The sequence below is a fragment of the Mya arenaria genome, chromosome 7, assembly GCF_026914265.1.
Source record: "Mya arenaria isolate MELC-2E11 chromosome 7, ASM2691426v1".
Taxonomy (NCBI): Eukaryota; Metazoa; Mollusca; class Bivalvia; order Myida; family Myidae; genus Mya; species Mya arenaria.
The window spans coordinates 22,315,340-22,387,428 of record NC_069128.1 but is presented as its reverse complement, the minus strand read 5'-3'; the positions used below and the strand labels follow the sequence as shown (position 1 = coordinate 22,387,428).

At 35.5% G+C, this 72,089-nt stretch overlaps 4 protein-coding genes and 2 long non-coding RNA genes across 10 annotated transcripts in view; 4 read left to right on the top strand and 2 right to left on the bottom strand.

Annotated features, from left to right (window-relative positions):
* LOC128239849 (interferon-induced protein 44-like) overlaps positions 1–1,279 on the top strand; it is a 2,267-nt gene extending 988 nt beyond the window's left edge. For both annotated transcript variants that reach the window (XM_052956290.1, XM_052956291.1), the window contains exons 2-3: positions 292–463; positions 825–1,279. In XM_052956290.1, coding sequence (XP_052812250.1) covers positions 292–463; positions 825–1,150 — 498 coding nt within the window. In that variant the 3' untranslated portion in view covers positions 1,151–1,279. The remainder of the gene's footprint in view (positions 1–291; positions 464–824) is intronic.
* Positions 1,280–6,749: 5,470 nt separating this feature from the next.
* Positions 6,750–10,987, bottom strand: LOC128241779 (uncharacterized). The gene is made up of 2 exons (XM_052958861.1): positions 10,856–10,987; positions 6,750–9,682 (listed from the first exon to the last, which is right to left on the bottom strand). The coding sequence occupies exon 2, from the start codon at positions 9,600–9,602 to the stop codon at positions 7,815–7,817; it is 1,788 nt and encodes a 595-aa protein (XP_052814821.1). The 5' UTR covers positions 9,603–9,682; positions 10,856–10,987; the 3' UTR covers positions 6,750–7,814.
* Positions 10,988–14,777: 3,790 nt separating this feature from the next.
* Positions 14,778–22,534, bottom strand: LOC128241777 (uncharacterized). 4 transcript variants are annotated; one of them, XR_008262467.1, is made up of 4 exons: positions 22,420–22,534; positions 19,268–19,379; positions 18,847–18,970; positions 14,778–17,254 (listed from the first exon to the last, which is right to left on the bottom strand). It is a non-coding gene; the product is annotated as an uncharacterized LOC128241777 (long non-coding RNA). The 4 variants fall into 4 exon arrangements; XR_008262468.1 differs by having other exon boundaries at positions 19,297–19,379; XR_008262469.1 differs by lacking the exon at positions 22,420–22,534 and adding an exon at positions 22,373–22,415.
* A 15-nt stretch (positions 22,535–22,549) lies between these two features.
* On the top strand, positions 22,550–29,809 carry LOC128241778 (uncharacterized). The gene is made up of 5 exons (XR_008262471.1): positions 22,550–22,686; positions 23,770–23,846; positions 24,180–24,261; positions 25,681–25,800; positions 26,878–29,809. It is a non-coding gene; the product is annotated as an uncharacterized LOC128241778 (long non-coding RNA).
* Positions 29,810–35,545: 5,736 nt separating this feature from the next.
* Positions 35,546–37,840, top strand: LOC128241774 (uncharacterized). The gene is made up of 2 exons (XM_052958859.1): positions 35,546–35,570; positions 36,360–37,840. Exon 2 carries the CDS (start codon positions 36,403–36,405, stop codon positions 37,606–37,608), a length of 1,206 nt encoding a protein of 401 aa, XP_052814819.1. The 5' UTR covers positions 35,546–35,570; positions 36,360–36,402; the 3' UTR covers positions 37,609–37,840.
* Positions 37,841–50,886: 13,046 nt separating this feature from the next.
* LOC128241776 (uncharacterized) lies at positions 50,887–54,701 on the top strand. The gene is made up of 2 exons (XM_052958860.1): positions 50,887–50,982; positions 51,779–54,701. Exons 1-2 carry the CDS (start codon positions 50,951–50,953, stop codon positions 52,815–52,817), a joined length of 1,071 nt encoding a protein of 356 aa, XP_052814820.1. The 5' UTR covers positions 50,887–50,950; the 3' UTR covers positions 52,818–54,701.
* The last annotated feature ends 17,388 nt before the right edge of the window (positions 54,702–72,089 follow it).

Below are 72,089 nucleotides of genomic sequence, written 5' to 3'. Positions count from 1 at the left end.
TTTTTGATTAAAACTTGAAGTATATATTAAAACGTTCTTAAATTTAGATGATGGTTATTAAGCATTTATTTTATCGAAAACGAGATTTTGATTAAAAATGTAAAAATATAGTTAGTTTTTTTGCAAATAAATAAGGCTTTGCGAACACTTGTATGTGTTTTATTTCTTATTTCTTGTACACATAATGTTTTAATTATATCATCTGGTGCGTACAGTTTTATTGAAGAAAATCTGATCAAACCCTACAAATAACGACTTTAATATATAAAAATGCAAATCTCTTTTACTCAGTTTCACCCATCAGCCCACATTACATGGAAGTCAGAGAAGTTTGTTCAGAAACCAACAATGAACCATCGTATTCATTGTGGAGTGATCGGCATTGATGCTTCGACGGTTGATGTTTTCACAGATGAAAACACGTCTAAACTGAAAGCACTAAAATCCTTGATGGACGAAAAAGGTAAAGGATAATATATTAACATTATGGTCTGAAATACCGTATGGCGTTCACGTATAGTTTAAACATAATCTAGACAAACTTGTATAACTTACAAAATAAAATCGGTCCTTTAATCCATTTCGAGCCATCGAGGATATCGAGCCAAGCAAAATCGAGGCAACGAGTTTTGACTGTAGTTGTTTCAATACAAATATTCGTTATGGTCAGAGCATCGCTTGTACACGCCCACCATACATCACTAAACTCATGAGTATAGCGATGACGTTCTTTGATTTATTAATTAAATTTGACGTAAAAAACAAATATAACTTCTTCGATTCGCAACAGTTTGGATTGCATTTTATCCGATTTCTTTTTTCAGGGATCCCTTGTGTTGTTCTACTGACCAAAATCGACAAGGTTGCTCCTGAACTGGAAGACAACTGGAAGACGACCTTTAAAGATCCAAATATCAAGGAGTGCGTGGACAAAGCCGCGACCGCCATTGGAATCAGTAGAAACAACGTGCACCCAGTGAAGAATTACGAGATAGAAGTAGAGGTCGACGAAGATTTGAATGTGCTGTCGCTGTTGGCGTTGCGGCAAATCATACACCTCTCGATGGATCACATGGAAAACGTGAAGTTGCGAGAAGACGGAAATGCTGTTTCTGAGAGCGCGGAAGCGGTGGGGTCAGATACCGCTTAAATTTAAAAGGAGTTTTTATTCAGTAACGTGAGATGGCGTTAATCTTACAGGGTGTTCACATTAATTAATTCGGATTCTTTGTTTTCATTATTGCTAATACATGGTAAGGTATTCAAACTTGGTAGGGAGGATAGTCTTTTTCAGCAGATGACCACTTTTGATTTTAAAGTCGGACGATCAAAGGTCACGGTCGTGGTGACCTTTAACACAAAAAGGGTGTCCGATTGATAAGTAGAGTATCCTCGGGACTCAAGCTTAGAAGGGAGATTATGCCCAGCAAATGAAGTCTATTGATTTTACCGTCTGAATTTTAAAGGTCAGGGTCGCAGTGACCTTGAACACAAACAACTTTATCCGAATAATACTTAGTGTATGTTCGGGCATACGGTTTTCAAACTTGATAGGGATGTTGATCATGACAAGCAATTTCAACCCAATTGAAAATTAGGTCAAATGACACGGTCGCTGTGGCGGTGACCTCTACCCTTCTGTTTTTGTACTCATTAGGTTAAAAGTCATGTTGGAAAAATATTTTTAACCACATAAATTGACGTTTAAGTAGCTATCTGTATAACTCTATAAATGATTTGGCCCATATTCTGAACTTTATATTATCCATTGAAATAATTCACTGGTCCATAACTATTACTACTACAATCAAACGTGTAGGGATGTTGGTCATAACCTTAAATTGTCCAACATATTTTTAATGCGAATGACTGTGAATTGGCTGCGGTTAAGGATGCTTGCTTGTTTTACAACCATCTTCTATGCTAAAAAATAGCCGTCTGCCCGACAAGGCCCATGGGACAGCTTATGTCAGTTTTGATTTGTTTTTGCTTGTGCCTTCTGGGTATGGCTTTGCTTGAATACTTGTTTGTTTCAGTGTTTTAGTTGTCAGCTGATAGTTCATTTATTGTATTACATAATATATAAGTTTTTATAATTGTACATAACTTGTTACAAAACCATTTGTATAAAAGAAAACGATTAGCAAAAAAGACATTAACAATGGTTATAAGTTTGTTTAATCGTTGCGTTATATGTTTATAATTTTCGATAGCGGAAGAATTTAACACTGTGTTTCTTATGTGTACGTGTAAGAATTCTAATGTTTTTAGGATTAATATAATGAGTATCTACATTATGTGTTTCAAATTTTGTGTCTACGTATTTTGTGACATGTTCTCGTAAGTTTTTCCGTTTTAAAACACCAGAAATTATAATTTCGTTGATAAACGACAACTTGAATACATTGCCATTCAGTTGAAAACAGCATTTTCTATCTTTAATATATTCAATATCAATAAAAGTCAAAAGTGGATTACTAGAAACAATGCTTTAAACCGGTTATTTGTATTAGATGTATAAGATGTATCTGACAACCAAGAACACAAACGTATGACGTACAATTTGGATCAAAGGTCACCTTAAGCCGACTCCAGTGTCACAAGGGTGTGTAAGCTTATTTATATTTACACTCGGGCAAAGCCAATTCAGCGAGGGCTCCGATGAGATTGTTATTCATTTTATTTTTATTTTGGAGCATGGTGCAAAGACAGAATTTAACCCTGGTTCTTTAATGTGCATCAGTGTATAGCAATGTCACACGGGACCCCCATTTAACGTCCCTCCCGGACGACGATAAGTATTTTTTTAGTGGTGCGGTGGGGAATCGAACCTGCGACCCCTGGCTTTTAAGTGAAGTGTGTTACCACAACACCACCGATTCGCCACTAAATTAGAGGCGCACATTTATTTCATTCTTATAACTGCCGGTGCACCTTTACATTAAGATCCCTCTATGTTGAGACTAGCACCTCAAATTAGGCAGGTGCAGCTCTAACTTAGATAGGGGATCAATTTAGAGTAAGGTTAATACCCTGATATTGTATTTGCAACATCAAAAGGTTTGATATTTGATGGTATGAATTAAAATGTTTTAATAAACAAACAAGACACTACTTTAACATATCATTTATACAGTAAATACAAGCACGAGCACAAAACAATATATATATAACATTCATTGTATTAAAAAGATAAATAATGTAAACAACTTGTCAAGATCTTTATTATTTTGAGATAGCAAGTTTTTATATCTGTTGATAAAATGTAATGCACGAAAACGCTAATTAGTTGTGATATTATAGTGAATGTTAAAGGCGCACATAATGAGTTTAATAAATAAATAAAATAATTTTTTACAACAAACAATTATAAACATAATTTCATTCATTTTGGTAGCCTAAAGAAGATCACTCGAAAGCATTACATACGTTGTCAGTTATGAACAGTGCAACAAAGTCAACGCCCACTTGCACCGGTCAAGCTTATCTTATAGCCAACACTCATTTACAACATATATACAATGTCAACGCCCACTTGCACCGGTCAAGCTTATCTTATAGCCAACACTCGTTTACAACATGTATACAATGTCAACGCCCACTTGCACCGGTCAAGCTTATCTTATAGCCAACACTCGTTTACAACATATATACAATGTCAACGCCCACTTGCACCGGTCAAGCTTATCTTATAGCCAACACTCGTTTACAACATATATACAATGTCAACGCCAACGTGCACCGGTCAAGCTTATCTTATAGCCAACACTCATTTACAACATATATACAATGTCAACGCCAACGTGCACCGTTCAAGCTTATCTTATAGCCAACACTCATTTACAACATGTATACAATGTCAACGCCCACTTGCACCGGTCAAGCTTATCTTATAGCCAACACTCGTTTACAACATATATACAAAGTCAACGCCCACTTGCACCGGTCAAGCTTATCTTATAGCCAACACTCATTTACAACATATATACAATGTCAACGCCAACGTGCACCGTTCAAGCTTATCTTATAGCCAACACTCATTTACAACATGTATACAATGTCAACGCCAACGTGCACCGTTCAAGCTTATCTTATAGCCAACACTCATTTACAACATGTATACAATGTCAACGCCCACTTGCACCGGTCAAGCTTATCTTATAGCCAACACTCGTTTACAACATATATACAATGTCAACGCCCACGTGCACCGGTCAAGTTTATCTTATAGCCAACACTCATTTACAACATATATACAATGTCAACGCCCACTTGCACCGGTCAAGCTTATTTTATAGCCAACACTCATTTACAACATATATACAATGTCAACGCCCTCTTGCACCGGTCAAGTTTATCTTATAGCCAACACTCATTTACAACATATATACAATGACCCAAAAGGACCAACAAATAAATAACTACACTGTAGACTAAATTCATACACCATATATCAAATAGTTTAGCAATTGTCATATATAATGCTGGTCATGTTAGAATTTTAGAGACATTTGAACTAATAAACTGACAAACTGGTGCAACTTTCAATGGTTTGCCCACATATGAGAGGGCGGGGCATAAGATAGAGACTAAGACAGCCGGGGGTTCCAGCAAGCTAGTAATTTATAGATGCCACCCTAATGCTAGCTACTATTCTGTATAAATGCAAACCTAATGCTATTTATTTATATGTAACATGCCAGACTAATGCTAGCTACTCATGTTGGTGCCATGCTTATGTTAGCTACTTATATGTAGATGCTAGACTAATGTTAGCATCTCATATGTTGATGACAGACTAATGTCAGCTACTTAAATGTGAATGACATAATAACGTGAGCTACTTATATGTAGATGCCAGACTAATTTTAGCTACTCTTATGTAGATGCAAGACTAATGTCCGCTTCTAAAATGTTAATGACATAATAACGTGAGCTACTCATATGTGGATGCCAGACTTATTCTAGCTACTCTTATGTGGATGCCAGACTAATGTCAGCTACTAAAATGTGAATACTATAATACTGTGAGCTACTCATATGTGGATGCCAGGCGTATGCTAGCTTCTCATAATTATGTAGATTCCAGACTAATGTTAGCTACTCCTATATAGATGCCAGACTAATGCAAGATACTTATTCGTTGATGCCAGACTAATGCGAGATACTAATTCTAGATGTCAGATTAATGTAAGCTACTAATTTGTATATGCCAGACTAATGCAAGATACTAATTGTAGATGTCAGACTAAAGTTAGATACTAATTTGTAGATGTCAGACTAATGAAAGATATTAATTGTAGATGCTAGACTAATGTTAGCTACTCATATAGATGCTAGACTAATGTTAGCTACTCATATGTAGATGCCAGACTAATGTTAGCTACTCATATGTAGATGCCAGACTAATGTTAGCTACTCATATGTAGATGCCAGACTAATGTTAGCTACTCATATGTAGATGCCAGACTAATGTTAGCTACTCATATAGATGCTAGACTAATGCCAGCTACTGATATGTAGATGCCAGACTAATGTTAGCTACTCATATAGATGCTAGACTAATGTTAGCTACTCATATGTAGATGCCAGACTAATGTTAGCTACTCATTTGTAGATGCCAGACTAATGTTAGCTACTCATATGTAGATGCCAGACTAATGTTAGCTACTCATATGTAGATGCCAGACTAATGTTAGATACTCATATGTAGATGCCAGACTAATGTTAGCTACTCATATAGATGCTAGACTAATGTTAGCTACTCATATGTAGATGCCAGACTAATGTTAGCTACTCATATGTAGATGCCAGACTAATGTTAGCTACTCATATGTAGATGCCAGACTAATGTTAGCTACTCATATGTAGATGCCAGACTAATGTTAGCTACTCATATGTAGATGCCAGACTAATGTTATCTACTCATATAGATGCTAGACTAATGCTAGCTACTGATATGTAGATGCCAGACTAATGTTAGCTACTCATATGTAGATGCCAGACTAATGTTAGCTACTCATATAGATGCTAGACTAATGCTAGCTACTCATATGTAGATGCCAGACTAATGTTAGCTACTCATATAGATGCTAGCTACTGATATGTAGATGCCAGACTAATGTTCGCTATTAATATGTAGATGTCACTATGTAGATGACACTCCATTTATAAAAACGTATTCAAGCAATATGTAGAAAAACAAGTACTAAATACATGGAACAGTTTCAAAAAAGTTCACAGTAATTACTCGGATACGTTTGATTCGCCATAAGTTATCCGATGCACGTCTTAAAAAAAGTGCAGTTTTACCTAATCTTTTTCAATATTCTTGGGCGTGGTTTACCTTTAATCTTATGATAATTTCAATCAGAAATTAAAATAACTATACACATATCAGAACCTTTAAATCGACTGTAACTTTTTTGCATGAAATAGTTGGATTCAGTTCTACACAAATCGAACCTACTCTCTAATTATCTAATACAGCGTAAAATTATACAACCAGGGATTTCTCTCAATTATGGATATAAATGCAAAACTGTCAACATATAGTTAAATAAATACGATCATATACAGATGTTGTAATTAAATACAAACTCGTATTATATTATTGAATTACTTATTTGCATTAAAAAGTTGTTTTCAAATCTTCACAAGTTGAACTTTCACTCTAATCATTGAATACAGCATTAAACTATACATGTTGCGATTTCTCACAGTCGGAAATATAAATGCAAAGATGTAAACAAGATTTTTGAAATTTATGATCATACCCTATTGTTCTAATAAAACACAAACTTGTATAATAAAATAACAACCTACGAAATTAAACACTAATAAAATAAAACAAAAGTAGCCGCTACGTTGTTCAATATTGCTATATCTTACACAGGAATTTGAAAGCACTTTCTCGGCGGAAACTTGCACTTACATTCAATTTTACGAATTTTTGTAAGTGCATGTTGATGACATATCCATAGTGCTTCCTCAAACGACATTCCCTGGCTAAAAGCATGTTGTTTTTTTAATGTCAAGCAAATCTGGCCTTGATTAATGCAATATCCGATACACATTTCTAATTTTTGGACTGCAGAAAATTGAAATAGTCCAATAATATTTTACTTTTTTATATTTGGTTGAAATACGGTATAACGACTATGTTTTGCATTAGAACAAAATGAAGCGGGGCGTACAAACTTAAGCAGCAGAGACCGATAAACTGAACATTACTTTTTACTTGGCCTTACATATCATCTCGGCTGATAGCAATCCCAGTGTAAAGGTCGAATGTACTTGTAATGCCTTATATGATCTCTGCATTTAAATAGTGCACAGGACAATATTTTACAAAAAAATACATAAGGATCACGTACACAAAACAACGCTTGAACTAATATGAACACAATTACTATGGAATAAAACTAATTAATAAACATCATTCTGATAGGCTGTATTTGGCTCAATGAGATTTTGTTCCCAAACAAAGTATTTTGTGATCATTGCCATGTACTAGAGGATACACTGTCGTTTTATATGAGATTGCAAATATGTTTGGTAAATTCATATTAATTGACACTCGCGCTAAATTTTCTAAACGATACAATTTGCGTTCATTTTGCATGAACCGATCGACCTTTCGTGACCTCGGTAGGCGGAGTATCGCAAGAATGACCTTGGCCATGCATATGTAAAACACGAACGCAAAATCCAAGGAACAGATCGACCGAGCGTTCATACTGCATAAAGGAATGAAAAATAAGAATGAATCCTTTTGTATGTTTGAACATTCCGATAAAACTTGCCCTACAACGTCAATTTATCTTCAGACTTTCATGGCTAATGACGTCATCGTGATCATTGTCGTCAGCCTGGTCACAGATGTCACTTTGTCCTGAAAATCCACGTCTGATTCTCGGCAACTTACACCAGCGCGCAAAATGGCTGGTATCATTTGAGAAAAACACAAAACGTTGTTCCCCTACTCTTGACCTTGCCCTTGCAATTACCTTTTCCGTTTCGTACACTTCAAAGTCTGTTGTTTTGTATTCAAGAACACATTGACTGCCATCAAACGGCAGCGTGACCTCCTCATCCTTAATTGTCCTATGCGAAAATAAACCACAAAACGCATAATGGGCGATTCGACATTTCATTGAGGTTTTGTTGGAATGTTCTGTTTCCAGGACAACTGCATCGTGGAGTAAATTCCAGTAGTAGAATCTGATGATGTCACCAGGTGCTACGTCATCTGCTGACGTAATAGGTCTCGTGGACACGTTCAGTAAGGGCTCATTCAGTTTATAGCATTTGTTACAAATGTGTTTTCTCTCATGTAGAAATTCGTTGCGTTTCCTCTCGTCACTCAAACCAACAAATCCATTAAGTACAAAGAGCCTGGCAACCAGTTCCACTTTGATAACTTGCAAACTAAATTTCTTTCCTGTGACGCAAAACGTTGCGAAATGCTCACAATTGTTATCCAATAAATGATAGTCGTATTTACTAGTTGTACCTTTAGCTTCGCAAATAGCCTTTGCCCTGCTGGCTACTTTGATGTTTTCGAAGACTCGTTTTTTGTATACCACGACATGAATCCGGTCTTTAGTAAAATCCAATGACCTTTCAGATTCTTTTATCAATGCTTTCCTACCAAATGGGAAAATACCAAATACTGCCCCGGAAAAGCTATTTGTAGCCTCTATTATTTTGATCTTTTCATTTCCAAATTTTGCCGAAACAATTGCATGATGATCGTAAATTCTTCCGTTATATGTGATATGATCTCCGATTTCTATATCGTCATAAGAAAAGACTGGGATTGCTTTCACGCATTCGATGCATTGCCCAAAGTGTTCAATGTCTTTTTGGTCTATTCGAAAATCATATTTTATAAGCTCGTCGACGTCTGTTCTCTCGGGTAGAATGCTTTCACTTTCCGATGCACGGCTTGACCTTTGAACTTGGACTGATTTAAAATCAAGCGGTCTCTGCTCGTCGACGTCTGTTCTCTCGGACGGAATGCTTTCACTTTCCGATGCAAGTTTTGACCTTTGATCTTGGACTGAATTATCATTAAGCGGTCTCTGCTCGTCGACGGCTGTTTTCTCGGGTGGAATGCTTTCACTTTCCGATGCAAGCTTTAACCTTTGAACTTTGACTGAATTATCAGTAAGCGGTCTCTGCTCGTCTTCGGCTGTTTTCTCGGGTGGAATGCTTTCACTTTCCGATGCAAGTTTTGACCTTTGATCGTGGACTGAATTATCATTAAGCGGTCTCTGCTCGTCTACGGCTGTTTTCTCGGGTGGAATGCTTTCACTTTCCGATGCAAGTTTTGACCTTTGATCTTGGACTGAATTATCATTAAGCGGTCTCTGCTCGTCTACGGCTGTTTTCTCGGGTGGAATGCTTTCACTTTCCGATGCAAGCTTTAACCTTTGAACTTTGACTGAATTATCATTAAGCGGTCTCTGCTCGTCTACGGCTGTTTTCTCGGGTGGAATGCTTTCACTTTCCGATGCAAGTTTTGACCTTTGAACTTGGACTGAATTATCATTAAGCGGTCTCTGCATCCCCGGTGAACTGTCTTTAACATTTGTCATTTTGTATGGTTCATGTCCAATGTCAAAGTAATCGATTTTCCCTGATGCACTGCAGTGTCATTCCTTAGAAGCGGTAAATTCTGAATTAAATAATAACAATATATACATTTATTATGTTTGTATTAGTAACAAAGTTACTAAATAATTAGCCTAAGTGAATAACACATAATTGAGACTGACACATGTAGTTATTGAGTCGACAATATATATAAACTCCCCTTCAATAATTTATATATTTTCCATCCTTTAATTTTTCTTCTAAATCCTGTTTATATCATTACATGTATTTCCTTTCAGGCGGTTCATGGAGTGTGTCAGTGAAGTATTAGTAGATATTTTAAAATATAAATATAAATCAAACGCCATGGTTTCACAATGTAAATTCAACCTGGCGTGCTTTCCACAATAAGCATACAAATAAATGCAACATATGCTGTCAGGTTACAATCACTTTCAATTATCGTTCAAGTTGGTTTCTACTTTCGGTTTAGTTTAACACTTGCATTACCTGCATTAATATTTCTAAATGAGTATAATGGCACTAGCGGATTTAGACGGGGGCACACCCGGCGCGCGCCCTCTATAATTGTTAAGGTTTATTCAATATCCAAGGAACAACTTGAATGCAATATTTCAGACTAAAATATCTCAATATTTCCTTCAAGCCCCAATTAACCAATTAAACCATGTATTATTTGTATTTTTGGGAATCGACCGCACGCTCATTGTTGTTCTTCCAAAGTTCGCCCCCTCTAACGCATAATCCTAAAACCGCCCCTGTATTGTGTTTTTCAACAAACGGCCCCTGTAATGTGTTTTTCAACAAAATGCTTTAGGCGTGATTATCACGAGTAAAGAATGAGTCAAATATCTATTAAGCTAAAAATATTTTCAACATTTCTTCAAAGTCACTTCATTGTTCCACAGTAATTCGATGCTAGTAATTTATAAATCAGGTTTATGATTTATAAATATGCACCCAACATGTGAACATGGTATATTTGCATGCCATAATTTGAATGTTATCTTCCACAAGTTATTTGATCGTATTCAATATTTCTTTGTTTGTTATTTTCGTTCTGTATTAAAAAATCCGTTGATCTATTTTCAGTATTGTTTGTTTATTTCGTTCTGTATTGCAAAATGCGTTGTTCTATTTTCAGCATTAAAGATTAGGGTTTAATATCAATACAGACATTAACACAGTCGAAACATTGATACTCGCATGAAAACAGTAACGTTCTGATGTTTACCTTTTTGCAAACATAAAATCCTTTAGCCTGGTTTGCACTAGTTAACATTCAGCTTTTAAAACATTTGTTTACAACATCCTTCATCGAGCTAGAGATTATATTCAATGTTTTTTGTCTGGATATTTATGGGGATTTCCCACCGAGACTCCAGCAGACGAAAAACGAAAACATTGAACGCTAAGATCCACTCAGGATTGTACGCACTACAAGGCGGTTTAAAGCTGCAGTTTATTTCTAAAAATATTAGTGTGACTTTATATGTCAAACATGTATGAGGAGTGTTGTTCGAAAGGAATTACCGTTCCGAACTGTTCTATTTGTGGCGTGTGCATTGTAGCAAATTCTGTATTTCTGTGATTGAAACACTCGACTGGAAAACAGCAGTAAGTATAAACTTATATGTCAAAACAATAATGAAACTTTTGTATGTAAAAAAAATGAATACGAATAAGAGGCGGTATCACGAGCGGTTCAATGCTTTGATGTTAGAGGGGGCGCAATATCGGGGCTTAACTTTGTGCCACAATCCCTTGATCATAGTCATACATGGTTTATCAATGGAAATGGGATACGGGGAGTTCCCGATAATTATCTGTCTACTTTTTGTCTGCATGTACATTTGTATGCATTCTGCTGGTGTAATTAAGAATGTCTCATTTCCTCATAGTGATAATATTGCCATAATTGTTTTCTTCTTTAATTGCATCATTTATTTTCGATATTTGGGCTAAAGTTTCAATCGATGTAAATCCACTTAGACAAGTTGAAGCCTTGTCAAAGCGTTCATATCGTATTTCACATCGGTTTACGGATGCAGATTGAAAACTAGATTGCGAATTCATCTTGATTTCTAGCTTTGCAACCAGCTATGCCAAAACAATAACTAAAGTTGTTGTAACCTTAATATGATGCAGATTGAAATCTAGAACGTTCGTATTCGGCTGGTTGTCTTAGATTTGCATAAAATAAAAACCAAATCAGTGTGTGTGACTGTGTGTGTTTTTCTACAAAAGTGTTTCTCTTTTTTAACTGATGATATGCATAATTATCTATTCTGTGTGTATATAAAGTCGGTTAGTATTTCTAAGTAATATCTTAAGTTTAGCTTAAGGAATGTTTGCCATGTTAAATCCCGGCTGTCTTTCCCCGTCGATGCTATTGTCTATCTCAGATTATTATACGACCTCTTATTGGGCATCACAATTATTAATATACTGTAAAGTAATGTAAAGTAGCTCGACTACCGTAAATTGGTCGTTTTAGGTGATACAACATGGCGGCGACCATGCAAAAAAGTTTATTGGAGGCTCTGGATGCGATTCGAACACATGAAATTGAAACGACAACTCGTTTTTTGTCATAGTCTTCGCCTAAAGGATTTGGAAATCTTGGTAATGGTTTTAATATTGCTCTAACTTCGAGTTTATAGACGAAAGTCAACCAATGAGAAACACATTTTTGGTGTCCATCTTCATAATCTTGAAAACAAATTATGAAAAATTTATAGTTGAAGCATAAAAAAGTGGTCTTATTTGTCATATTATCTATTATTCATGATCAACGCAGTTCCTCTTGTCTATCGTAAAATATTATTCTTGAAATGTTGAACTTTAGCTGTTTATCCAGATTTTTTCTTATTATCTATCGTAAAATATGTTGTTGTTTTTTAAATTTATGATAGACAATAAGAATTATTTATATTTTCTTATTTGTCCTACTGGTTGAGAAGCAGTTTCCGACGGAAAGCAGTTTCCGACAAATCGCTTTTTCGCGTACCTTCCTTAGATCTTCATAAAGAATGTACTGCAATTCAACTATATGGTAACTAGGCAATCAAAAGTTGAAATTCTTACCGAGACACGTAAGAAACTTTTATTATTATTTAATGTTTAATGTTTATTTTTCATTTTGTACACAAACTTGCACGTGGGGGATCTGCACGCGCAGCGTATTGCGCATGCGTGTGAACCTAATTTGCATATCTATGAATAGCTACAAGGTTTTCCTTAATTGACTTATACAAACGATGATCATTGTGTACATATTTGTGAACACTGGTGTCATGCTTGTTTCGCATCCACATTCACTTAAATGTATACAAACACAAGTTTCCATCAGAAATGAATAAAAAAATCATTGATATTCAGTCTCTGCCTGATTTCGAGTATGAATTGAATGTCGTAAATTTTAAGGTTTAATTTTTTTTGTAAATGCTGAAAAATTAAATAACATTTCTCTTATTACCGTCTTATATTCAGTTTATTAAATAAACGGATAATAAAAACACACAACAGGCACCTCAAATATGCCCCGCATTCAAATTGTCGGAAACTGCTTCTCATCACAAGCTAATCAGAACAACGTAAGTACCCACTTTGCGCCTCTATTAGATACACTATATGTGACGTCACACATGTTAGAAATATATCGACAATAGCAACTTGAGCTGTAGTTATATAAAATGTGAACACTTTCAGTAGATATTTAAACACGTATAAATAATTCAATAAAAACGTTTAAAAACTGTCGGAAACTGCTTCTCAACCAGTATAATTACATGAAAACACAAGTAGTAAGTTTCTTACAGTCAATCATGGTTTTTGCTTTACTGTAATTATAACAGTGAATTATTTGAATCTAGAAAAAAATATTAAATCTAGAATGCTTAGACCAAGTTGAGATTGAGATCTTAGATGTCAACGCAGTGCATAGACCTATACACTATATGGATATGGACGATATACCGTGACAGTACGTACATTGGCGTTATATTCTATACCAGTATATACTGTGCACTATATTCTATTCATTTTCAGAGGTGTTGAGTGCTTCAACACCCCTGTTCTCTATACAATGTATACAGCCAGAGATTTTGAAGATTTACTTCAACTCCTCTGTTATAGTCTATATACATTGTGGAAGCGTGCACTATACTCTATTCATTGTCAAGAGGTGTTGAAGCAGTGCTTCAACACCCCTGTTCTCTATACAATGTATACAGCCAGAGACTTTGAAGATTTACTTCAACTCCTCTGTTATAGTCTATATACATTGTGGAAGCGTGCACTATACTCTATTCATTGTCAAGAGGTGTTGAAGCAGTGCTTCAACACCCCTGTTCTCTATACAATGTATACAGCCAGAGATTTTGAAGATTTACTTCAACTCCTCTGTTATAGTCTATATACATTGTGGAAGCGTGCACTATACTCTATTCATTGTCAAGAGGTGTTGAAGCAGTGCTTCAACACCCCTGTTCTCTATACAATGTATACAGCCAGAGATTTTGAAGATTTACTTCAACTCCTCTGTTATAGTCTATATACATTGTGGAAGCGTGCACTATACTCTATTCATTCTCAGAGGTGTTGAAGCAGTGCTTCAACACCTCTGTTCTCTATGCAATTTAGATTTTGAAACTTTACTTCAACTCCTCTGTTATAGTCTATATACATTGTGGTAGCGTGGACTATTCTCTATCTGTAGATTTGAACCCCTGTTATAGTCTATATACATGGTGGTGACGTGCACTATTCTCAATTTGAATAGAGAGGTGTTGAAGCAGAGTTTCAACACCTCATCACCTCTATTTATTCTTTGTCCAGTGAAAATGAAAAATGGGAGAAAAATGCTTAGATTTTTTTTTGTTGGTTTTGTGTTATATCAGACACCACATTTAATATACTATAAGTATAATACAATCACATTGTACAAAATATAATTTTTGTGCAAAATGTTTTAAAAGTTAAATGAAAATGAGAATTTCTGGACTTAGCATCAACTCTGCCAAATTTTGCAATAAAATTACCAAAATAACTTTTTAAAACAGATATTATATAACATTATAAGATACTTGAAATATACAAACTATGTATTTTGTAAAATATGATTTTTAGGTAAATTTGTTAGAAAAAAATGAAAATTTCTGCATTTTGCCAATTACTTTGTCAAATTTTGCAATAAAATTACCAGAATTACTGTTTTTAAATATATTTTATATTACAGTATAATAGACCTTAAGTAAAGAAACTACATACTTATGTGAAATGTGCTTTTGGGGCACAATGTTTGACAAATGAAATGAAAAAATTTGAAATTTGGTCACCTAGGCATCAATGAATTTTAAGTTTTTATATTGCAGATATTTACCAGTCGCGCAAAATACACAATTGCAAACAACATGCAAAAGCACTTTGTAACCAATATAATGAGACAGGCGCTTTGGTTTGCCAAGCCTTGCCTTGCAAACATCTACATAAGCCTAAAAATGTCTGTCTGAGATACCAGGCGTGAAGCTGCATATAACACTAGCATGCGGATGAATCCACATGATTCTGATAAAAACATAAAAAAATCAGCCAAAGTTGCAGTATGCGTACTTGACTACATGATCCTTTAAATGTCATTATTATTTTCCAGTACAAAATAAAGCACCTCAAAACGCCCAGAATGCACCATGTTTTTCAAAATATTCTGAGGGGGCATGCCCTGAGACCCACCTAGCAATTATGAATCCACATATAAAGGGCTAGCTAAGCCCCTTACTTCTGTATGCAAAACAAGACTACATGCTCATCTTTTCTTTATCTATTCTGCCTGTTAATTTGCTTGTAAGCTTATGTTAGTCAACAATATAATAACATTAGCTGGGCCAAAATACAAAAGTCTCTTCTTATGTTGAGAAAAATTTGAAAAATTCCGTTACTGTTTAATTTCTGTGAATGTTTATTATTCTTTTGCAAAGAGGTATGCAATTATGATTGCCGGGTTTATATGAAAATACGATATCAGGAATGGTCTGAAACAGCCCTAAAACACACAAAAGCCTTAAATGAAACAAACATATATTATATATTAAAGAGAATTGGAGTACTGTCTATAAAACATACACCTTAAAACACAATCTATGAACAGTTTTTGCCAATGTCTCTTATAAAAAAAAGCTACAACAAAAATATCGCTGGAAGTGATGGTACTTCCCATATGCCCGTTTTCTTTGAAAAAGCAGAACTTGTAATTCAATGTGCTAGTAGAAGGTAAATTGTTGTTGCATTATTATACACAGTTGGAAATACCATCATTGTTAATGCTGCACTCTCACAGATATATGAATTTTTGTTATTTTTAACTTGGAATGAAAAAATTTTGTGCACATGTCTGATAACAGTTATATGAGACTGCATACAAGATCACAGTTTTTCCTATTACCATTTAAAACTCTATGTTTAATGGTTAGTAATGCTTGAGAAGAAATGAAAATTTTGGCAGTTTTTCAGACAATTGAATTCTGTTTCATTGAGAGTTATCTTATATAACTGGATTGAAGGCATTCATGCAAAAGTCAGACTAATTTAATTATTTTTTTCAAAGCAAATGTGAAAACTCTTAATCAGTGACAGTGCAGCTTTAACATCCTTTTAGATTTAATCACTATGATTTCAAAATTATCAGACAAACATGATACTAGATGTATACTGTCTTGTTTGGAATTCTTGCCCTTATTCAGTATTGGTTCAATCATAGCAGTATTTATTTGAACTGCCTCTAGGTTAAAGTGTGATAAAATTCATAAGATGTCAAATACATAATTATATAAGATTCACAATTCTTTGAAGGAATGAACTCCTGCTTACATGTCATATGACAAATTATGGACAAATACAGAACCTAATCCTAATAGTTTTTCTCCAGAATTATCAAAGGGGTCACTCTTAACAAAGATCTAGTATAAACTTAATAATAATTTCTTTAGTTTAACAATGTTATAAAATCTTGAAAGGCCATAGGCAGGTAGTTCTGACGTTCATACCCTTCAAAACCTTTGACAAGAGGCATGTCTATCAAATATAATTATGAATTACTGGTGTAAATGGGTAGTGGGTAATGCACATGTCAATTGTGACCACCACCACCACCCTCGTCTGGGGGTATACTGGGTGTGAATGCGGTGGTTTTGTCTTACCTATGGTATGTTGGATATGGGGGAATTTGGCAGGGATTTTAGTTCAGGATCAGTTCAGGGAATTTAACCTGGGGTAGGCTGGACCAAAAGTCCCCGGACCTGGGGGCGGGATGTGGTTACAATTGACTGGTGCATTATGCTATTCATTTTGTTGCCCACTCTTTTGTTTTTCTTTGATAATCCATTGCACACAACTATAGATCAGGATCTCAAATACTATATATGTTGAAAATTGACAACTTTTGACATCAATGTTTTAGTTATAGTTATGAATAATGAGCGTTCATTCATTGCTTTTTTATCAAATCACAATCATAAGTGTTAGCAAAGCACACCACTTTGTGCAGTAATGTTTAATGCTGTGGCTCCTCTTATCAACCAAGCACTTGGGCTGTTGGTGGATAACCATTTCCCTAGTTTCCTCCCTGTCTGGTCACCTGTTTCAAAATTAAAACATTGATAATATGTAATAATGACAAAACTTGAAAGTATCCAGAATTGTACACTATGTTTATACATTTGCTGAATTAAACGAATAAGCTAAGGAAATGTACATTCAAAACAAAAGGGCCAGCATGGCCCTTAATTGATCACCTGATTAAAATGACCATGAACAAGTCAGTCAGGTAACAACTGGTTATGAAAGGTGTTGCTATTTGCTTAGCAGGTTAGTGGTTGCTGTGTTATTTGATGGTTGATAAGGACTCCTCAAAGAAGGCTGCTCTTTGTTAACAGAAATGAGAAGTATGGTAAGCTGGTTGTTCCCATGGTCAATGGATGTTACGGTAATGAACCAGAATGTTGCTATGGAAGTAAATGATTACTAAGGAAGTAATTGGTTGCTATGGATGTTGGCTGTTGCTCAGGAAAAAAGTGGTTGCTAAATAAGGCATTGGTGCCTATCAAGGTAGTTAATGGATGCGTTGGAAAGAATTGGATGCTAAGGAAATCATTGGTTGAATGGGAATTCATTTGTTGCTATGTATGAAGGTAGTTGCTAAGGCAATCATTGGTTGATAAAGAAGCCAAGGATTGTTTAGGAAGTCATCATTTTTTATGGAAGTCATTGGCTGCTGTAAATGAAGTATTTGATAAGGATATCATTGGTTGCTTATAAAGTGGTTGTTAAGGAAGACATTGTGAGTTTGGATTGTAGTCACTAAGTCAGACAAGTGGGTTCCTTAAGGGTACTACGAGGTCTACGATTTCCTCAACAAGGCAAAACCTTGCTTAACATCCTGCCAAAAGGTGATTATAATATTGTTGTAACAACTTGTTTCATAATCTTTGAAACTAAATACCTTTTAGTTTAGACATCAGTTTCTAAGGAATTCATACATTACTGCAGAAGTCATTGCCTGATTTGAATGTGTATCAATTTTTGTTCTAGAAGTCTATCAGTAACAGGGGAACTCTGGTTGGGACAACTTTGACCCCAAGGACGAAACTTGAACAACATTCATAAAAAAAACACTTAACAACAATCAGTGATTTTTTTATGAATTCTTTTTACTGCCTGTACAATGTACCTCGCAAATTCGGTAAAAAGTCAACTTTGGGAAAAATACAAAATCAGGCCAAAATTGCTTATATAATGGCAAGTATACATTTTTTAACTTTTTCATGCATACCTTATGCTGTGAAAGAGTAAGACTTGTCAAGATTTTGTTTATATTTCAAGAAATTCATTGCTATTTTAATCCGGAATGTAATGTAATTTTTTTTAATTTTGGGGAAAATGGAGTTTTTCACAATAAAAAAATCACTGACAATGAACTACGGTACAAACTCCAACATATAAACACCACATACACAAAAACAAATTGATTACATATATAAATTACTGAATATTCACATGGTCTTATGATATTATTGATGAATATTATAATGTTATTTTTAGATACCAGTTACGGGTAGTAGTAATGAAGAATACCAGATCACAAAATCAAAGTGGAAATTGGAACTATTAGAGAATCACTTTATTTGTGGGTAGGTCACTTAAATATTCATTGAGGTGAAAAGAAATTACCATATGATGTATTGCATATGTTTAACCGCTGTTGCACAATCATCATTTCCAAGTGACTGTCTTCATGTCCAGTACTAGCTTACAAAATCCCTTTCTAGATAGTCAAAGACTTCATCTGATGCATCTTAAAAAGGAAGAATACAACACAATCATGAACACAATAAATGCAAATAATGTTGGGTATGCTTTAAACATGATTCAAATGCAAAACATCTTGGCAATTATTTCTAGAGCAATCTAAATGTCCTACATGAGATTTATTCTCTTATGAAAAAGTGATGTTTATGTACAAGCCAAATATACTAGAAATGTGTCAAGTGGACATTAAGTCTTGTGTTGCTTGGTGAATTGCATATACTGTGAATGATCATAATTAACAAAAAAACAGGGATTTCTCATATTATGACAAAGTTTTTTTTACCAAGTTTGGTAAAGATTATTGAGCCATACAATGTTTTTATCTGGACTGCATCGTCTTTTATTCTGGGCAGCATAATATGGAAATCCAGGCCATGTATACATCTGGGTTTTATCTGTAATGGACCACATTTTCCAAAATGTATGTAGGCAAATGAGTTACATGGAAATAAAAACTATCTATACATAATAATAAGTGATTTGTATACATGTGTTTACCTTGGTATTATATTCCCATAGATATATTATATGACATAATATTGGGTTAATACAAAAAAAATGAAATAATATATAATTAGGTTAATGATAAATCAAGCAAATTTAAACTAACACAAACAATTATATGTATATATTTACATTATTTCACAGTAAAATATAATAGAAATTTATAAACATTGGCATAATGCTTAAATCAGGTATCTATTTCAAGGCAGTTGTCATTAAATCATAAAATTTAAAGCTGCACTCTCACAGATATACCATTTTTACAACTTTTTTATTTTTTGTCTTGGAAAGAGCAAATTTTTGCATAAATATCTGCAAACCAATGATATATGATTGCTGCCAAAAAATCAGATCGTAGATTTCCATATTTCTGTTCGAAAAATAATGTTTTATGGCTTAAACCGTTACTAATGGTTTAAGAAAAATGCATAAAACATTACTTTTTAAACTTAAATATAAAAATCTGCTATCTAATTTTTTGTCAGCTGTCTTAAATAACTGGTTTCCATGGATTTTCGCAAAAATTGCCTCATTCCAAGACAAAAAAATTGTCAAAACGTTCAATCTGTGAGAGTGCACCTTTAAGGTCAAAACAACTAGAAAATGGAACTTTAAACAATAAACTTAAAAACCATGACTTATGGTACAAGTATTTCCACATCGGAGCGGCTGGTTCTTACACACTGACAGTGACACACAATACACTCCACTCCTCTCCATTAACCCTTTATATATATATTACAGTCGAAACTCGTTGGCTCGATATCTCATGGCTCGATATCCTCGTTGGCTTGAACCAGATTAAAAGAACTGATTTTGTTTAACTCTTTGTTCATATAAAATTTGATCGGATGGCTCGATATATTGTCTCAGGGTCGATATTTCTCCACGCTCGAAGTCATTTTCGCGGTTCCAAGTAAGAATTTCACAATTTTGTTTGCTTGGGTCGATGTCATTTTCGCAGGTTCAGGTAAGAACCTCACACCTTGATTTGTTTTGTTGGCTTCATTTAGCACACGGTGCTAATCGATAAAAATTAATTCAATTTATTATAATTATTATCAAATTTGAATGACTTAACAGTTTGAATAAACATGCTATCACTTTATCTAAGTTCTTTCCCTAATTGTTATACATGTATAAATTTCAATGCATCCTGATATAACTAATAAGCTATGTTTTTGTTACCCACTGTTTAAAATCACTTGTTTGTTGTTTTCGCATAATTTTTATAATTAATAAAAACAATCAAATAATATTTTCTAAGTATCGAATAAGTGATGTTACGAACTTTACGACGTGTAACTATGTCCAATTAATACTCTTCTCTTGCGGAGATAGCATAGCCAATAACAAACGAGGTAAACAAGACTTTTTGTAACGAATAATAAAAAATAACATTCTGTAAGCAATCCCGCTTGGCTCGATATTCTCGAGGCTCGAAGTATTTTGGCTGGTCCCTAGAATATCGAGCCATCGAGTTTCGACTGTAGTTTAAAGCTGACGGAGGCACTCCTGCCATGTACCGCTGCCACCATTTAAGTAAACCTGGGAGGAGAAGTGCCCCAGTGTGGAGCTTGAACCAACAACAACTGCTGGAACACTATCATGGCGCTGTAACCAACTGAGCTAACTGAACGGCTGGTTCTCATCGACACGATCTACATCTACAATAACTTTACAATGTACATGAATACATAAATAACTAAAGTATGAATGCAATGTATTTAGTACATTGTAAAGTTGATGTCTACTGTTCTACTTTAAAAGACACATGCATGTACCCCAAAATTAGTTTTGACAGGCATGACTCACTAATGCCAGTTGTGAGCTTGTTCCTAGCTTCGATCAAGATATTTCTGTCTGAAAATGACATTGAATACACTCTAAAGCCTAAAAGGCTGTAAAATATGCATTCAACATCTTGATAAGCAACTATCTTAAATAAATTAAAATATTAGGATACAGAATGATGTGAAAGAGACTTTAAAAATATCGCTGCATTGTTGGATGTTGGTGCTGTCATCTGATGATCTGTCAGCGGCAATGATTGAGGCAAGCATCAAGTATATTTAAATAAACATTGCACTTTAACAGATTAAATGTTTTGACAACTGTTTTATTTTTTGTCTTTATACAAGCCAATTAATGCAGAAGTGCAAGAAAAACAGTGACACAAGACTGCTTAAAAAAACATTGGATTGCATATATATCTAAGTTAAAGCTTCACTCTCACAGATATATACCATTTTTACAACTTTTTTATTTTTTGTCTTGGAAAGAGCAAATTTTTGTATAAATATCTGCAAACCAATGATATAGGATTGCTTACGAAAAACCAGATCATAGATTTTCATATTTCCGTTTGAAAATTAATGTTTTATGGCTAAAACCGTTAATAAACGTTTTAGAAAAATGAACAAAACATCAATTTTTGAACTGGTATACATAAAAATCTGCGATCTATATTTGTCAGCATTCTTATATAACTGCTTTCCATGGATTTTCGCCAAAATTAGTACATTCCAAGACAAAACATAAAAAAGTTGCCAAAATGTTCAATCTGTGAGAGTGCAGCTTTAAGAAAATGATGTTTTATGCATTTTTCTTCCAACTGTTAGTAGCACTTTTAGCCATAAAACAATTTTTTTAACGGAATATGTAAATCTGCGATCTGATCTTTTGTCAGCAGGCTTATATCACTTATTTGCACCAGTATATTTACACAGAAACTGGCTCATTCAAACTCCAAGACAAAAATAAATATAATAACAAAGTTGTCAAAATACATGTGAGAGTGCAACTTTAAGTAGTACCTCGTTATATCAATAAAATATACTCGTTAAACTGTCAATTGTTTACGTATCTACATAAATTCAATTACCTTTTGAACTAGAAAGTGTTATATTTTCAAAGAAAATAGCCATTTACCTCTGTTCAGTGTCGGTCAAATTCGATGTTTTGAATCACTCTAGCGCGTGCTAAATACTAAATGACGCAATGTTTTGGACTGGTCTTCATTTTCTTCGATACAGGCACAACCGAGCGTAAATATTAAGCGAGAAAGTCTAGTGGAACGATGCAGGGTTCATTGGGTTTGTTTACAAAAATTCAAGCATCCGGTTAAGAAGACGACAAATAAGAATGGTATTAAGTTGGTAGAATGGAACTCCTTCCTGATTCCTGCACATGTAAGTTGTAAGTATTGACTATATCGGGATACCATACAGGACACTCAAGTGTTATTTTATATTTTCTTAGTTATCATGCAAATGAAAATAATCACTATCAGTTAAAAGTTATTCAGGGATAGTTGCAAATGGTTTGTTTACATTAATTAGTTTTATGAATTTAATTGAATACACAAATTTTTATTAGAGCTTTGCACCAATTAAATTAAATTCAGTTCATTTTACGGGAGTAACCCACACTAGCGGATCCAGAAAGGGGGTGGGATCCCCCCCCCCCAAAAAAAAAAATATTCTGTAAAGAATCTCAGGACAATTATTCAAAAAATCTTTTGATCTTTGATATCATAATGGTAAAAAAAATTACCAAAATGCAAAAGGTAAAAAATAATATCAAGTCAGAGAATGGGTTGGAACCGGTGTCGCCAAAATTGCAGTCCAGTGTTGTATCCACTGTGCTATGAAGGCTTATCCTAAACAGTTGGAATATTTAATCTATATACCTAACTTGTAATATATTGGCGAAATTTTTTTATTGTAAATTATGTGGTACTTCAGTTAGTACTTAATGCATTGTACACATAGATACCAAGTTTATGTCAGTTTTCATCAATTTTCTTTTTTTCCGCTATTTCATTAAACAGATTACAGCCCCTTTTAAACAAGTCTTTGGGATGAACTATTGGGGATTGTTATTAAAGCTGCATTTTCACAGATTTACCATTCTAACAACTTTTTTTTTCATCATGGAATGAATCATGCAATGTTAGTGCATAAATTATGTCCGCGAACCATGATTTAAAACTGCTGAAAAAATATCAGATAGCTGTTTTTCATATGTACGTTCATAATTGTTGTTCTGTGACTTAAATTTGAACACTTTCAGAAAAATGAAATAATAAGCAGATTTCTCAATACATGACATCTGTTTTATTGTTAGCAATTAAAGGCATTGATTTTCTGAGATAATAATAATGTTAAAACAGTCAATCTGTGAAAGTGCAGCTTTAAGACTCATTTTTCCTAAGATCAGCCAAGTTAGTATTATAGCTAATTTTAGCTTAAAAGTAGGTGAATTTTATATTTATTTCAGACCAGATACTCTTGAGGGACCAATTTAAGGGCAAACAGACAAACGTTTTGATGCAAAGAAAGCATTGGATTTGAAAGGTAGATTTTTAACACATATTTACATGTACTCAATGTCATTTACTAGTATAACATAATGTATTCAAGTATAAGATATTTCAAGTATTTGGTCAGGTTGTTAGGTTTAATTGAAACTGTTAAGCAAATAGATGAAAGTCCATACAATTTTGCATGCACATGTTTGTTGCATGCAGATTTTACTCAGATGGCATAGGGTACAGTTACTCTTGTAACTTGCTTAAAATAAATGCAAATAATTCTGCATGTGTCTGAAGTCATGTTTTATTTTTCTCTACAAATTGTTTTAAAAAATGCAATTGTTTGATTTCTTTTCTTATGTGTTATGCATTGCAGTTCCCATGGAGAAGAAAAATGGAGAGATTCTAAAAGTATGAAGATACTCCTGTGTATAATGAGGAAATCTTGTCAGTGAATGGTAAGTTCTCTTTGGATTAATTCTATGTATAACAATATAAATATGAGGTAAGCCAAGAAATGAGAATTGACATAATTATTCTGTTCAAACATACATTGACATATTAAATATAAAGACATATGTATAATTTGTCTCTGCTATTATACTCCTACCACTTGATGGTTAGGGTTCATTTGGACAAGTCTTCTTTTATCCATAATTCCAAATGCTTCTGAGATTTCTAACACATATTAAATATGTTGAGGAGAAGTGCTGTGCAAAAAACATTTTTGTTTATGGTATTTTAGAGTTATTGGCCTTTGATTATTTTTCTTTCACTTTTCTGTGTTTTTGAGGTATAAACTTCAAACTTCATGCACATATTGGACGTGATAAGAAAAATAGCTGTGCATATGAATCATTAAATTGTGTATGGTAGTCAAAGAATTGTAAACCTTTGATTATTATCTTTATATTTTTTTATTTTTTTTCTTCTCTTCATAACTTTTTTTCATTTTTATGCCCCCACAAAGTGGCGGCATATAGGGTTGCCCTTGTCCGTATGTACGTCTGTCCGTACGTACGTACGTCTCGAAGATTGTTTCCGATCTAATTCTTGAAAACCGTTTGTCCAATCCTCACCAAACTTTAAACACATGTTTGTGACCATAATATCTTGATCAAGTTCGATAGTCATGGAAATCGCTTTAGTCATTTAGGAGTTACGGCCCTTTTTTGCCAAAAATACTTCAAAAATATATGTTTCCAATCTAATTCTTGAAAAGTATGTGTCCAATCCTCACCAAACTTTACATACATGATTGTGACCATAATATCTTGATCAAGTTCGATAGCCATGGAAATCGCTTTTGTCATTTAGGAGTTACGGCCCTTTATTTGCAAAAAAAGACTTGAAAAATACGTCCCGAAGATTGTTTCCGATCTAATTCTTGAAAACTGTTTGTCCAATCCTCACCAAACTTTAAACACATGTTTGTGACCATAATATCTTGATCAAGTTCGATAGTCATGGAAATCGCTTTAGTCATTTAGGAGTTACGGCCCTTTTTTGCCAAAAATACTTCAAAAATCATTATGGCTTATTTTCTGTGACAAAAAAACGAAGTGGGGGCATCCGTGTCCTATGGACACATTTCTAGTTTACTTTAATTTAACAAAACACTATTCTGTTTTTGGTATATTAAGGATTATTTTCTTATGTTTATTTTGTGCTTGGCAGTTTTAAAATTATTGCCTAATTGGTTACTGTATGCTTAAAAGCAAACATCACTCTCAGTGACACCTCTTATTACAATAGGTGATAGCTGTAGTTTTTCATGGAAACAAGTGTTTGACAGTGTGAGTCATTTTTTAGTAGCAATATATTATGTACATTTAAGGTATAAGTTCTCTTTTGCTAATTGTTCAGTTGTTTTTCAGTTGTTGCAATTGTGGACCAGGCCAGAGTTGTACTAAACCAACTAAGACAATACAATGAGATACAGGAATGACACAATGAGAAACAGGAAAGTGATCGCCACCTGTTAAAAATTCATCTAGGTACAGTTTTTATTCCAGATTTGATACAACTGTAAACTGTTTTATGCATGCTATGATTATGTTCATCATGTTTGTTTAAGACCATGATGATGAGGACTAATCTATTGATTATCCCTTGCCAAAAGGCAAAGTGGATACAGTAATTGTGTAATTGTGCACGTGTGTGTGCGTGTGCACGGAATGTAATCTTGAGCATAAATCCCCCAGGTATTAACTTCAAACTTCATATACAGATAGATCCCTATTGAGAAGAAGTGCAGTGTTGAGGGACCATAACTCTGTTTACAGTTCTTTTTGTAATAACCCTTTGTTATATTTCATACTGAGTTTTTGTCTGCAGCAGAACTTGAAAAGTCTTTGAGGTGTTGATCTCAAACTTCAAATATGTACAGATAGATCTCATTTAGCAGAAGTGCAGTGCACAGAAACCATAACTCAAGATTTTTTTTGTAGTAGTTGCCCTTTGTTAGTTTTCAATGTTATCCTTTGTTGTAATGCACAGTTGTGATCATGCTCAAATATGCTCATTCACATTAAAATTAATTGTCCAGGTTTAAATCCTGTAATAGAAACAATTATTTTCTTTCTGTGTTTAGCAAAGTTTATATGAACTATCTATCAATGTAAAATAAACTAAGATTTGTGTGTTTTTATCATTTCTTATTTATTTGTATATTTTTTGTTACATATTTTTATGTGCATATATATAAAATCTATATCACAAGTGTGGCTAATTTTTAATATTAAGATATAATATGTATAAGAACTATCATATTTCAAAATCAACCATAGAGCTTTTGCAAGATAGATAATAACTTAATGTATCTGATGAACAATAATGTGATTTTGGGATGCCAGCAATAACTTTTCAAGGTGAAAATATGTTCTTGTCATTGATTTTACATATAAGTAATCAGTATGCAAAGCCCTTTCAAATAATACTTATATGGGGTAACTATCAAATTTTAACATTGAAGCCAATGACACAAATGAATGAAAAGCTCCTTAATAGTTCAATATTTGAAGCCAACAATGGAACTGTGTTTATGTATTGCTTAATGTTCCTTTTTCTTTCAGAAAACTCCCCACATCCAACAAGAGACAGCCTGACTTCAAAATCTTCATTGAAGGCAACTTTATGGACAAGACATCCGTCACATAAAGATTCACTAAAATTGGAATGATATACCAATTTTAACTTTTAACAGACAAATACATTATAGATTTGAAAATAGATTACCCTTAAATAAGTTGGATGATTAACATTTACCTCAACACAGTACAAAGTGCTCATGTTGAACTATTGTGATTGATCATAGTCTGTCCTTCATTTTTATGAACAGTTTCATACAGTGTTAACACTTTAGTATGGGGACTCATTTTTAGCTCAACTTTTCGAAGAATATGGAGAGCTATACTACTCACCCAAGCGTCGACGTCACCCCTTGGTTAAGGGTTTGCGTGCAAGCACACATAGGTTAACATCTCAGCAACTACTTGAGGTATTGCATTGAGACTTTATACAATGGTACTCAACCATCCAACCTACTTAATTAACCAAGTTTGATAACTCTACTTTGCATTTAATGCCAATAATAGGCCTTTATTATTTGACTTAGAAATTCTGGTTAAGGTTTTGCATGCAAGCACACATAGGTTAATATCTCAGCAACTACTTGAGGTATTGCATTGAGACTAGATACAATGGTACTCAACCATCCAACCTACTTATTTAAACAAGTAAGATAACTCTAGTTTGCATTTAATGTAAATAATAGGCCTTTATTATTTGACTTAGAAATTCTGGTTAAGGTTTTGCATGCAAGCACACATAGGTTAATATCTCAGCAACTGCTTGAGGTATTGCATTGAGACTTTATACAATGGTACTCAACCATCCAACCTACTTATTTAAACAAGTAAGATAACTCTAGTTTGCATTTAATGTAAATAATAGGCCTTTATTATTTGACTTAGAAATTCTGGTTAAGGTTTTGCATGCAAGCACACATAGGTTAATATCTCAGCAACTGCTTGAGGTATTGCATTAAGACTTGATACAATGGTACTCAACCATCCAACCTACTTAATTTTCCAAGTTATATAACTATAGTTTGCATTTAATGCAAATACTTGCCTTTATTATTTCACTCAGAAATTCTGGTTAAGGTTTTGCATGTAAGCACACATAGGTTTATATCTCAGCAACTACTGTATGAATTGCATTGAGACTTTATACAACCACCCAACCTAATTGAATAATCAAGTTAGATAAAAATTCTGGTTAAAATTTTGCATGTAACCACATTTATGTTAGTATCTCCGCACATCATGTATTGCATTGAAATCTAATCTAACAGTGATCCATGCATGTTTCGCCAAAACTTTTCAATCCTTACACTGAAAAGCAGCGGAATAGTCGAGAGCGCTGTCTCTGTGACAGCTCTTGTCTCTTTGGTCTTTATTCATACTGGCCAGAATATGTTTACCAAAAAAATCTTAGTAGAGATTGATAACTTTTCAGGTTGGACAAAAAGCATGTAGGTTGTTTGTTCTAATAATATCAACTGTAAATGCTTCAGAAACTATATATATAATTTTTCATGATATTTGTCAGTATTTATTCTGGTCAACATTTAAATAATATTAGGTGAAACTTGTTTAATGGTCAAAATGTGTTTGATTAGAGTGGCCTCAAGTTCCACTTTATATGAATGAAATTTGGTCAAGTTTTAGAAAAAAACTATGTTCTAGTTTTATAGGCCATATTCTCTTCCCAAGCTTTCCTTAAAGAATGAATGTAGGTAATATGAAACAGGAGTCACTAAGTCAAGTATTAAAAACCTTAAAAATTGCTATTCATAGAGGTATTGTTTCCTCATCATAAATCACAACTTAGCCAGCAAGACTTTTCAACAAATAAGGCATAACATGTAAAAAGTTAATAATTAGGCACATATTTTAGTGAATAAAATCTTGTGAACATATTATTGAAACAAATAATGTGTCTGGTTCTGAGGTGAGCAATAAAGCACATTGCTTAGTAACAACTGAGCTAGCTCATTATTAAAAGTTTGTTTTAAACTTGAATTAAATGAATGCAAATCATATATTATTATTTTTAATCTATATATTTTTTTTAGTTACCTTGTTCTGTTGTTAATTTCCATACTGACTTGGTCAATTATGGCTAATTGTCTAATTATATTTTAACTTCTAACCTAAATGTTTCATTGTACTTTTGAGTGTTCTGTTAACTATATTGCACATTACCCTATATGACAGTATAAATTCAATAAAACCATGGTTATTAAGTTCCATACATATTGGAGCACATGGTAAGCCTCTAAAAATGTCACTTCTTAAACCTAGATTCTTGATCTGTTCGCCACATTGTTTTGTTATTTTTTTGTTTATAAAAACAAATGATTGTTTAATGTCAAGGAAACCTTTTTAAAGTTAAAATGTAGATGTACATAGATAACTGTCAAATATTATTTACCATTTAATAACTGTCTAAAGGCAAAATTTCCATTCATTTTTATATTTGATTTGGGTCCCTAGGGTCATGGTCACTGTAACTAAAAATAGAAAAATGCTTGGTACTGAATAACTTCAGTTTTAATACATTTAAAACTGAATCTCATAATAAAGGCTAAAGTTCTTGTTGCATTGCAGCATTTCTAGTTAACTTTTTAATTTGACTCTTTTTATTGCTTTCGACAGGCACATATTACATCATTATTGTATTCATTTTTAAGACAAAGCCTCATTTAATTGAGCGTGCTGTCCAAAGACAGCTCTTGTTGACATAATTATAAGACACCTTATGTTATGGTTTATATGAACAATAGCTGTTTCTGTGTATGTTTTAGAAGAAACTTCCATTTCTTATCATATTGATGGACATAGATATACATACATGTACGGGATTATTGACATCAGATTCTTAGGATTAAATTTACTAATGTTCTGTTCATGTTCAAAATAGATACAGTTATGGTAAATGCATAGTCTTGTTTGTTTATAACATAGACAACCATGTCTTTTGGTTGTCCTGGTCTCCTGTCCTGTTATGTGAATTGGGTTTTATGGACATCTTCGATATTGTAGGTCCAATTCTAGTGTCTAGCTGGAAAAGTATTTAGCCTAGGGAGACCTTAGTTTGGGTTATCATGTTGGATATGTCTAAATGTTGGCATGTCGGGAAATGACAATTTTAGGCTATGATTTTAGGCTATGACAATTTAAAAATGTAGACGTTGCTGGGCAAGGCTCCACACCCAAGTGACTGTCGCATTATATTCTTGAAAAAATGCCTTGGGCTTTTGGTTTGTTATGAATTTTGCGAGTCTGGCAAATATCTGCATTATAAAATTCATCGACATACAGGTGACAGAGAAAAAGGTCAATTTTCAATGATTTCAAAAGATTTATTAACTAAAAGGGGATCATCATAAATGAATACAGAGAACAAGGTTAATTGATTTGACAGAGGATTGATGCAGAGCTTCAAAAATTAAGGAGACAATTTCAGAAAAATGCACATAAATGATTTTTGTTTATTTGTGTTGTTTGATAACTGCTGTGTGTCGATTTTCATTTAATTTCATTTTACCCCCCAAATCACACTTCACACAATACATGGTTTCTACACTTTAGGTTTGTTATACTGTATTATAGTATCTATTGAATACAGTAAAATTTCTGGTCATTGTATTGCAAAATTTGTGCTAATAATTTGCAATTTCAGAAATTCTCATTTTTATTTAATTTTTCAAACATTTTCCCCAAAATTCACATTTCACAAAATTACATAGTTTCTTTACTTTTGATATATTAAACTGTAATATTTATGAAATACAGTAATTCTGGTCATTCTATTGCAATATTTGAAAAAGTTATTGGCAAATTCCAGAAATTCTCATTTCCATTTAATTTTTCATACATTTTACCCCGAAAATCATATTTTAAAAAAAACTGTGTTTCTATATAATATATAATAATGTTAAATGATATATATTAGCTGCAGTAGTTCTGGTGTTTTTATTGCAAAATAAGGCAGAGTTATTGGCAAAATTCATAAATTGTCATTTTCATTTAATTTTTCCAACATTTTACCCCAAAAATCATTTTTTGCGCCATATAATTGTTCTATGATTTAAGTATATTAAATATGTTGCCTGATATGACATAAATTCATCAAAATTATTTTTGTGCAGTTTTCTCCATTTTTTGTTCAAAAATCTCCGTTTGACATTGAATAGAGAACAGAGGTGTTGAAGCACTGCTTCAACACCTCTGAGAATGAGTATAGTATAGTGCACGCTACCACAATGTATATAGACTATAACACAGGTTCAAATTTACAGATAGAGAATAATGCACGCCACCACAATGTATATATATAGACTATAACAGAGGAATTGATGTAAAGTTTCAAAATCTCTGGTTGATACATTGCATAGAGAACAGGGGTGTTGAAGCACTGCTTCAACACCTCTAAGAATGAATAGAGTATAGTGCACGCTTCCACAATGTATATAGACTATAACAGAGGAGTTGAAGTAAATCTTCAAAATCTCTGGCTGTATACATTGTATAGAGAACAGGGGTGTTGAAGCACTGCTTCAACACCTCTTGACAATGAATAGAGTATAGTGCACGCTTCCACAATGTATATAGACTATAACAGAGGAGTTGAAGTAGATCTTCAAAATCTCTGGCTGTATACATTGTATAGAGAACAGGGGTGTTGAAGCACTGCTTCAACACCTCTTGACAATGAATAGAGTATAGTGCACGCTTCCACAATGTATATAGACTATAACAGAGGAGTTGAAGTAAATCTTCAAAATCTCTGGCTGTATACATTGTATAGAGAACAGGGGTGTTGAAGCACTGCTTCAACACCTCTTGACAATGAATAGAGTATAGTGCACGCTTCCACAATGTATATAGACTATAACAGAGGAGATTAAGTAAATCTTCAAAATCTCTGGCTGTATACATTGTATAGAGAACAGGGGTGTTGAAGCACTGCTTCAACACCTGAGAATGAATAGAATATATACCGTGCACAGTATCTACTGGTATAGAATATAACACCAGTGTATGTACTGTCACGGTGTATCGTGCATATCCATATAGTGTATAGAGTCTATGCACTGTTTTGATATAAGATATCAATCTCAACTTGGTCTAAGCATTCTAGATTTAATATTTTTTTCTAGATTCAAATAATTCACTGTTTTATGTATAATTTGTTTTCGTATTGTCTATCATAAAATATATTTATTAAAATTTATGATAGACAGTAAGAAAAATATTTCATGATAGATAATAATGAAAATAATTCCTGATAGACAGTAAGAAAAAAAATCATGATAGACAATAAGAACTATTTAATTTAAACATATGTATTAAAATTGATGATAGACAGAAAAATATTTCATGATAGACAATAATAAAATATATAATATATGTAATATATATATTAAATATGATAGACCGTAAGAAATATTTTTCATGTTAGACAATAAGAAATATATAAAAAAAAATTCTTATTGTCTATCATAAAATATGATAATATTTATGATAGACAGTTAGAAAAATATTTCATGATAGGCAATAATAAAAACAATTCTTGATAGACAGTAAGAAATATTTTTCATGATAGACAATAAGAAATATATATTTCATGATAGACAATAAGAATATTTTTTCTTATTTATCATTTACATAAAAAATATTGTCTATCATAAAACATGGTTTTCTTAATTGTCTTTCCTAAACATATATATTTTATTTATTTTCTAATATAAAATGAATCTTTCATACTGGGATTAATCTTATCAATAAAAAAAATAGAAATGAACATTACTGTTCATTTAACTTTAACCATTGTTTATCTGCCATCATATGGCTTCAAGATAAGTTTAATGAATTTTATTATAATAATAAGGTAATAAGTGATACTGGTTATGAAAGTTTATCTTAAAAGCATGGGAGAGTTCAGGAATAGACGTTAGAGAGGGCATACCTAAGGGGCGTACTCCGCTCCCCAAGAAAGGGCATACCTAAGGGGCGTACTCCGCTCCCCAAGAAAGGGCATACCTAAGGGGCGTACTCCGCTCCCCAAGAGAGGACATACCTAAGGGGCGTACCCCTCCCCCCAAGGGTCCGCTAGACGTAAGCAATTTGTGAAGACATCAGAAAGACATACAAGTGAACATAACACATCGGTGGCCTTCAAGTAGTGGTGATATTGACTTCATGGCATATCTTGCACATGTTCAAGGATTGCGTTCTGCTACAAGACTGGAGAAAATAACTTTTTTCTCAGTTTTATGGCATGTATGCTTTTCTTGTTTTCAACAAATATCACACGGATGATGGATACATTTTCACCAGTATTGGAAATTGTTGGAAGACGTGGAAACTGTTGTTTATATACGGATGAAGAAACATCAAGAGGACATAATTAAAGGAGGTTGCGCTGTTTGAATTTGTTGTTATATGAGTTCACATCGCCTGTACATGATGGCATTTGAAAGGTGTAGTTTTGAGATAGAATGCAAACTTTGAAGACTTTAGTGATGGGGCATGTGCCGGGTGTGCCATCCCCCCCTCCCACGAAAGCGTTTGTGTTAACTGTTGGTCATTGCAATTGCTCATTGATCTGTGATAGACTGCAGACTGTGAGCAGAAGTTATTGATTGGCAATTGAAGCCAATTCTATTTCTTTCTCACTTACACTTGTTTGATCAATGTACTTTTCTTTATATTATCAAAGAACATATTTGATGCAAAAATTAAAATATATCAATTGATTTTGTTAATATGTACCTTCAAATGTCCATAAAAGAAATGGTATATGATAGGGTTATTTTTGTATGACATACATAAATATCAATTAAAATATTTCTTTGATAGACACTAACAAGTTCGTATTATTAAAAGGTACATATTATTGAGATGCGGACAACAGTTTCATAAACGTGATACTTTTAAGCCTAAAATCTGTTTGCTCAATAGCCTATTTCAAGCTAAATAATCTGTGATAGACAACAGTTTCAACGTATTTATAAACGTTGCATTAAAATAGTTCATGATAGACTCCTAAAAAAGTATGGAATATACTATAATATAGTAATATTGCCATTCCTTTTATAACATAAAAGTAAAAAAAAATATCACGACAAAGATGAACGACATTAATAATTCTGATGGCCTCAAGCAGGTCCGATCATAATTTAGGATAGACAACTGGGCCGACCGTCTTTCCCTCGTTAAGTGCCCTGGTGTCACAGTAGGAGTCAATTTCCCCTGTATTTGTTGATTGGCTCAGGGCCATTTAGAGTAGACACTTTCAGAGTAGATAAGCTCATTATTTCAGTAATTATTGTTTTAAGTGCATGTTTTGTTTGTATTGAAATGTTTCTTGGGTCATATAATATCGTTTCTGATTAAAACTTCTTCTTCTAATACATAACCAAGTCTGGTATAAACAATATGCATGGTCAATGTATTTATTAAATTATATGTTTTTACTGCATTGTTATAACAGTTTTAATATTATTTGAAGAAGTGAACACAATAATAGATAATTAGATCATATATTTAGTTCATTTCCTTAATCAAACCTACAGTACTTCACAGCAGGACACTCAGATCTGAGATCTGATCAGATAGACAGCAGGGGACGATTAAGATTAAAATCATGTCGCAGAAGTTGTGAGCTATATAAGGATTTTTTGTGTGGGGTGGGGGAGTGGGGGTCACTTGGAGAGGACCTACACCTAGGTATTAAAGGAAAGCTCGTTCTTTACGCTCATTCGCATGTATTAAAACATATCTACTATAAATAATGTATTGGTCACCGGCTTGGAACGGTCAGCACAACTTGGGGGGGGGGGGCACTGGGTGTTACCGCCTTGTAATTGTCTTCTAACGCACTGATTATGGAAAACCCATTCAATCACTAGGCCAAAAATATGTTTTGATATTTTTTATTATTTTTTTCTGAATATAAATAACTTAAATTACCAAAGCCGAGAATGCCCCTTTATCATTTATAAAAAATCATGATCTTATCACCTGTGAATATATATATTAAAACACCCCATATTTATTTTGGGCTTTTTAAAGCTTAAATTCTCTTTTAATATTTCCCAGCAGTAACATAAGGGTCCCGAGGGACACAAATCTAGATGCTAATTGTAGTTATTCATACTGAATGCATGTTTCTTAATATATGTCTATACCCAGGGGCGTAGCCAGCGTTACGCACTAACGCATGTGCGTAACATCAATTTGAAAAATGAAAACAATAAATATGGCCAAAAATGGCATCAAAGTAGTGATGCCACCCCAACCCCGAACCCCTTAAGGCTACAGTGATATTCCCCTACCACACCCTCCCCATTTCGTGCGTAACATTCAGTTATGCCTGGCTACGCCGCTGAAAGCTCTATATGTTTTTGAGTATGAATTTATAATTCACTTGATGCTTGAGTATGTACACATAACATGCAACTCTAATTAGGTCTTCCTTCATCGAACCAGTTGCATTTTGTCATAAGAACTAAACCAACAACGTAATATACTAGTCATTATCATATTAACTCATAGCGACCTTCACCACTCACTCACAATGATATCGGAATTTCCCTGATTCTAAAAATAGATATGGAATTCCAAAAGAAACCATAACAACATCGACACAAACACGCTATTTTAAGTAAATATAGTACGTTTAATATGATCAGGTATGTTCATAAGGTTTAAAACTATTTTTGCATTGTCTTCTTTCTAATATTCTTTTCACCAATAGTTTGTATTTATGATAAAAGCTAAATGTAGTACCAACGGCTAAATGAATGTAGTCATAACAACAGTACGAGAAGGAAATATATGTCTTTTGAGACGTATTTCGTTTCCAAATAATCAGTTCGGTGTTTCTTTATGGCATCTAACCATTTAATATTCGGCTTATGCGTTTGTCCCTGTTGTTCGCATGCTATTTAAGAAAATAGAACACCGCTACATCAGTAAAAGTATTTCGTAAAATTTTGAATAATATCATTAATTTAATGTAGTAGTTCAGCTTATATGTGCTGATTTAAGTTTAAGTTGATTGCCAGTGAAGTAAATTATTGCAAACACAATTAAAATTACCAAAATTACCAAAAAAACACAATTAAAGTCATTAAATTTAAATGCAAAATTCAATATACTACGCGATCTACTTGCAGATGACTTGATCATACATATTTCTGAGTGTGTGAACCGTCCATATACATCCGAGGTTGTTCCGATAAAAATGGCAGTGGAGTTCCAAATGGCACCGCTTAAGACGGCGTTAGGGACGCTGATAATGTTACAAGTTCCATTGCTGGCAATGGACATATCAAATAGATCCAAATCCGATATGTTCAAACTTTGGATGTAATTTGGAACGCCAAGTCTACACTCATCAAATATTTGAGATTATGTGGAAATGGCGTTCCATACTCATTGGCGTCCGGAATGTAATAACGTTATCAAATATATTTCAGGTGAAGTATTCTGCATAGTGTACCGTGTGTTTATCAACGAGACATGGAGTCCCCGGACGGGCCGATGGAAGCGACTATGATTAGATTGCGCCAGCTTGGTCTTGACGACCTCCAAAGACCCACTGATTTGCAGTCGATTATCTATGAAAGAAAAGAGAAAAGAGATGATTTCGGACCAATGCATACAGATTCAACAGAAGAAGATATTAATCAGCCGGATTATAAATTAGAAGGTCCTGACGAGTTCGGAAAATGTGCAGAATGCGTCAAAGCTGTACCTGTTTTCGCATATGATGATATGGAGGTCGGTGATCATATTACTTTTTATGGAAGATTGTATGATCACCATGCGATTGTGATTCAAAAACTAGGTGAAAACCAGATCAAAATCATCGAAGCCACGAATACACCAGCCGGGGCAGTCTTTGGTCTGATGTTCTGGAAAAAAGCTTTCATTGAGGAAACTGTGAAGACGCTTGATTACGCAAACGATATAATTAACGTTGTTGTTTACAAGAATCGGGTGTTCACGAAGGCCAAGGTTGCAAGTCGCGCGAGAGTGTATTGTGAAAAGCAAAGAGAAAATCGTGATTTTGACTATAATGTTATCCAAAATAACTGCGAACATTTTGCGACGTACTGCGTGACCGGAACACCGTTTAGCATTCAAGCAGTAAAGTTTCTGATGGTGAGCAAACTTTTTCTAGGCAGTGGATTTCTTGGGATAAGCGATGAGAGAATGCGCAACGCGAAATTGTTCGAGAATAACTTCATATGCAGTCGATGTAACGAGATGAACAAACGCCTTCTAAGCGTAAGCGTGAAACCGATTTTATCAGCAGATGACGTTCACGCTGGTGACGTAATCAGATACACGTACTATAATTTACTACATGAGGGAGTCGTTTTGGAAACGAAGGGAGCTGACAAGTCATCAGTGAATGTCAGCATTGCGCATTACGCTTTCCTTGGATTTCTCTCACACAGAACGATAATTGAAGAAGAAAATACTATACGGTTTGATGGCAGTTACGCTGTTCTTCAATACGGGCCTCCGCAATACGAAGTGTATCCACCAGAAACGGTAGTGGAGCGAGCAAAGTCTCGCATTAATGAGCAGCGTTTCGTCTTCTTTTCAAATGATTCAAGTCATTTCGCACGCTGGTGTAAGCTGCCACGAAAACGCAGCCAGTCGCGTGTACAGTTAAATGTCATTACGGAACAATCCTTCGATGAACAACAGGACTAATTTTTTTCTCTAAGACTAGATTGCGATTTTCGATCAAACTTGTACGGACAAAATATATTCGGAGACATGTAGCAAATATTTGGCTGCAATGGTGTATTGAATGTTAAAAGTGTTGATTAAGACTAAACTAGGGTTAAGCACGTGTTGCTCTTGTGCTGGACTTTGATCAAAACTAGCAATATGATGACCTTATGTACTGTATGTATATTATGCTTAACAAACATGACCTCTGTGCTGTGTTCTTCTTGCTTATTTGAATTCGATACAGGATACATGTACCTTCTTCCAAACAACGGGAGCAATGATTAAGGTTAACATTGCACAATAATCCAAGACTTTGAGGACCGTCAATCAGCCATTTACAATTGTATACAATCATGTGCCAATTTCACTGTGCTATAATGTCGTGACTGCACGCGATACCTATACGGGTTTAATCGCCAAGTACATGTACATTTGGCGCTTTCGATAAAGTAAGCAAGAGCTACTATGTATATTTTTCTGTAATTTAACAATTAAATTATGGGTTTATATACTTTAAGTTGTTTTAAAAAAATAAATTAGATTTAAAGACTTTACTTGAGCTAAACAATTTTAACCTGAACAAAAACCGCGTCGTTGAACGGAATTTATTACATTTCTCAATACTATTTGTGTACATTAACCGAGTGGCAACCGTGCATGTTGTATTATCCATTGAATGTATATTTGTATGGGATAGCATGTGAAGGTATTTGTGTACATTAACCGAGTGACAACCGTGCATGTTTTATTATCCATTGAATGTATATTTGTATGGGATAGCATGTGAAAGTATATATGTACATTAACCGAGTGGCAACCGTGCATGTTTTATTATCCATTGAATGTATATTTGTATGGGATAGCATGTGAAAGTATATATGTACATTAACCGAGTGACAATCGTGCATGTTTTATTATCCATTGAATGTATATTTGTATGGGATAGCATGCGAAAGTATTTATGTACATTAACCGAGTGACAATCGTGCATGTTTTATTATCCATTGAATGTATATTTGTATGGGATAACATGTGAGAGTATTTGTGTACATTAACCGAGTGGCAACCGTGCATGTTGTATTATCCATTGAATGTATATTTGTATGGGATAGCATGTGAAAGTATATATGTACATTAACCGAGTGACAATCGTGCATGTTTTATTATCCATTGAATGTATATTTGTATGGGATAGCATGTGAAAGTATTTATGTACATTAACCGAGTGACAATCGTGCATGTTTTATTATCCATTGAATGTATATTTGTATGGGATAGCATGTGAGAGTATTTGTGTACATTAACCGAGTGACAACCGTGCATGTTTTATTATCCATTGAATGTATATTTGTATGGGATAGCATGTGAAGGTATTTGTGTACATTAACCGAGTGACAACCGTGCATGATTTATTATCCATTGAATGTATATTTGTATGGGATAGCATGTGAAAGTATATATGTACATTAACCGAGTGACAATCGTGCATGTTTTATTATCCATTGAATGTATATTTGTATGGGATAGCATGTGAAAGTATTTATGTACATTAACCGAGTGACAATCGTGCATGTTTTATTATCCATTGAATGTATATTTGTATGGGATAGCATGTGAAAGTATTTATGTACATTAACCGAGTGACAACCGTGCATGTTGTATTATCCATTGAATGTATAATTGTATGGGATAGCATGTGAGACTATTTGTGTACATTAACCGAGTGGCAACCGTGCATGTTTTATTATCCATTGAATGTATATTTGTATGGGATAACATGTGAGAGTATTTGTGTACATTAACCAAGAGACAACCGTGCATGTTTTATTATCCATTGAATGTATATTTGTATGGGATAACATGTGAGAGTATTTGTGTACATAAACCGAGTGACAAGCGTGCATGTTTTATTATCCATTGAATGTATATTTGTATGGGATAGCATGTGAGAGTATTTGTGTACATTAACCGAGTGGCAACCGTGCATGTTTTATTATCCATTGAATGCATATTTGTATGGGATAGCATGTGAGACTATTTGTGTACATTAACCGAGTGGCAACCGTGCATGTTTTATTATCCATTGAATGCATATTTGTATGGGATAACATGTGAGAGTATTTGTGTACATTAACCGAGTGGCAACCGTGCATGTTTTATTATCCATTGAATGCATATTTGTATGGGATAGCATGTGAGAGTATTTGTGTACATTAACCGAGTGGCAACCGTGCATGTGTTATTATCCATTGAATGCATATTTGTATGGGATAGCATGTGAGAATATTTGTGTACATTAACCGAGAGACAACCGTGCATGTTTTATTATCCATTGAATGCATATTTGCATGGGATAGCACGTGAAGGTATTTGTGTACATTAACCGAGTGACAACCGTGCATGTTTTATTATCCATTGAATGTATATTTGTATGGGATAACATGTGAGAGTATTTGTGTACATTAACCGAGTGACAACCGTGCATGTTTTATTATCCATTGAATGTATATTTGTATGGGATAACATGTGAGAGTATTTGTGTACATTAACCAAGAGACAACCGTGCATGTTTTATTATCCATTGAATGTATATTTGCATGGGATAACATGTGAGAGTATTTGTGTACATTAACCAAGAGACAACCGTGCATTTTTTATTATCCATTGAATGTATATTTGTATGGGATAGCATGTGAGAATATTTATGTACATTAACCGAGAGACAACCGTGCATGTTTTATTATCCATTGAATGCATATTTGTATGGGATAGCATGTGAAGGTATTTGTGTACATTAACCGAGTGAAAACCGTGCATGTTTTATTATCCATTGAATGCATATTTGTATGGGATAGCATGTGAAGGTATTTGTGTACATTAACCGAGAGACAACCGTGCATGTTTTATTATCCATTGAATGTATATTTGTATGGGATAGCATGTGAAGGTATTTGTGTACATTAACCGAGAGACTACCGTGCATGTTTTATTATCCATTGAATGCATATTTGTATGGGATAGCATGTGAAGGTATTTGTGTACATTAACCGAGTGACAACCGTGCATGTTTTATTATCCATTGAATGTATATTTGTATGGGATAGCATGTGGAGGTATTTGTGTACATTAACCGAGTGGCAACCGTGCATGTTGTATTATCCATTGAATGTATATTTGTATGGGATAGCATGTGAAAGTATTTATGTACATTAACCGAGTGACAACCGTGCATGTTTTATTATCTATTGAATGTATATTTGTATGGGATAGCATGTGAAAGTATTTGTGTACATTAACCGAGTGACAACCGTGCATGTTTTATTATCCATTGAATGCATATTTGTATGGGATAACATGTGAAAGTATTTATGTACATTAACCGAGTGACAACCGTGCATGTTTTATTATCCATTGAATGTATATTTGTATGGGATAGCATGTGAAAGTATTTGTGTACATTAACCGAGTGACAACGGTGCATGTTTTATTATCCATTGAATGCATATTTGTATGGGATAGCATGTGAAGGTATTTGTGTACATTAACCGAGTGACAACGGTGCATGTTTTATTATCCATTGAATGCATATTTGTATGGGATAGCATGTGAAGGTATTTGTGTACATTAACCGAGTGACAACCGTGCATGTTTTATTATCCATTGAATGCATATTTGTATGGGATAGCATGTGAGAGTATTTGTGTACATTAACCGAGTGACAACCGTGCATGTTTTATTATCCATTGAATGCATATTTGTATGGGATAGCATGTGAAAGTATTTGTGTACATTAACCGAGTGACAACCGTGCATGTTTTATTATCCATTGAATGTATATTTGTATGGGATAGCATGTGAGAGTATGTGTGTACATTAACCGAGTGACAACCGTGCATGTTTTATTATCCATTGAATGCATATTTGTATGGGATAGCATGTGAGAGTATTTGTGTACATTAACCGAGAGACAACCGTGCATGTTTTATTATCTATTGAATGTATATTTGTATGGGATAACATGTGAGAGTATTTGTGTACATTAACCGAGTGACAACCGTGCATGTTTTATTATCCATTGAATGCATATTTGTATGGGATAGCATGTGAGAGTATTTGTGTACATTAACCGAGTGACAATCGTGCATGTTTTATTATCCATTGAATGTATATTTGTATGGGATAACATGTGAGAGTATTATGTACATTAACCGAGTGACAACCGTGCATGTTTTATTATCCATTGAATGTATATTTGTATGGGATAGCATGTGAGAGTATTTGTGTACATTAACCGAGAGACAACCGTGCATGTTTTATTATCCATTGAATGTATATTTGTATGGGATAACATGTGAGAGTATTTGTGTACATTAACCGAGTGGCAACCGTGCATGTTTTATTATCCATTGAATGTATATTTGTATGGGATAACATGTGAGAGTATTTGTGTACATAAACCGAGTGACAACCGTGCATGTTTTATCATCCATTGAATGCATATTTGTATGGGATAACATATGAAAGTTAAAAACTGTCTTGAAAAGTTATTGGGGATTAAAAAGGATGTTTGCTGTACACATTTTATTTCGTTACCATTTTAAAATTTTACATTACATTTTATATGTAGAGACAGAAAATATAAACAATACTGAAAATAGTAAAGCAATGAAGATGTTTTACTCTTCAAAAGATTGCAAAATATGACCTTAACGTCCAATAAGAGTTGCAATATAGAGCATATAGAGGAATCAGCAACAAGCAAACACCTTTCAAATGTACTGAAATTGTTTAGGGTCGGTCACCTGACATCAAGATTTAACATCATGGTTAACGAGTTTGTCAGAAAAAATAGCTTATGTGTCAGTCGAATTGCTTAAGTTTAAGTTTGCAACATTTGTATGATTGTTCAAAGAGTGAGGTTGAATATTCATAGACTTCTTAACCCCCGACTTCCAGTCTACACAGTGAACATTTGCTTTGCTTTGCTGACATAAATACTGATATTCAAATGTTTAATTATTCAGAAATATTGTTTTTGTATATCATACGTCAGCTATGTACATTAATTGTGACATTATGTGTCTCTCGTTAGTGTCTATATGGTCAATTTGGCAATTTGGCAAGTTTGCTTGTCCCTGTCCATTAAATTATCAAAATAAATGCATTTGTCTATACATTTTGTAAATATTTGATAGTCCGTACTGAAGAAATGTTCATAATTGGTATTTTGCCATAATGTTTTGACATGTATTTGTCTACCATGTTCGCCCAATGTATCCAAATGAATGTCTTCAATGATGTATGTATAATAGTGTAGTTTCTATTTCTATATATATATATATATATTTGCATGTTGACTAATATACATAAAGTTATATTGAATGAAACAGTGTTTACGCTGTACGGAATAGGTGTGTTACACGTGAGAATTGTAAAAGCATTTCACATATAGTCATGTGTCAATATATATGGTACTAGCTGAATGTAAGTATATACCATGTTTGATTTTTATGTTTGACAAGAAACACAGCTGGTGTAATAGTTCTATTGTTGTATATGAGTGTTTTCTTCACCTTGAGTTTCTAATTGTTTCCGAATGTTTCTATTTAACAACTTTTAACTCATGCTCCATTTTTTATTTTTTATTGTTTAAAAAATAATGTTTAAAATATATGACCGGGCATTATAAAGGAATATCATAAGAGTGGATTTTTAACAGAGAATATAAATGATATTTTGGTAAATTTCCATTCTTGACTCGCATAGAAAATAAGTAAAAACTCATCCCGTTTGTCTCCGGTTATTGCTCTTGCCAGAACTTATTTAGTTCAGTTATAGACATTCAGACTATTTGTCAAGCATTGTATGATGTTCATGTTGTCCACAGGTCGAATATTAATCTTATATTAGAGAGATTGCTTAACACAACATGTTCGGGTTTGTTTACTTGTGTACTACGTTTTTGTGTGGCTACGTCATTAGGGTATGTGTACGTGTGTACTTACTTTTTTCGTCTACGTCATCAGGGTATGTTTACATTGAATGAGTTTAAAACAGCATTCATAAAAGCACGAAGAAAGCGATTTATGTTAGTATATGTGAACATGTATACAAGTACAAGTGTATAGCGCCATTCGCAAACGAATTTGACTTTCAACGGCAACTTAAGCATTTTCGTGTAGCTAAAAGTAAAAAAACAATTAGACGTGCACGTCGTGTTTCGCAACTCTCTTTTATTTCACGTATTTACTTCATCTCCACAAAACGTATTACATACTGATATGTGTGGTTTTATTAGCATGAGAACGTGTGTACATGTATTGTTCATACACATAATATTTGTATATAGTTTCAATTGTAATCACGATTTGATGCCGTTTAAAGCCCCCATTTAATCAGTTTCAAGCGTTATCTTGTAATGATAATACCTACACCTTTATATAATTTTAGTATAATGATAATACCTACACCTTTATATAATTTTAGTATAATGATAATACCTACACCTTTATATAATTTTAGTATAATGGTAATACCTACACCTTTATATAATTTTAATATAATTCGTAAATCTTTACATACTTCACTGTCATATTGATTTAGAGTTTGAGCTCTTTTCGCTTCTGTAATTTCAATCGTTGTAGCAAATAAATGTTTCTTATAGACGTTTCCAATAGATTGCGTATTTGGTTTTATTGTTTTGTCAGTTATCACACTTCATTGTCACCCTACATCTCAAGACACTACAACCACCTTTTTAACAGTTTATACATAGTGGAACCGTTATTAGAATGACTTACGTTTTTTTCCGGGCGGTTGGGCGAACGGTTGGCGTCAAACACACCTATGAAACTGGAAAACTAAAGTATAGGTCGACATATTTTTACCAAACATGTATATAGGAAGAGTTTGTTACGATCTTTCATGTGATTGCGGTTGGGGCACCTATGTTCAAGGTCATTAGTTCTTTAAATAGAAAAAAAACGGTTGAAACTGAATATCTTTAGTTACGGTTGACATATTGTGACCAGTTGTGGTATATATGAAGAGGTTCTATTATGGAGTTTAGGGCCCCTAGGGTCAAGCTCAATGCCACTGTTGCTATTAATAGAAAAAGGGTTGAAACTGAATACTTACGGTTGACATTATCACTAAACATATATAGGCAGAGTTTATGGAGACCTTGCATGGGAATGCGTTTGGCACCCTTTGGGTGACGGTCAAGCACAAGGTCATTGTAACTAAATATAGAAAATTAGTTGAAACTAAGAAAATAATTAGTTTGGGTTGACATATTGCGACCAAACTTGGTATATAGTGTTTATGGATACCTGTAATGAGATTGCATTTGGGGCCGCTAGGGTCAAGGTCAATGTCACTTTTAAAAACCAATACACCCCATGCCCCGACTGTACAGAATCCTGAAATATACTACTACTGGTCGTTGTGAACCCTCTTGCGGCCTTAGTATGCCTGTGAAGTACTCCTCCGTTTCTAGATATCTTTCCTAGCTTTAGAATTTACATTTGTGTATGTTATTTTAGAAACGTGTTAATTTAAATCGGATATCCATGATTGCTCTGCTATTTATTGCTGTTTATTGGCCCTTGTTATAAGAATATTCAATTTACATCAATTCCGAAACTTTGGAAAAAATGGCGTATGACGTACCAATGGCCAGTAAAATAGCGAAACTAATTTTGTGTGCAACTATGATTTATTTACAATTCAAAGTTTTCGTTTTTTGGTCAAACATTCTGCGTATCGAAACGAACAGTATGGACACTATTGATTGCTATTACCTTTGGACAATGGTTAGCATTAACATTCCTAGAATCTGAGTGTACATCCACTGTGTAAAATGGATCAGGGGAACCACGCGCGTTCAGTGTTTAGGGGTTATATTACACGTTATTTTACGACGGCATCAATAATGCATTTAAAAGACAGCCATGACTGTTCCAGTAGAAGCGTAGCATTCACAATAAGGTTGTTGATACAAATCATGCCGCCGGCAATATGTAACAGAGGTTCATAGTCATAGGCAGGATTTTGAGAACAAACATTGTAGAAAAACTTTACAAAGAGCGAAAAATAAACAGAAGTGCACGTCCAAGTAGGCATAACTCTTTGAAATTAAACGTTTATAATAAGAACGCTTATGACTGTTTATATTCACATCAATGACAAGAACGCTTATGACTGTTTGTTTATATACACACCAATGACAAGAACGCTTATGACTGTTTATATTCACATCAATGACAATAACGCTTATGACTGTTTTTATATACACACCAAAGACAAGAAGGCTTATGACTGTTTGTTTATATTAACGTAAATGACAAGAACGCTTATGACTGTTTGTTTGTTTACACACCAATGACAAGAACGCTTATGACTGTTTTTTGGTACATATACACGTAAATGACAAGAACGCTTATGACTGTTTGTTTATATACATATAAATGACAAAAACGCTTATGACTGTTTGTTTGTTAATAATACACATAAATGACAAGAACGTTTATGAATGTTTGTTTGTTTACACGTAAATGACAAAAACGCTTATGACTGTTTGTTTCTTTATATACACATATATGACAAGAATGCTTACGACTGTTTGTTTGTATACACATAAATGACAAGAACGCTTATGACTGTTTGTTTGTTTATATTCACATCAATGACAAGAACGCTTATAACTGTTTGTTTATATACACACCAATGACAAGAACGCTTATGACTGTTTGTTAATATACACATCAATGACAAGAACGTTTATGACTGTTTGTTTGTTTATATACACATCATTGACAAGAACGCTTATGACTCTTTAAATACACATCAATGATATGAACTTTTTTGACTGTTTGTTTATATACCCATCAATGACAAGAACGCTTATGACTGTTTGTTTATATACACATAAATGACAAGAACGCTTATGACTGTTTGTTTATATGCACATTAATGACAAGAACGCTTATGACTGTTTGTTTATATACACATCAATGACAAGAATGCTTATGACTGTTTGTTTTTATACACATAGATGACAAGAACGCTTATGAGTGTTTGTTTATATACACATCAATGACAAGAATGCTTATGTTTTAAATTATAGATTATTAGGTCTTTATGGTTGTGTAAATAAAATACCATAGTAATGCCATCATATAGTGAACGCATTGTCAGGTTTATGAATGCATGTGTATATACATTTTAAAATAAGCGTTATTATTGTGTTGGAAAACCCCTCGCTGTTTTCAGAATCGAACTTAAATAAACCGTTATGGATTCGACTAATCTATTTCAAGAGACAAACACAAAACTTGGGCTTTACATTACACAGGAGATGGCGCAACAAATAAGGATATGATACAAATAAAAATTTATTGAACACGTATAATATGAATATTCAAATACAACATATGATAATGCTGGCATAAATTATAAGTTTTATTTAAATTATTATTATTATGTTATAAATTTAATTCATACCATACAATACCAAGTGGTTTTCATGAGCACTTAAAAGATCTACAACTATTACTATTACTACTACTACTACTACTACTACTACTACTACTACTATACTACTACTACTACTACTACTACTACTACTACTACTACTACTACTACTACTACTACTACTACTACTACTACTACTACTACTACTACTACTAATACCTACTACTACTACTACTACTACTACTACCTACTACTACTACTACTACTACTACTACTACTACTACTACTACTACTACTACCTACTACTACTACTACTACTACTACTACTACTACTACTACTACTACTACTACTACTACTACCTACTACTACTACTACTACTACTACTACTACTACTACTACTACTACTACTAGAAGGACACATGGTACAGAAAGTATATCCCTTCTTGGCTCAAGCTATTTGTCAGTCTACGACACGTGGCCTGCGTTTACTATAATTCAAGCCCGTCTTACAACTTCAGAGTCTGCGATGCCATCAAAGTTTGCTATTGAGATGATCCAGTGTCCTACTACAGCTGAAGAGTGGACCGTCATTGCTTTGCAGTTTTAGAAGAGATGGCAGTTTTCACACTGCGCTGGTGCTCTGGATGGCTAGCATGTGGCGGTCACGTGTACTTGGAATACTGGCTCTGTGTACAGAAACTACAAGCGCTCTTCTCCATTGTCCTCATGGCCCTCGTCGACGTATACGTACATATTTAAAAAAGATGTCGGCTCTGATGGTTCCAGCAACGATGCCAGTGTAGACTTTACATTTCCCAAGATTGATGTCGTCCCTGATGGTTCCAGCAACGATGCCAGTGTAGATTTTACATTTCACAAGCTTTATGTCGGCTCTGATGGTTCTAGCAACGATGCCAGTATCTACAATGTTTCAGAACTGAATGAAGAAGTACGAATAACATATTCAATCTCACTAAAGAGAAGTATATTCATAGTAGGGCACAATGCTTTTGAACCAAATGTGTTATTCCATCGGGAAGTCACCTGACGCCTTCGTGACCTTGTTCGAACATATCGTACTGTCACTACGACGTCGTGTTGCCTGCGTGTGTCCTGTGGGTGAAATGCTTAATAAAAAACCCTTTCTTCGTGTTGTCGGGTTCGGGTGCAATCGTGGGACCATCTGTAGGCATCGTACTTGCTTCGGCTGTTAATTGGCTGTTGCCCAAGTTCGGTACTTTCTTCGCGCGAAATCAAAAATTCCATATTCGTATGGCCATCTTTTGTCAATTTCGGGACAGAATGACGCCTGCATTAGAAAATCGTGCAAAATTCTATGCGGAAGTAAAGTCATATCGGGAATGACGTCGATGAAATTGTATCCTAGCCACTTGTGCACTGATGTTTGATTTGGGAGTGAGACTAGGCCATTCAAAACATTGAAATATATCAAATTTGAAAACACAAAATCAAGAATACGAAGGGACAATACTGCTGTTTGAAACTGGTATACAGCGAGTAGTAATCAGGATTTAATTCGCCTGCTATAAGTTAGAAGATAAAACGTTCCCATAACTGTCCACAAAGTGGCGTTCCCGTCATAACAACCCCATGACTGCATAAACAATTCCGGGGATTAACAATACGGCAAGATAAAGTGCGACAAAAATAATAAAGGTCCACATGAGCACTTTTAAGTACATAACCAAGTTCCTCCCAAAACCTATGAGGCGCCATGTATTTGTTACTTTAAACACGATTAATGAAGAACTTGTACAAATAATATTTTTTTCTAATTTATATACAACGAAATAATCAAAATAACAGATACGCCTTATTTGTAACTGTTATAATTGTTTCAATATTACATCGTATGCACCACGTCTACAAAATATTCCACTGACGTCAGTGTGAGACGTATGCAAAAAAATGATTGAGTGTGTTGAATAAATCAGACCAAAAATAAACGCTGTAGCTAGATATTGAAGTTTTTTGGAGGAAGAACAACAACTGTTTTACTCTTTGAGAGAATTTCAAGAAGGAAAAAGAAGTGACGTCATCATTTCTTTCGTTATATTAGGCAAAGGCCGCATACAACTTATTGTTCACTTGTAACAAGTAGATGATGCAGCGGTAAAACAGGTAACGGATAGCCGTAGCCCTAATTATAGACAGACATCATGAAAGTTCAGATAATTGACGGACATCATGTATCTACTATCAAAGGTTACTGTTATAAAGTTTTACCAGCCACTTCAAATTAGGTTTCTAGAGGTTAAACTATCAACACTGTAGGAATCAAGGCTATTCACGTTAGACCACAACAGTATGTTTTTATTATAAAAGCTTCACTCAACCACTTCACATATTAATTCTCTACAAAAATTAATAACGTCTATATATGAATGTTATTAAATGTTAAGTGTTGGGAAAAGGGGACGGCGGGAGACGGGTCATAACTTGACAATACATGTCATCCCTATCACGAATGTTCACAAAGTACACACCGATCACAAAGTCTAAAACATATTTGAAATTAGAATCACCATCCGTAGCGGATCCTGGTAACCAGCGTTACCGGACGGCATAAGGCGGTTACCTAATTTTAAATCTTTTGGCACATTTAAAACTGCCATATGAGGGGATCAACAACCGAAATGGTTTAGCAATGACCATAACGGAATTCCAGAACGCCCCTAAAAAGATCTTTTGGGCGGTCGATATGCCATAAGAGGCCGTGCACTGAAAAATGAAAACAACTGAATTATGAATGACAGTAATTGGAAAATATATGAATTAAAATCAATTCATGTTATCTAATAGAATAAGAAGAATTCATACATAATAACATAAGTACAACTAACGTATAATTATTTGTTCCTCCGCTTGTCTCCAGCACAGTAATTATTTCTACCTTTAATTGTACCATTCGCCTTTCATACTGGTTTGAGTGGTAACAACATTTCTAAAGAATGATTTAACCGAAAATTATAAAGTAGATTTCCTTTTATGCAATGCATATTTGCCTGACCTCAGACTACAAAATTGCAATAAAACGTTTTATATATTTGACTGAATTGGAAATCCTTAGGTTTAATTCACACACTCATTTAACGAACTAATAATTCATATTTGCTTTACACAAAGCTTCACCTGACAGAATATAAATCTCACGAAGGATAATAATTTACCGTTGATTCTTAATGACAAAATTGTATAACAAAGTCTGCATCTATCAATACACTCGTAAGTTTTTTTTGTTATCAATACAACACCAATATATTTCATCATTGCTATCAGACTGTTTTTGAATAAATGAATACACCATAGGAAAAGGATCAACGGTGCTGTCTATTTTTTAATACAAACTGAAGAAACTGAACATTTGATAAAAACCGAAACAATTTTCTTCGGTCTTTCAAACAATTCGATGGTGAATGCTTTTGCAAAACAGCAATAAGGGTGATTTTACGGATCGGAATACACGCATCATCAATCCACTCCTGTTTATTATCCCCCATCCTGGAAGAGGACATAAGGATTTTGAGATGATTTTTGAAAGTATTTATTACTAGAAAATTTGTTTTTCTACATATCCCATTCCCGCTGATTTCGGAATTTAAACCATGTATTGAATTATATAAACGTTTTGGTATATCTCTATCTTACAAATATTTGTGCTTTGTATCATACTTATTTAATATGTTTTTGTACGAAGTCATAACTTTGATTTGAAATTGGTTTCAATATTGATCAAACGTATTCATTGTAGAGACATGCGAGTAACTTATCGTAATTTAAAAGAAAAGTTAAATTGCTTCGTATTGTTTTCGTTGCAGGATAATGATATGTTTCACGGGACCTTTACTTATCGTGTAATTATCCTTAAACTACATTGATTACATTTAAATATGTATTTGTTTTAAATGGTAAAATAGATTGTTTACGTTTAAAATATACGACTGTATATTTTGTGCATTTTCGTATATAAACTTCGATGATTTATTTCATGCAGTTGTATTTGCTTTGCCTTTAGAATCATGTTTTACTTAAGCACGATAGAGCCCATTGTAGTTTGATTGTTTTATTCTAAAAATATTCATTCGAAAATGTTATTTCCAAATATATTTGGCAAACAAGTTTGTTACTCTTATTTTAAGAACTTGATATTACGCAAATTATTGATACACAAAAATGGTGAGCGTATCTATCTTTATCATGTTGTAAGGGAAGTTTCGAGAAATTAGGGTCAGGAGTTTTGAGTCGTGTACATTAAGAATTCTGCAATGCCTATCAAAATGTTGTTTCCCATAAAACAAGGTTTCGAAAAACAAATATTGTATTAAACAGACAGATGTTTTGACTTCATTTTGTCTTATCTTCAAACCATCGATGTTTAATCATTTTTATCATAATAACCATCATGTAGTATTGTCGTTAAAACATTTTGAGGTTGGTAAAGATGTTTCTGAACTTCTTCAAAAAGCTTCGTATGTACTTATTGACAACATGAAGTAAACAGATTAATATTTTCCTTTTGCTTTTCAAATAATGTAAAATAATTATTCAAACGATTTTTATGAAGCGATTGTTTATTAAAACGTACTACATTTGTATTTCTTCTAAACAAAAACCATATAGTAACACAAAAATATATTCTTATTGTTTCAGTAAGGTAGTTACAATATTGAAATGTGTTGCCAGGCGTGGTGTTCGCTTACTCCTCCATGATGCGTTGTCATCAATATTCGACCTGCCAGATTGCGAAGATCCTGTGATGCATTGTCTGGAGTGCGTCAAACGTGAGGTTGTGTTTACCATCGATGAAGTTCATGTCGGTGATCATATCGTATTCTGCGGGTACATTTACGATCATCATGCTATAGTGTCTGAAGTAAACAGTGAAGAAAAATCCATTAAATATTTTGAAGCAACCAACACTACCCTAGGATTTTTGTATGATGTTCTACGTCGTTTCAAAAAGGCTCACATTAAAGAAACTGAAATGCTTAACTTTCCAAATTCAGATATTCAATTAGTAGTGTATAAAAATAGAGAACATGATATAAACGTAATCTTAAGACGGGCTCAGGAGTGTGCTGACGACTATGATTATTGTATACCTACAAACAATTGTGAACATTTTGCCACATATTGTGTTACAGGAGTTGCATTAAGTACGCAAAGTGGTAAATTTAGAATTATATTGGATCTTTTCATAGATGGTTGTCTCTGCGCTGTATTTGACGAAGGAAAACGTAACATTGTACTGAAAAAAGGCGGACTTTTATGTGATTCCTGTTACGAACAGAATGCACTGCTGCTTGGCGTGTCCCTGAAACCAATAACAAATAGCAATGATGTAAACCCTGGTGATATTATTAGATACAGGTACAACTGTTTAAATCATGAAGCAGTGATTCTGACGGCATCGTGTGAGGATGAAAGACAAATCATCCGATGTCACATTGCGCATTATGCATTTTGCCTTTTTAGACACATGACAATAACGGAAGAAGTTATTTCAATAAAATTCAACGGCAAGTACAATGTTGTGAATTATGGAGAAGCAAGGAATTGTGTTCTTTATGAACCATCCGAAGTGTGCCAAAGGGCACGATCAAGAATTAATAAAACATTGTTTCTTTTGTTCGTTAATGATTCCACTCATTTTGCTCGCTGGTGCAAACTAAAGTTCTGTGAGATCTAAAAAAGAGCGAAATCGAAATAGAAAAAAATGTATCAAAAAAGAAGAAGAAAAGTTCCTTAGTTATTATAAGTTACATAGTGTTCATACCCAGCAGCAGGCCGAATTGAACATCTACGAATCTGTTGTTTTCTCATCCAACAGACTGCTAGAGTTTGTGTTGAAGGCATACATATCAACAAAATATCATTTTGAGGAATAACTCATAAGTACAAGATTTGCTCAAGGATAAGTCTTCTTTGAAATATTGACACATCCCATACCGGGTCATATACAAACCCCGTAAAGAATACATCACGTCGGCAATCTTTATACATTGATCAAGACGCAAAACATCTCAAAATGTCTTTCATTTATTAATTGGAATCGGAAAAAAGACGTCATTTTGGTACGGTTAAAAGAATAGGACAACATGGTAATAGTAGTAGAATATGGACAAATACGGGGTCAACGAGTGACCAGTACTGGACCAATGGCATTGCGGTTTTCATGTTTGATGCGTGATGTATTGCTGTATTCACTGAACAAAAATATGTTTTTGATAAAAAAGTCATATTTGAGTGCCTTATTAGTCTTGTATGTTTTGCTCTGTAAGTAATGATTTTACGTGTTTTATCATATACTTATTGATCTTGTATGTTTCGCACTGTACTTTTGATTTTACGTGTTTTATCATATAATTATTAATCTTGATTGTTTTGCCCTGTAAGTAATGATTTATGTTTTGCCATGTAAGTAATGATTTTACGTGTCTTATAATTATTGATCTTGTACGTTTTGCACTGTACGTATTGACCCTATACGATTTATCCTGCAATAATTGGTTTTGTATGTTTATGATTATTATTTTATTCCTGTAATCAATGCACTTTTTGGTTCAACCCATTAATTCTTACAAAAACTCAAAATAGCATGGAACTTATATTATAAGTATCTATCATGTGTTTCCGGTACGGATAGAAAAATCCGACCCGAGGGCACGCGCGTAAGCCGGTAACGAGGCTTTCCGAGTTACCGACCACGCAGCGTGCCCGGGGGTCATATTTTTCGATCCGGACTGGAAAAAACATGATTGATATTTTTTCTTGCATATCTAAAATTATCAATGTGTGGAAAGATTGACGTAAAAATCAAACTTTTGTGCATTTCACCAAAAAATCGCGTGCGACGTTGATTACTGACATCATAAAGCGCAGTTATTTTAAACAACTAAACATCGCGTTCTTTTTACGATTATTTATTTTCAATTTTAATTAAAAGTCTTGCATACATATATACTTAATTGGAAATCACTCTCGAGCCGCCAATATCAGTATATGAAAGTCAAGCACGTGTCAAAATATTTAAAGTGACACTCTTATTCAAAATCAATACAAACACATGTAAAACAAACATAAATTTTGAGTGATAAACTATCAACTACTTACTAAATAATGCATTTGTGGAAAATATTAAATACTATTAACAATATTATAACTGTGTATTTAATAGCTGAAAACGCCAAAAAAAATATTGAATGATTAGTGAATGCTAAACAATTTACTGCGATTTAGTATGGTCTCATAAGGTAGCAATACCGTGTTTTCTGCACATTTCTTTTAAATTAAACACGGTATTCTTCTTAAAAACCATTGTTTTCGACTTTTGTTCATCCGATTTGGTATATTAAAATAATTGTATTAAATTTGTTAAATCTTATTTTGAGACAATCGAAATACTTATGTATTGCGTTAAAGTATTAAATTTATATTGAAAACTTAAAAGGTCATGCGAATAGTTAAAGACTTGTTCTTGTTTACCTCCCCGAAGAGCAAAATGGAGTACGGTATGCCGGTGACAGTAATCAAATATGGAAATACCCTTGCATTGTATTGTGCAAGTGTCAAATTTGTGATATTCCAAACGTATACCGATAGGTATCTATGGAAGATTTAGAAATAAAAGTAGAAAATCGTTCTGGTTTGTTCATTTTGAATAAAAGTAAAGTTGTAATCTAATTCGGGATCATTTTTATGAAATCATTCATGATCATTAATAACCAAAAATAAAGAGTGCACTAAAGTAGCTTGTCTCCCGGAGACAAAAATGCTATTACAAATGTACTTAATTTCACTATGACTTATGTCAACGCTTAATTAGTAAGCACAATTCACCCGTTAAAATAAAATTGAATTTACAGAGAAAAGATCCATGGCCATTGATTTTTTTTAAGATGGCCCTATCAAGAGGCACAATGTGAAACCTTACATACACTCAACAAAATACACACATAATCACCGTTGCAGCTTGACAAGTTCAGTTGCCGGTACGGCTTGATGAGTTCAGTCGCCGGTGCGGCTTGATGAGTTCAGTTGCCGGTGTGGCTTGATGAGTTCAGTCGCCGGTGCAGCTTGACTAGCTCAGTCGCCGGTGCGGATTGACGAGTTCAATCGCCGGTGTGGCTTGACTAGTTCAGTTGCCGGCGTGCCTTGACGAGTTTAATCGCCGGTGCAGCTTGAAATTTTGAGAAAAGATCCATGGCCATTGATTTTTTTTAAGATGGCCCTATCAAGAGGCACAATGTGAAACCTTACATACACTCAACAAAATACACACATAATCACCGTTGCAGCTTGACAAGTTCAGTTGCCGGTACGGCTTGATGAGTTCAGTCGCCGGTGCGGCTTGATGAGTTCAGTTGCCGGTGTGGCTTGATGAGTTCAGTCGCCGGTGCAGCTTGACTAGCTCAGTCGCCGGTGCGGATTGACGAGTTCAATCGCCGGTGTGGCTTGACTAGTTCAGTTGCCGGCGTGCCTTGACGAGTTTAATCGCCGGTGCAGCTTGAAGAGTTCAGTCGCCGGTGCGGTTTGACTAGTTATGTCGCCGTTGCGGTTTGAATAGTTCTGTCGCCGGTGCGGCTTGAATAGTTCAGACGCCGTTGCGGCTTGACAAGTTCAGGCTTGACGAGTTCAGTCGCTGGTGTGGCTTGACTTGTTCTGTCACCGGTTCATCTTGACGAGTTCAGTCGCCGGAACAGCTTGACGAGCTTAGTCGCCGGTGCGGCTTGACAAGTTCAGTCGCCGTTGCGGCTTTACAAGTTTAGTTGCCGGTGCGGCTTGACAAGTTCAGTCGCCGGAGTGGCTTGACGAACTCAGTCGCTGGTGCAGCTTGACTAGTTAAGTCGCCGGTGCGGCTAAACGAGTTCTGTCGCCGGTGCGGCTTTTTGAGTTCAGTTGACGGTTTGGCTTGATGAGTTCAGTCGCCGGCGCAGCTTGACTGGCTCAGTCGCCGGTGCGGATTGGCGAGTTCAATCACCGGTGCGGCTTTGCCAGTTTAGTCGCCGGTGCGTCTTGACGAGTTCAGTCGCCGGTGTGGCTTGACTAATTCAGTCCCGGTGTGGCTTGAATAGTTTAGTCGCCGGCGTGGCTTGACTAGTTCAGTCGTCGGTGTGGCTTGACGAGTTTAATCGCCGGTGCGGCTTGAAGAGTTCAGTCGCCGGTGCGGCTTGATGAGTTCAGAAGCCGGTGCGGCTTGACGAGTCCAGTCGCCAGTTCGGCTTTACTAGTTCTGTCGCCGTTGCGGTTTGACTAGTTCTGTCGCCGATGCGGTTTGAATAGTTCTGTCGCCGTTGCGGTTTGTCTAGTTATGTCGCCGTTGCGGTTTAAATAGTTCTGTCGCCGTTGCGGTTTGAATAGTTCAGTCGCCGTAGCAGTTTGAATAGTTCTGTCGCCGTTGCGGCTTGAATAGTTCTGTCGCCGTTTCGGCTTGACTAATTCTGCCGCCGTTGCGGCTTGACTAGTTATGTCGCCGTTGCGGATTGACTGGTTCTGTCGACGGTGCTGCTTGACTAGTTCTGTCGACGGTGCGGCTTGACTAGTTCAGTCGCCGGTGCAGCTTGACTAGTTCAGTCTCCGTTGCGGTTTGACTAGTTCTGTCGCCGTTGCGGCTTGAATAGTTCTGTCGCCGTTGCGGTTTGACTAGTTTTGTTGTTGTTGCGGTCTGACTAGTTATGTCGCCGTTTCGGCTTGACTAGTTCTGTTGCCGTTGCGGCTCGACCAGTTCAGTCGCCGTTGCGGCTTGAAAAGTTCAGACGCCTGTGTGGCTTGACAAGTTCAGGCTTGACTAGTTCATACGCCGGTGCGGATTGACTAATTTTGTCGACGGTGCGGCTTGACAAGTTCTGTCGCCGGTGCGGCTTGTCTCTTTCAGATGACGGTGCGGATTGACAAGTTCAGACGCCGGTACGGATTGACAAGTTCAGTATCCGGTACAGATTAACTAGTTCAGTACTCAGTCGCCGGTGCAGATTGACTAGTTCAGGCTTGACGAACTCAGTCACCGGTGCAGATTGACAAGTTCAGGCTTGACGAACTCAGTCGCCGGTGCGGATTGACAAGTTCAGACGCCGGTGCGGATTGACAAGTTTAGTATCCGGTACAGATTGACTAGTTCAGGCTTGACAAGTTCAGTCGCAGGCTTGGCGAGTTCGGCTTGACTAGTTAAGACGCCGGTGCGGCTTGACAAGTTCAGGCTTGACGAACTCAGTTGCCGGTGCGGCTTGACAAGCTCAGGCTTGACGAACTCAGTCGCCGGTGCAGATTGACTAGTTCAGGCATGACGAACTCAGTCGCCGGTGCAGATTGACTAGTTCAGGCTTGACGAACTCAGTCGCCGGTGCGGATTGACAAGTTTAGTATCCGGTACAGATTGACTAGTTCAGGATTGACAAGTTCAGTCGCCGATGCGGCTTGGCGAGTTCGGCTTGACTAGTTTAGACGCCGGTGCGGATTGACAAGTTCAGGCTTGACGAACTCAGTCGCCGGTGCGACCACCGGCTTGACAAGTTCAGACTTGACGAACTCAGTCACCGGTGCAGATTGACTAGTTCAGACTTGACGAACTCAGTCGCCGGTGCGGCTTGACTAGTTCAGGCTTGAAGAACTCAGTCGCCGGTGCGGATTGACTTGTTCAGACTTGACGAACTCAGTCGCTGGTGCGGCTTGACTAGTTCAGGCTTGACGAACTCAGTCGCCGCTGCGGATTGACTTGTTCAGGCTTGACGAACTCAGTCGCCGCTGCGGCTTGACTAGTTCAGGCTTGACGAACTCACTCACCTGTGCGGCTTGACTAGTTCAGGCTTGACGAACTCAGTCGCCGGTGCAGATTGACTAGTTCAGACTTGACGAACTCAGTCGCCGGTGCGGCTTGACTAGTTCAGGCTTGAAGAACTCAGTCGCCGGTGCGGATTGACTTGTTCAGACTTGACGAACTCAGTCGCCGGTGCAGATTGACTAGTTCAGGCTTGACGAACTCAGTCGCCGCTGCGGATTGACTTGTTCAGGCTTGACGAACTCAGTCGCCGGTGCGGCTTGACTAGTTCAGGCTTGACGAACTCACTCACCTGTGCGGCTTGACAAGTTCAGGCTTGACGAACTCACTCACCTGTGCAGATTGACTAGTTCAGACTTGACGAACTCAGTCGCCGGTGCGGCTTGACTTGTTCAGGCTTGACGAACTCAGTCGCCGGTGCGGATTGACTTGTTCAGGCTTGACGAACTCAGTCGCCGGTGCGGCTTGACTAGTTCAGGCTTGACGAACTCAGTCGCCGGTGCAGATTGACTAGTTCAGGCTTGACGAACTCAGTCGCCGGTGCAGATTGACTAGTTCAGGCTTGACGAACTCACTCACCTGTGCGGCTTGACAAGTTCAGGCTTGACGAACTCAGTCGCCGGTGCAGATTGACTTGTTCAGGCTTGACGAACTCACTCACCTGTGCGGCTTGACTAGTTCAGGCTTGACGAACTCAGTCGCCGGTGCAGATTGACTAGTTCAGGCTTGACGAACTCAGTCGCCGGTGCAGATTGACTAGTTCAGGCTTGACGAACTCAGTCGCCGGTGCGGCTTGACTAGTTCAGGCTTGACGAACTCACTCACCTGTGCGGCTTGACAAGTTCAGGCTTGACGAACTCAGTCGCCGGTGCAGATTGACTTGTTCAGGCTTGACGAACTCACTCACCTGTGCGGCTTGACTAGTTCAGGCTTGACGAACTCAGTCGCCGGTGCAGATTGACTAGTTCAGGCTTGACGAACTCAGTCGCCGGTGCGACCACCGGCTTGACAAGTTCAGACTTGACGAACTCAGTCACCGGTGCAGATTGACTAGTTCAGACTTGACGAACTCAGTCGCCGGTGCGGCTTGACTAGTTCAGGCTTGAAGAACTCAGTCGCCGGTGCGGATTGACTTGTTCAGACTTGACGAACTCAGTCGCCGGTGCGGCTTGACTAGTTCAGGCTTGACGAACTCAGTCGCCGCTGCGGATTGACTTGTTCAGGCTTGACGAACTCAGTCGCCGCTGCGGCTTGACTAGTTCAGGCTTGACGAACTCACTCACCTGTGCGGCTTGACTAGTTCAGGCTTGACGAACTCAGTCGCCGGTGCAGATTGACTAGTTCAGGCTTGACGAACTCAGTCGCCGGTGCAGATTGACTAGTTCAGGCTTGACGAACTCACTCACCTGTGCGGCTTGACAAGTTCAGGCTTGACGAACTCAGTCGCCGGTGCAGATTGACTTGTTCAGGCTTGACGAACTCACTCACCTGTGCGGCTTGACTAGTTCAGGCTTGACGAACTCAGTCGCCGGTGCAGATTGACTAGTTCAGGCTTGACGAACTCAGTCGCCGGTGCAGATTGACTAGTTCAGGCTTGACGAACTCAGTCGCCGGTGCAGATTGACTAGTTCAGGCTTGACGAACTCAGTCGCCGGTGCAGATTGACTAGTTCAGGCTTGACGAACTCACTCACCTGTGCGGCTTGACAAGTTCAGGCTTGACGAACTCAGTCGCCGGTGCAGATTGACTTGTTCAGGCTTGACGAACTCACTCACCTGTGCGGCTTGACTAGTTCAGGCTTGACGAACTCAGTCGCCGGTGCAGATTGACTAGTTCAGGCTTGACGAACTCAGTCGCCGCTGCGGCTTGACTAGTTCAGGCTTGACGAACTCAGTCGCCGGTGCAGATTGACTAGTTCAGGCTTGACGAACTCACTCACCTGTGCGGCTTGACTAGTTCAGGCTTGACGAACTCAGTCGCCGGTGCAGATTGACTAGTTCAGGCTTGACGAACTCAGTCGCCGGTGCAGATTGACTAGTTCAGGCTTGACGAACTCAGTCGCCGCTGCGGATTGACTAGTTCAGGCTTGACGAACTCAGTCGCCGCTGCGGCTTGACTAGTTCAGGCTTGACGAACTCAGTCGCCGGTGCAGATTGACTAGTTCAGGCTTGACGAACTCAGTCGCCGGTGCAGATTGACTAGTTCAGGCTTGACGAACTCAGTCGCCGCTGCGGCTTGACTAGTTCAGGCTTGACGAACTCAGTCGCCGGTGCAGATTGACTAGTTCAGGCTTGACGAACTCAGTCGCCGCTGCAGATTGACTAGTTCAGGCTTGACGAACTCAGTCGCCGGTGCAGATTGACTAGTTCAGGCTTGACGAACTCAGTCGCCGCTGCAGATTGACTAGTTCAGGCTTGACGAACTCAGTCGCCGCTGCAGATTGACTAGTTCAGGCTTGACGAACTCAGTCGCCGCTGCAGATTGACTAGTTCAGGCTTGACGAACTCAGTCGCCGCTGCAGATTGACTAGTTCAGGCTTGACGAACTCAGTCGCCGCTGCAGATTGACTAGTTCAGGCTTGACGAACTCAGTCGCCGGTGCGGCTTGACTAGTTCAGGCTTGACGAACTCAGTCGCCGCTGCAGATTGACTAGTTCAGGCTTGACGAACTCAGTCGCCGGTGCAGATTGACTAGTTCAGGCTTGACGAACTCAGTCGCCGGTGCGGCTTTACTAGTTCAGGCTTGACGAACTCAGTCGCCGGTGCGGCTTGACTAGTTCAGGCTTGACGAACTCAGTCGCCGCTGCAGATTGACTAGTTCAGGCTTGACGAACTCAGTCGCCGGTGCGGCTTGACTAGTTCAGGCTTGACGAACTCAGTCGCCGGTGCGGCTTGACTAGTTCAGGCTTGACGAACTCAATCGCCGGTGCAGATTGAAAAGTTTAGATTTGACGAACTCAATCGCCGGTGCAGATTGACTAGTTCAGTCTTGACGAACTCAGTCGCCGGTGCGGCTTGACTAGTTCGGCTTGACTAGTTCAGTCGCCGCTGTGGCTTAACGCGTGCAGAAGCCGTTGCGGCATGAGAAGTTCAGTGGCCGGTGCAGCTTGACAAGTACAAAAATATAATATTTCTGTTAAGTAAATTTATCATCATTACAAAATGGATATACCAAAAATTGAAGGGTAATATAGTTTTACTTGGTCAAAGACCAATGCAAATACAACATTTGGATTCCAGCTGCGGGCTGGAAATTGTTGGCGTTCCGCCGACTAAGCTCTCCATATTTTCTTCATAAATATCCAAAAAGGTTTTGCATAAGTGTGTGTGTATGTTTGGGCAATATGTCGATGTATATCGTCCCGTTTAAAATCTGTGTATATGCTTCCTTTTATATTTTTGTTTATGATTTTTCAAATCACTATGCAAACTTATCAACGTGTTTTAAATGTTTAACGAAATGATTTATTCTGCTATTTATCGCATTTAAAGCTTTGGCTATAACTTATTCCTCCGTTATAATAAATCAAATGGAAAGTATATTTTTAAAGATTTAAATCAAGGGTCATATTAACCCTTTAATTATAGTTTTAAAGGACTTTGAAGAGTTTAGACCATATTCATGTCCATTTTGTTTTCAATAGGATACCATTTTGTTTGTATTGTCAGTTGAGAGAGTATTTCTCCATACATTATCTGAGAAAAGAAGGTGTAAATCATTTAAAAATGTTTGTAAAGAATTCAATGCTTTATTTTCTCACACTGAATACTAAAGCATTAAGTCTTCAAAACGAGCAGTCGGCGTCGAACCGCACCCTTTTCAAGTTTGTCGTTTAAAAGACCAAAAACAGACACCTACTACTTAATCATCTACTAATTCAACGATTTCCGACCTAATCTGAAATGATACTTTTCTTAATGTCTTCAATTATGTATAATCTTACTAATAACTTAAATTCACTGATATATCTTTTCCATGCCCCAATTGATTTCTAAAGCTTTGCCAGTCACAGTCATTTGCATCGTCCTTTAAAAGTGTAAATTGATCTGGGGTTTTATAAAATGGAATGTCGATATCTAATGAAAACCAGTTTAAAAGTTTTAAACGTAAAATACGTATTAATAAAAATTTAATATAAATTAGATCTGTTAAAAATAAATACAAACTATTTATTATTTTTTCTTAGATGACTGTTTCACCGTTGAATATGTGTTCATGCTCTTTCTTACTGCATTAGGGACCATATACATGTGTTTTTTGGTGAACCATGAACATGATTGTAACAATTCTCCTTTTTTACATGTGCATATTTTACATCGACACCGTAGGTATAAATAAACGTCGTTCCAAGACAGTACTGGACCGATACGAAAACGAGGGGGCAGGCGGGGATGAAAATCTAGCAATTATTTATTGTCACTTTATCATTCTTTATTTTGCCCATGAAATTGAATAAGTTACCCACATCCCCATGAACATATGACGCAATTATTTGAAAATAAAGGTATGGAGGTCTTTTCTATATGAATCTGATAAGTTTTCAATGCACCCTATCTCAATTATTATTTTCATTAAATTTACCTTTATCCATGTCATACAAACATCTTGAGTAAAAACTCGTTCGCTATTAAAATGTACAGTTTGCAAACCTTTCTCAAACAAACAAACCAAGGCAAAGGATTACGACTTGTTCTTAGTCCCATTTGTCAAGGCGGGTAATATTCTTTTTGCACATTATGTACACAAGTGAACATATTTAATTTACAAGATTGAAAAAGGAAGAAACCTCTTTACTACTTTGATCAGTATTTAAATGACATGCAAAATTTATTATGTTGACAAAACTTAAAGTTTAACAAGTTCGAATACCTGCCTAGATCATATCAAAGCTACTTAAGTCATTTCCCAATAGCTTCCTAAAACATTAAATTCCACAAAACAGCATGACATGATTGATATTATTACATCTTTTAAAACGCGTTCTCTGATACATGTATATGATACCCGCTAGGGACCCCTCTTCGCTTTGAATTGAATAACTTAGATGATACTGAAATATGTCATTAAACTATTTCACGTAGAGGAATATAAAAAGAAGGTGATTAGACTAATTTCTCATGCCTTTTTCAGAACAAATTTATCAGAAAAATCCGCTAACTGCAACATCAGTGTTATTGGCCCTCTTACAGGGTTGGGTCGAGTACTCCGGGTCAGTACTCAAGTAAGTTCTGAGTACTTGATGCTTCAGTGGTCCATCTGTTACGCGGTCGAATTTTACTTTTATGGTAGTAAATATATTTTATATATTTCGTAAATGGTTTAAATTTGATTACTTTAATACTGAAGCTACGTACTTGTATATTGGTAGATATCATGTTTCGTCCAATATTTATTATCATATTGGTTATTCTGAATACGTACTTGTATTAGGTTAATCCGTTCATTTAAAAAGTTCATTTAAAGTATAGTACACCGAATGAAATGTGAATTACATCAGCGATAATACGAAACTGAAACACACAAACATTTACTAATCATAATTGAGACAATGTACAGAATTTTAGAATCGAAACCGATGGGAAAAAAGGGATCAGAGGATAGTGTTGATTGTGAGACAGCTGCTCTGGTGAGGGCAAAAGTCGAAATTGTATCAGAACTGGCTAAAGCAATAGTTGCGGAAGAAAAAGAAAAGAAAGGATCATCAACATACCACTCGATGCCAGCACCTTGCGCGGATTGTTGCCTTGCGAATTTAAAGCCTTCAACAATCACAAGGCTGTTTTTCTTCGAAGGATTTGAAGGAGTGAGCAATGATTTAACGGTTAACTCAGTATTGTTTGCGCACGGATACATTTGCAAGGACTGTTATGAAAGCAACAAAAAACTTATGGGAGTTCCTACAAAACCGATCACCTCCAAAGAAGATGTAAAAGCAGGTGACATAATACGATTTGATTTCTTCAACTGTTTTCATGAAGCCATTATTTTGGAAATAACTCAAACAAAAAAGTATTCGATGAAGTGCTTAATTTCGCATTATAAATTCGGAGGATTTTTCCAAAGACAAACTGTTCAAGAGGAAGTGATAAATATTCCCTTCGATGGAAGTTTTTATGTTCTACAGTATGACCGAACCGAATTTGAAATGAACAGTCCAAAGGAAGTAATAGAGCGAGCAAAGAAAAGAAGAGGTGAACAAGAGTTTCAATTATTCTTAAATGATTCTGGACATTTCGCACGATCATGCAAATTGAAGATATGTTCAAGGTACAAGTGAAGTCAATTTCTCATGCGGCTTTTGCTTAGATAGTCGAACGTCCATGTTGGTGAATCTAAATACCCTCAGTTTAACCAATGTACATTGTACTCGAAGCTGAGCTTATAGGTTAGGATGTTTGTGCATTGTCGGAAAACTGTAAGCTTAACTTGAAAAAGGTTCAAAGTAAATAAAGATTGTGTGAACTGACAAGCACAACTATAAATTTCAAAATAGTTATTTTTACTACATAGAAATGTCGATCAGAAAAAGCGAATTGATAGTTTGTATCTTTATTGATATGACGGGGCCAAATATATGAGGTACAATAAGCAGGCTCCACATGCACACATTCACTTAACTGTTATTTCTGACCATTTGAAATTTGCTCTTAACACTACAGTATGAAATGTGATAATGCAAAATGTTAAAAGATCCTGGAAGAGTAGTTATTGATATCAAATTTAAAGAAATGTTTGGTGATATTCTGTCACCGTTGGTGACACCGTAAATGTAGATTTTTTATAGACCATTCGCTCTAAATGGTAGAACAGTTTCAAGCGCATAATCTGTTAGAAGCTCTAGTGAAGTGAACACGTCTGCTTGGTTCGATAATGACTTTTTTAATAATGTATCAGTCAATTGTAACCATGCCCCACCCAGGTCCGAGGAATAGCGGGGACTTTGACTTTGAAAAGAAACAAAATGAGCATTGAAAGAAACGCCCACCGAAAATGAAACAGAGTATCAATTCGTGTACATTTATCTTCTGTATACTGACATAAGATCTAGGTTTAACCTGAATCGATCTTTTAAAATTATTAACACATTTGTATCCGTTATGTCTAGTATTAACGCTCGGAGTGTATGGAATCTTTTAAACATTGTTTTAATGCTATGACAAAACGTACTGATCTTCTTGCTAACGTTGCTTCATAATTTGTTGTTATTCATTGCTTTATTTTTATACATATATATGTATTCTGTGTGTATAGTATGATGTCTGTGTATTCACTAGCGGATCCAGGGGAGGGGGCACCAGGCGCGCACCCTCCCCCTCAAATCATCCAAGTTTACTTTCTATGATAACATCGGAGAAAAGAAGTAATAAATACGCTGTGGTATATACTGATATTGCCAATAAACTAGTCTGAATTAATAATACTATTCTATTTCTAGAATATACATGATAAAACGTACTGATCATTTTGCTGTCGTTGGGTCTTGATTTGATGTTATACATTGTTTTATTTATATATATATAATTATGTATTCTGTGTGTACATCATGGTGTAAACTGTCCCTTCGATTCGTAAGATGGTGTTCAAGCTTTCTTATCGCCTTCATGCATAATTCATTTGCTCTTTCATAAACTACTGCGTTTACATATATGTATACCTTATAGCAGTGAACTATAATTGCATAACGCTCCTGTAACACAAATATTTGTTCAACTTTAAAACTAACCTTGTACATACACATGTCATATTTAAGTTACTTTTTATGTGATTAGACGATGCACGTTAGTATATATAAATTAATAAAATGTCTGTTTTGTTCTGTTCTGTTCATAAACCCTATAAAGAATGAACCCATGATCATCATGTTTACTTATTTGATATTTCAGAATCAAACAATAATTTCTATACATCATCTAGTCTCCAATGTTATCATATTTGAGATTTCATCGCAAATTCTGAGTACTTTTTGTAAAAATGACGAAAGGAAAGCTCAAACACAGAACGTCTGGCGGTGTTAACTAGCCTGGAAATAAAACAAGCCAAAGCTGCTAAGGCTTATGATATTATTCCTTGCCCTAGTTCGGCTGGAAAACTGGCCTGGTGTACTGGAACTACACCGTTGACGGTGTGTAAATCTAGAAATCGCAAAGTCAATTTGAGAAAGTTCAGATCCAATATTAGAAGTGTACATGTAGAGCTTATATAACATAATAAGAATACTTTGCTGGCCCTCTGAACATATCATTATAAATGGTGGTTTTCAGATAATTATTATACACCAGTCAATTATAACCACGGCCCAGGGTCCATGGAAAGGCGGGAACTTTGACTTTCGGTCCAGCAAAGCCCGGGTAAAATCTCCGCCCCGCGGGGACGAACTTATGGTAAACACTTTGCCAAATGCCCCGCATCCCAGGGACCCTAGGTTAGGCACATTCCCTGCGGCACTGCGAGGCCACCGGGAAGGTAAAGACACGGCCCATTTCCCCGGCTATCCCCGGTATGCTTTCGGACCTGGGGGGGGGGGGGCGTGGATTCAATTTACTTGTGTAGTGTATTATTCGGCAGCCATTGTTATCCCATCACGAGCATGAAGTTACTTGACAGTAGCCTCAAACAGGTCTAAAAAATATCAAATTTAAAGTGCAACTCAGTAGCTCGGCGGAGTAAATTTAATAAAACATCATCAAGGTAACAAAAAAAAAAATATTGGCCTTTAACTCCTTCACATTTATGGCAGAAAGTGTGATGATGGTCTGATACGCCAACCAAAATGTAGAATATGTAAAATTGAAAGGAGAATGTGTAAAGTTGCAAGGAGAATATGTAAAGTTGCATGGAGAATATGCATGGAAAATATGTAAAGTTGCACGGAGGATATGTAAAGTTGCATGGAGAATATGTAAAGTTGCAAGGAGAATATGTAAAGTTGCATGGAGAATATGTAAAGTTGCAAGGAGAATATGTAAAGTTGAAAGGAGAATATGTAAAGTTGCAAGGAGAATATGTAAAGTTGAAAGGAGAATATGTAAAGTTACAAGGAGAATATGTAAAGTTGCATGGAGAATATGTAAGGTTGCAAGGAGAATATGTAAAGTTGCAAGGAGAATATGTAAAGTTGCATGGATAATATGTAAAGTTGCAAGGAGGATATGTAATGTTGAAAGGAGAATATGTAAAGTTGAAAGGAGAATATGTAAAGTTGAAAGGAGAATATGTAAAGTTGAAAGGAGAATATGTAAAGTTACAAGGAGAATATGTAAAGTTGCATGAAGAATATGTCTCACAGTAATTCACTTACACACACTCACACTTAATCAATCAATCAATCAATCAATCAATCAATCAATCAATCAATCAATCAATCAATCAATCAATCAATCAATCAATCAATCAATCAATCAATCAATCAATCAGTCAATCAATCAATCAATCAATCAATGATTGATAATTAATTAATTAATTAATCAATCAATCAATTAATCAATCAATCAATCAATCAATTAATCAATCAATCAATGTACCCTCACCTTGAAAGGTATTGCATCTTGTTGTAGAGATGAATCTCACAGTCCGGTTTCCGGGTGCTGTTTAAGCTGAAAATTCCCAAACAGCAACTGCAATGAGAAAAACACTTTTGTTGTTAAGGTTATAATGTGTTGGGCTCATAGTGAGGATGATCTACATTAATGCAAGGTTTATTATTACATAATTATGAAGCCGGTCCACACAATACACGCTAAATTTCATTTTTGTGCACTGAACAGTTTCAATGTCTCATGACACGCTATAATGAATTAATCCATGAATTAAAACAAATGAATAAATAAATAACAGCCAGAAATAAGATGTAAGTTTAATTGGCTGGCATATCAGACAATTATGTCTTAAAGACCCAGACTTCTTGCGCATGACCAAGGGGAGGCAAATCTTTTAAAAACAGTTTTAAAAATTCAGACTTTGAGAACTTAAAGAACTTGCTCAAAATTCAAAATGCAAACACCTGGATAAAATTCTTTCAGAAACAAGTTTTCATGATCCATAATAACTTGTGAGAGAAATTTCATTGCTGTACACTACATATAAGCTGAATTATTTCGATTTCTTATTTTTCTTTCCACTTTATAACAAATCCCGGAAAACATTTTAGCTTAAACACACCCTTTTCCATAAAAGGAATAATGTATGTTGACTTAACACCAGAAAACCCCGAACAAGGGGGGCGTGGTTACAATTGATTGGCGCATAAATGCTAGAGAATTCGGGATTAATATTTTTATGAACTCCAATGAAACAATTCGATGTGGGCCAACACCATACTACCATTGAGAGAATATTCCACAACACGATAAATTCTACTCCCATGATTGTCATATTTCCCCGCCAAGCTTAAACTGTTTGATATTTGAGTTCATCAAGATGTACCAGTATAGTATTACAGTTTAACTGCGCCGTGACGCCATCACGAAAAAAATGCGTTTAAATGCCAAATTGCAGAGACAATTCCAGATATATGAAAACTTGAAGAAACAGAGTGACATGCAAGAGGGTGGGATGTCCTAGCTCTTTGCGAAAATACATTTTGGCTATATAAAGGGATGATTCACGGGCCGCAACATTCCTAAATCAAAGCGCTGATAGCGCTGCATGAACAGGATTTTATACGGGTTTTCACCATTATGATTCACGATCATGTGTTTAACAACCACATGGGCCGCCCCAGGTTTATTGAAGCATGATGGTAAATGAAAAAAATAATATTTTAATGACAATAAAATTTATGTCGCTGTGCAAGAAGGCAAACAAGGATGGAGAATGTAACTAATCCAAGCAGAACTCCATCATATGGTGTTACATATGAGTATATATATATACTAATCAAACTTTACTCATTAGAAAGAGTTTGCACATGTTTGCCTTGTTATTCACAAAACAACTTCGAAAATACAACATATTAAAGAGAAAATAGTTTCTTAATTAAAATGATGAAAAATTAAATAATTGATTTCAAACAATTGTAGATGAAACACCTTAGTTATTAAATCCTCGATATTTTCTTATATTTACACCAAACCAGCAAAAATAGAAATCGATTCATTTCAATAAAATTCCATTTTCAAAAATAAATGCACAAACACCCGTCTATACGTACACTATAAAAAGTGTAAATACATATATATATAAAACAAAGTTAGCATAAAATCTTTAATTTCAAAACTTTTTTCCTTCATTGTCTATATGGTCAGCAACTCTCTTCTATTTCTATGTCGTCAGGTAATTCGTCAGCACTTTAGTACGTGCCTGTCATGCGTGCGTTTGTTATTCCCACGTGGGCTATCGCGTGATGTTTTAAGCAGGGAAACTGTGCGATCATTGAGATCAATGAGACCATCGTTGCTTTCTAGGTCATTCCAGGTTTTAAGATGAGAATACATTTGCAATTCCTAAGCGAGGGTGGGTCTATATGTCCAGGTTACCATATGTAGCAGTTTGATAGTTCAAACAACAAACACAGTGTTCTTCAATATCTCTATATTCAACATTATCGAATGTAGATATAATATCGGAGCGTCATGAAAATATAAATATAAACAATCATAAGAAAATGAATAATAACATGTTTATAAGTTAACATCGCAAACAGTCTAATATCTTATATGATTTAATCGTGTGCAGTGGCAGATTAAATTAAATGGCTCAAGCATATAAAACACACATATAATACAAGCGATTACAACAACAACAACACAGTACATCATAAAACAAAACGTTGACATGGAACTTACTGATTTATAGATCAAACACTCCTACTCCCTCGTACTCCCATGGTGACTTCTGTTATCCATGCATGTTATCATCTGTAACCAAACCCACATATATTAGTATATGGAAAGAGGCTAAAAGAATATCACGGTACTGTCATTCTCGTTTTAAATACAAAATCTGATGATGTCGTGAAAATACATGACAAAACTAAATACACTGTGAGGGAGCAAGAATTGTGACGTCACCACAAATGTGTACGACCACGGCGATCTTGACACAACAAAAGGTATGTTTGTGTACATTTTCTTTACTAAATTGAATCAAATTAAAACAATACCTAGCCCATGGTACGCCACATACTTTCCGCTTTCATATGGTAAACTTTCTGTTAATCTTGATGTTGTAGTTTTTGAGAACATTCAAAATCAAATTACTATTCGAAGACTAACGAGAGCTATCCTACTCACCCTAGAGTCAAACTTTGGTTAAGGTTTTGCATGTTAGCACCTTTAAGATATTATCTCAGCAAATGCATGTATTGCATTGGAACTTCAGACAGGCGTTTCCAACTATCCAAACAGACTTAATTAATCAAGTAAGATAGCTCTATTTTGCATAAAATGTAAATTTTGGCCATTTATTATTCGACTAAAAGATTCTGGTTAAGGTTTTGCATATATACCAAAACTTTGCAATCTAAACTTAAAAGTGACAGCTCTTATTATAAAAGATGATTGCACTGTGACTAATTTCATTTTTGTGATTTGATTTTTTTTTCAGAACTTTTTTAGTAAATTCCTGTATTATTTTGAGTCGATAGGTTAACATAAAAGATTATTGTAGGTGATTCATTTCACTTTTTGTGATTTGCTCTGTGATTACATTTGTATGTTTAAGTTTTACATGTAAACAGCCTGATCAGTATTACATGCTATATCAATCTTATAAATGCGATTGTTTCACAAACAAATGCGGACATTTTTTGTTTCATATTGATGTGATTTATACTCTGCGTTTACTGTGATCCGTTTGTATTTTTGAAATAAAGACAATAAACGTTATCAAATATCAGTTTTATTTGATTAATCTTCACTATTATTGCCATATAATAACACTGATTATTGCCATATAAGTCACGTGTCAATAAAGAATAAAGGCACAACACATATTTAATCAGAAACAACTTGTAATTGAGTAATGACTACACATGTCATTCGCCGGCTATAAATGAACTATCCAGTAGCATTAGAAGTTCCATATGATCATATCGATAGTCAACATTGAATGTTTAGGAATTCCATTTAGGATGTAATTAACGTTCTTCAACCATTTCTCCTCGCCTTTTCCCTTCTGACACCCTGTGCCCCTTTTTGTAATGAATTTCGATCCAAACATACTGTACCACTCTTCTTCCTTTTTGTCGAACGTATATCGAACATACGGTCCCTGAAAATGTGTTGATGAGATAAATTAAATGTATGTTTTCTTCATCTTACAATACAAAAATTGGTGTATTAACAAGTTTAACGATTGACATACTTATATGTAGGTGTCATGGAATTCGGGTGGGTTTTAGCCCTATCAAATGTACGTTAGATCTTGGCATCCGAAAATTGCCCTTGTACTTCTTTTCATTTTAGACACACATCCTAAAGTGACTTCTATCAGCATCCTACTTGACAATAATCTCCTTTACAATAGTCGAATGCCTCGAAACGCATGCCGCACAATCTCGGTCACATTCTGGTGTTGACATGTCGGATTTGTCCTGCGAATAGAAAAAAAACATTGAGATCACGAAGACTTTATTCACACCCCCTTCAAATTTAATTTAAAAAGTGTGGTCGTTCGCCTCAAATTCTCGAGTGTGGTCGTTCGCATAATTTGATATTTTAATACTGCCTTCAAAAACATCAATACCCCTTGCAAAGGTACTCTAAATGGTATATATTTGCTTTAATAAGTGTTTTTCGTAAAGAACCAGGTTAAACTAGCCGTTTTATCATTGCTTTTGCAAGATAAACAAAATGTGTGGTCGTCTGCATCCTCGATTCCAAATTTGTTATTGAATGTTCTCAAAAACTACGACACCAAGAATATCAGACAGTATACCACATGAAATCGGAAATTATGTGCCGTACCATGGGCTAGGTCTTGTTTTAATTCGATTCAAGATAATAAAGAAAACGTCAAAAACATACGTTTTGTTGTCTCAATTTCACCGTGGTCGTTCGCATTTGTGGTCACGTGATTGTTTTTGCTCCCTCACAGTGTAAATAAATGCAACTGAATGAAATAATGATCATTCCAATCCATTGCTAACCCAGGACAAACACAAAAGACTACAAATGCAAATCAATACTAACCACAAGAACATCAGATACCAAGTAAAACAATCAAGTTTTCTAAAACAAAGTCAAACAC

Excerpts from the sequence above, each read along its gene's own strand:
- LOC128241779 (XM_052958861.1), bottom strand. The coding sequence starts at position 9,602 with ATGACAAATGTTAAAGACAGTTCACCGGGGATGCAGAGACCGCTTAAT.
- LOC128241774 (XM_052958859.1), top strand. The coding sequence starts at position 36,403 with ATGGAGTCCCCGGACGGGCCGATGGAAGCGACTATGATTAGATTGCGC.
- LOC128241776 (XM_052958860.1), top strand. The coding sequence starts at position 50,951 with ATGATATGTTTCACGGGACCTTTACTTATCGT. Across the intron at positions 50,983-51,778 it reads ACGGGACCTTTACTTATCGT|TAAGGTAGTTACAATATTGA; the intron begins GTAATTATCCTT and ends TTATTGTTTCAG.